This window comes from Phytophthora infestans, genomic scaffold (genome assembly GCF_000142945.1).
Source record: "Phytophthora infestans T30-4 supercont1.15 genomic scaffold, whole genome shotgun sequence".
Taxonomy (NCBI): Eukaryota; Oomycota; class Peronosporomycetes; order Peronosporales; family Peronosporaceae; genus Phytophthora; species Phytophthora infestans.
In genome coordinates this window covers 631,280-696,249 of record NW_003303744.1, presented here as the reverse complement: position 1 = coordinate 696,249, position 64,970 = coordinate 631,280, and the positions used below count along the sequence as shown (strand labels likewise).

The following is a 64,970-nucleotide window of genomic DNA, read 5'->3' as shown; positions in this document are numbered from 1 at the left end:
GGTTATGAGCCCAAGCCAAGCCTCAAGCGACGACTTTCCACGTCTCATCGGCGCCGAGAATTTTGACGTCTGGAAGACCCGTGTGTGCGCAGCACTAGATGGCAAGCACCTACTCGGCTACGTGAAGCAGCCCGACTACGACGGTGTGTCGGAAGACGAGAGTGAAGACAGTGGCAGCGAAATGTCTGATGCCAACGATGAACCGCATGCCAGAACTACCAAGAACGTCGAAATCGACTCCGACGCTGTGGACTACGACGAGAGCGACGACGAGCTCAAGCCGCCCTCGGACTCGGACGAAGACTCTGGAGCCAGCTTCGATACGTCAATCAAGAGGAAGGACCTCCCGGTAGTTCGACCATTTAGCCATCGCGAGGCTCGCCGTGCACGCAAACGCGCCAAGAAAGAGAAGAGCCAGCCTCTTAGCCAGCGCGAACGCCGTCGACAAGAAGCCAAGACCAAAGCCTTCTTGATGAGAACGATGGACAACATGCACGTGCGGCTCGTCAAGAATCTCACGACATCCTTCGAGATTTTCAGCTACATCTGCCAGAAGTACGAGGGAGCAGCCTTTCATGGTGATCCGTACTTCATTCAACACTACTTGATGGAGATCAAGTATGAGGAAGGCTCCGACTTAACTGAGTTCTTTCTCAAGCTTGAGAGCGTCAGAAGCCACCGAATCGGTGATGACCAAGGGACAGAAGTCTATCTACCTGTTCCACTCGATGCCCAAGTCGTGGAAAGACGATCTCCGCATCTGGAAGGGCCAGCGGAAGTATATCCCGTATGAAGACCTCAAGCAGAGCATTGAAGGCAAGGTTCGCGATCTTTAAGCTCAAGAGCGCTACACCTTGGCCAAGGGCACACCAGAGTCCTCTGCAACCAAGGGTGAGAGCGCTCAAGTGGTTCCTGTGTCACAAGCCCAAGGCCGTGACAGCGCCAATGTCTGTTCCTACTGTGATCGCCCACGCCACAACATTCGCCAATGCCGAGGCCTTCAAAAGGATTTGCGAGATGGACGAGTGAAGGCTGGGACAGTGCTACCTGCTAACTTCGCCTTCAAGGGTAACTCGAAACGCGATCACCCGTACCAGAACTCGAACAAAGGTGGCAATGGGCGACACGGCAAGAATAATAACAACCGCGACTTCAAGGGCAACAACAGTAGTAGCAAGAACAAGCACGGAAATGGCGGCAAACAACGCGGTCAAGATCGCTACAAGGACCGCCCGCTTGAGTCAGACAATGACGATGACGACGACAGTGATTCTGGAAACAACCGCAAGGTAACTCGCCAAGGACGTCGTGACACCGGTCTCATCGCTGTTGCTACCACAGTCAATCTCCCGTTTAGCCTCACTGCTCAAGCCAAGATAGAATTCGATCCCACCTGGACAATCGACTCTGGCTGCACTCGACACGTCACCCATGAGTCTCAGTGGTTTACCGACATCACCTCCAGTGGTGGATCCATTACGGTTGGTGGTAATAACCAAATCCCCATCGAAGGCATTGGACGGGTCGATCTGGAAGTCACTGACTCCAAGGGCACTATGCAGAAGCTTATCCTTCATGGCGTCCTGTATGCTCCCCAGCTCCAATTCAGTTTACTTTCAATTCCAGCAGCTGTGAAGCACGACTTTCGCTTCAACTTTAACCGCAAACAGTGCTCTATGCAAACTGACCAGTGCTTCAAGATCAAAGCGCTTATGGCTACCAACACGGATCTGTATCAGTTCCAAGCCAAACCAGCGGCACCTCCAGCGGCTCTTATTGCCTCAGGTAAGCAACGTTCCTTTCTGCTCTTACATAAACGCCTTGGACACCCTAACGTTCGTGTCTTGAATGACCTATCTAGGAGTCAGGCCATACATGGACTCGATGGATCTATACCTCTAGGTCCAAAGACAGATTTCTTTTGTGTTGCCTGCACGTTAGCGAAGTCACACCGCTCCCCATTTTACTCTAATAGAGTTGTTAAACGTGCTACATCACCTTTGTCAAAAGTCCATTCAGATATCTGTGGTCCACTACCTGTGCCTAGCCTTACTGGTTGTCGCTACTTCTTGATCTTCATCGATGACTTTTCTCGATTCATGTTCACTTATGCAATTAAGAACCGTAGCGAGTTGTATGGCTGTTACGAAGACTTCAGGAAGAAAGCCCTGAATATTTTCAGACAAGATATATCTGTCATAGAGTACGCGTTCAGTGTTGAAGACAATGCAAACCAGGGTAACTTTAAGATTCAGCGGCTTCAAGCAGACAACGCTAAAGAGTACGAGAAGCTTGGCCGCATCATATTTAAAAAGTATGGAACTCACGCCCAGTTTACCAATGCATACACACCTCAGCAAAACGGAGTTGCAGAACGCCGCATGCGTACCATTATGGAGCGTGTCCGAGCCCTTCTACTTGACGGCAAGCTACCGAAGCAGTTATGGGCCGAGTGTGTCTGTCATGTGACCACTCTCATCAATATGACTCCTAGCTCCAAGACGGATGGACGAACCCCGTATGAGCTTTGGCACAACCGTATTCATCATGCAGTACATCAAAGTATCGATGCAGCGGATAATGTCCACATCACGGAGAAATACCGAGACAAACTCGACGCTAGAGCCCGTTTGTGTATGCATCTTGGTGTGCCTGACCATAAGAAAGGCTACCGTCTGATGGACATCAATACTCATGCAATTATCTACAGTCGTGATGTAGTCTTTAAAGAGGACGAATTTCCCTCTCTCACAGGCCTGACGTCTACTCCAGAGCCCACACAGTCCACGAATCGGTAGAAATCTACCGCTACACTTGCACCTGTACATCTGCCACCTGCAACTGCTACTACAGTAGCACCGGAGCCTGAACATGTGTCAGAACCAGTGATCACACCGTCACCCACATCAGGCCCTGCAATGACAGCAGCGCCAGGCACAGTGAACCAACGTGTACTGCCCTCACTGAGGGAGGCTGTTGATCAAACAGCCATACATTATTTTTTTCGAACAGAGACGGACTCTGATCCTCCGCATCATTCGACTCCTAAGCGACCCCGCCTCTCTGCGGAAGCCATTGATAGCTCTGAGGAAGCCAATGACGTGCTGTCCGCGGCGCCCGCTTCTTCTTCTCCCTCATAAGAAGCGCTCTTTGCAGATCGGAAGGGCTCTGTGCCCACCGAAACAGCCTCTACCGATGCGAGGGAGCCTGCTTCGTAGCAGCGGCAAGTAGAGACGACATGTTGGGCTCCATCCTTCAGTTCCTACCAGGCGGGTCACTTAGCGTCCTCCTTCCCTAGCAGAAACTGCAGGGCAAAGTCAGATCGGCTAGCCTAAGCGACTTCCTGGCGGCGTTTCAAGGACTGAGGAAAAGTCCTTTAAGGAAAGTTTTACCTCTGTTATAACATAGAATTGTCAGTTTGATAAAATATGTTCAGAGGCAGGGAGGCTGTTGAAGTAGCCTCTAAACAGTTTGATTACCTTGACCTAGTCACTCCAAAATATTATTATGAGATTTAGGAGGTCCTGTTTAAGTCGGTATGACTGGCTTAAACTATACAGACACTAATGGCTGGTGTACAGCTATTGGTGGCTTCCTAATACTAATAAAGTACTCACTTCGTCTTTTGACGCCTACAAGTAACGTCTTCTTCCTCTCCCTTCTTCTTCTCGACCTGTCATACTAGTTATACTTCCAAAGCAATCAATCCAACACCCTTACGTTCACAATCGACCACTGCGGTTGTTACAGTCGAGCCGATCTGCAGCTGTCGATTTGAACACCGTTCTCCACATGGCCAGTATTCCACGACACACTCGTACCGCATCTATCGCAACGCTCATCACCAACACCATGAAAATCCCAAATAAAATCACAATATGTACACGACGTACAGAGCGATTAATACAGCCTTCACCACAGGCATATTCTGTCTTCTCGTCAATCTCGCAGCAGCACACCGGAAAGTCGCCCTGATTCAACATGATAAAACATTAAAGTCAAAACAACGAAAACCTCGAGATACAGCAATCACTCTAGCTCCTAGCATCACAGATAAACGATGTCCCGTACGATAGAATGTGCTAACCTCGCGCCGCCAATGCAAACGTTTGCCTCGACAATACGAATTGACTCGAAGGCCTGAGCAATCACTCCATCCATTACATGCCCGACCATGCTTTCGCTATCCATTTTGCACTCAAAAACATTAGCACTGCAGTACTATCAGTGAAAATTACGACACCATACCGACAACACGTTTCGCACGTACCTCTTTGTTTCCATACAACTACATTCACCATGTGCAGTTCACTATGCGTGTATGAGACGATGAAACAGGGAAGTGGCGTACACTATTCTAAACAAATGAGCACGACAATTTTCATCTAACAACGTACAACGCGCACCTCTCAAGTACTATAACATCACCATTTACGATAGTACGTACTTTTAATCACACACCAGCATATCCACTAGTGAATACGACACGAGATAGAATAGATGTTAACTTTCCGAAGCACACACCACCTCATCCCTCGCATGACAACATTCATCAAAAATCTATGTGAGACGAGAAGCGAAAAGATTTTCTAAACTCACAGCACCTCGTCCCCCGCAAAGCTGGCGTATAAAGAGCGACATTCACAAATATTGGGTTTAGTTCTAATGAACTCACCTGTACCAGTAATGGAGCTAAGATTACTCCTAGAGGTGCATCCTTTTGTTTCAGTTGTCGATCCATTCCAGCATTAGCAGCAGCAGCGGCAGCTCATGACGGTCTCTTGGATGGCTGCATCTTGTCTTAGTCTTTGTGAGATTTTGGTACACTAGTGTACCAGAATCCACACTAGTGTCACCATCTACTTACAACATTGTTTGCCTGATAGAACTATACGGTATGTGACTACAAGTACAAAATCCGTCACCGACCACGAGTAGCAACCAAGACGAGATTGGAGAAGACTCAAGCGCTGCAGCCAATACTGAAGAGGAGGAGACGATGAGCAGCTATAAGACTACCGATACAAGAGCTGCAGCTAAGAGGACAAGAACATACAGACATCCACTATTAGTAAAAGACCAGCACGACCTGCCGCTGGTGCATGACAACATTCATCAAAAGTCTGTAATGTGAGACGAGAAGCAGAAATAATTATCTAAACTCACAACACCTCGTCCCCCACAAAGCTGGCGTATATTTTTCTAAACCAAGAGCGCCATCAGCAAATATTGGGTCCATTCGTCAATTTACGCAGCTCAAGCATAACCACAAAGCCCCCTTTTGCTCGCAACAGCCACCTATGCCACCTAAAACCCCCACCAAGTCACACAAGACAAGCACTGACACATCGGCAACCGCATCTGCCAAGCAAACAGCAGTCACAGTTATTCCGAAATCTTACCGCTCACCAAACACGAACGACCCAACACGAGCCATCCGCCAACGGAATATGTGTCTCCCCTTAAGAAACTAAGAAAGACGATGCAAGACCGCAAGCACATCGTGATCGACACCATCGACGGTACGATTACTAACATTGGTCGTGGCCTTTGCTACTAATAATGCATGCTTTTCAAACTCATTATGCGAACCAAGACCTCCGAGAGTTCAATAAGAACGATGACGTCGCCGATTCAAAACTCCGCGACTCAATCCGGATCCAAGCGCGCTTGCTGTGGGTTACCAACGAATATATTCATGGCCTACGCTTCCTCCGCGTCTATCTGGGCGAACAAAAAGCAGATGAACCGCTGCTCGAGCAACAAACGGTAAATCTGCATTGCTACAACCGATTTGTTTAGCACACACAACTTGACTAACACATGATTCACAGGCTTATCAAAAAGCGCAACAGGACGACCCCTACGAAGCGAACCAATACCTGATCACACTTTCGCTTTACGACATCGCAGCTAACAGCCCAGATCTCCCATCGCCGGGCTCTATTATCGTATTCAAGCCCACCAAGCTGCGTCTTTATCATGAGTGTTGCCAAGTCGAGTCAAAGCTGCAATACCTTTCTGCTGTGACTCCGCCATATTGACACCACCGCATCCAACAACGAACGCCAGCCAATACCAGGTCAAAACTGCAACACATCGCAATGAAGCCACCGTAATGACACCACCAGACTCACTCACACCCACAGTAAGAGGCATCCGCAACTGCAGTTAGTCACATGAATACTAGGCAACATGTTATTCAATAAATGTCATAATTTCCTCTGCTGCTCCAGGTTCGAACTGCGATCCCCGGACCCCCGTCCGGTACGCCAATTAATAGGGGACGCGATAAGTTTGTCATCCTGCAACCTTACGCTTGCATTAGCCAAGTTGCGCAACCAGTCAGTTTTAGCAACTTAGGACTATAAGTCGACATGCAACATTACGCAAAATTAATCAAAGTTGCGCAACAGCCAGCATTTTTACAGTGTCATCCAAACATTACTCGGACTTTTAAAGTTGCAAAACCGGCTTAACTCCTTTAATTTTTGTCATCCTGCATCATCGTGCAAACATAACTAAAGTTCCACTAGCCGAGCGCAGCCGCTACGCGGCGGTAGCTTAGGTTTAACTCTACTTGTTTTGGCCTTCCCGCCTCCGCTACGCTTCGGCGGGATAAATATTTAAAAAAGCCGAACCCCTATATGCCTAAATCGATTTTTTTAATTTTTATAACCTGGGTACTTACAAGCTCGAATAGGCAGTACAAGTGGGTAAGTAGTGCAAGCTGGACAGGCCATTACTATATTTCGCGTTGATGTGAGCTAAGTTTCATAGCGGCTCAGTTTTCTGGCCCGTGATATCGAGCACGACGCTAAACTTAACATGTTGTGTAGCGTTTGCATAAATGTTATTCGAAGAGCAGATGGATTTGGGTAGAAGATGAAGATTCAGTGATAGCCAGCAATAATAAAGATACCGCATCAGAATCTTGATTCAAGATCATTAAAGTTTTTTTTTTAATCAGGTAACTAAAGATTGATCACTTCTCATACTAAACCATGAAAGCTAAAAAAGATTCAAATTGTAACATTTTAATGCATAGAGCGTTCATTTTGTGCTGATTCAGAATTAGTCATTAGACACTTGATTTTGTACCAGTTATGATTAAAGCACTTGGATAATGTGTCGCAAGACGCCTTGATGCGGTTGTTGTGATTTTTATATGATACTTCAACGATGATTCCAGGATGGTTAAAAGCCAATTAGGCTCTAAGTTTATGAACGTTTCTTTATGGGGTCTACTTAACCAACCATAATTTACACCTCCTATGTTGTGTTGTTGTTTTACCGCTCCATTTAAAACCATATCCCACGCCCTTGTCGGCAACACGTCCGCCTGAAGTTCGTGTAGTATCAGATCTTGTTGTCTAAAAAACGCTTAGGAAACAAGGGTCAAGTTCAATTCGTTTACAGTACTAATTGTCACCAGCACATTAATGTCCTTTTTTGCTCACTCTAAAACAATATATATTTGTGGCTCAAGTGACAACGTTTATTAGCGTCGCTGTTCTTACGGCCAGTCCTTACGGCCGGCTACTGTTAGAACCCACTCAGATAGCTTTTTATTGTGAATATCCTTACGACAAAACAATTGTAGTTTTCATTTTAGTCATTGTAACTTGCAGAAACTACTGAGTAGAGAGTATTACGAATAGTATTAGCATGTCCTCTGTGTCCATTAAGCACCTTGAATCAAGCCCCCAGATTAGCACTCGAATATTAAAAGCAACACGCATTATTTAAATAGTAAATTACATTTAAACGTTGGCGCCTTCGGACAATAAATATCCTAGTGAAAATCTCCATATGTACACTGTCAGTCACATGAATTTACTGACGCAAGATACATAATCCAATTTTAACCAATTAAAGACGCCTTCGCCCCGCTCGGCAGCCAATGATAATGCTCAAAAATCTGAGCTGACGGACGGACGGACGAACACTGTGCTAACGTTGACAGTTAAGGACTAGTCGGCCGCCGACGCTACGCGGCGGGGGTGGCAGGTTTTAGTCTCAGAGGAAATGGTCTCCTGCCTTCGCTGCGCTTCGGCGACAGCATGCTTTATGTAAACGTGGTGTTATAAATGCATATGAAATGGAGCATTCCTACTCCGAACCAAATATCTGCCTGTAGACAATGTTCTGGGTGTAAGCCCCATTCTCCTCCTCCAGCTTTAAGTACTCGAACAGCGCCTTAAATCTTGATCTTGAAATCACTCGCGACATCGGAGAAGCAAAGCGTAGCAAGATATAGCCCCAAGCGCTGCGCCATTTGTCCTTTTGCGCCTTGCTGATGGTCATGACAAACACCGCTGGAAACGAAACTGCTTGCGTCTCAAATGAAACGGAAAGCTCCGAATGTCTCCGTCACTGATGAAAACAATGCGGGGAATGAGCAAATGATACCCTTGTCGCTCACCTGTCATGGTTGTGGCGTGGATGACATGTGGCTTCTGAGCCACGATTCGAGCCGTATTCCGTTGCACAGCTCGAGGTCTAGATTTAGATTCCGTATCATCATGATAGGTATTCCTACCTTGAGGGTCAACTTGTGGGGAGGAATTCCACTGATATTTATCGAGTGGAGTGCTTACTGCTCGAAGAAATTACCGTCACCGTCGTCTTGTACATAATCGGAAGACATGTATTCCCGCGCCTGTCTAGTTAATCGATCGGTCACTGCTTCATTGATGCGGTGCACGATTGCGTTCGTGGTCTTGAGCGGCACGAAAGAAACTTTGCAACTTCCCTGAGCGGCCCATCGTATGGGCCGCGAAGGCAAACAGAACAGGCTCCGATCGTCTATTTCTTTTCTACAAATCGACCTTCATGAGCACAATTAGCTCGCACTCGCTCCGCATTTATGCTTTCCTTGGCAATGGCTCACAATCCTGGATGCTAAGTGGCTGATAGGTCACTCTGAGACTTTTATTATTTAACGATATGTCCTGGACCGAAATCAGATGACTGACAGTAGTGACACAGCTGAATCAATCGGCCCATTCTGACCCCTTTCCTTAACCGAGGCGTTCTAGAGCTTGATTCGAAAGGGTTGGTCATTATGGTTTTTCCAAGTGTTGTGCGTAATGATAGCTCGAAAGTCCTTGAGCGCGAGCACCCATACCAGGCTCTTTTGTAATACATGAAAGCGCCGTAACCAAGTTGAAGTGCGTTGAAACTTGGCGCAAGTGCCATTTGAGGGCCGGTTACTTCGCGTCATTATCCAATATGATAATAAGATGAATATGGCGCGAAGTACGCCGATACTGACTGATTTAACACTGCTCTCCACTTAGGAAAGCTCAAAAGGAAGTTACTTGGAGCTCAGGAAAGCTTGAAAAGTTAGCTGTACGTAAACGACAATGTAGAACAGCGGGCTGACACGACATCGCACTTATACTAGCCTTACAATTCAATTCTGCCAGAACTGACACTTCGGCTAACCTGGAACCAGCGCGGTTACTGTCGGACATCAAAAATTAACCCCCACGGATGATGCGGCTTCTAGCAGTCAAGGTAGAACGTCATGTCTTGTAATTCAACGTCACGTGAGCTGAATAATTTCAACGTGCGGTTTTGTTACTTGTGCATGTTTCTAGATTCTGATAGAGGTCACGGGTCTTGGGCAACGTTAGGCTTGTATGGAGCGAAGGGAAGCGTCACCACTCGGGGGGGGGGAGACTGGAGCGAAAACACTCGAGGGGAAGAAGAAAGATTCCGACGTGATTGATTTATCGGAGCTTACACTGTCCTCACTACCTAGGTCATCCAATCATTTGGTGCATCTAATCACCAACACTCTGCACTCGTCCAATCCTACTCGTCTAACCATCGGTGGTAATCAACGTACCATAACCATTGCGGCATCGGGTTGGATCGGTTTGGGTTACCGGCTCATGGGTACTTACCGTCTGAAACCGGTACCCCTCATTACGCCCCCTCAATGCGAACACGCGTTGACTCCAAGCGCCGGCGTAAGGTCCTTGTGTCGTGGCCCCGGGAGCGGCTTCGCCATGCTGTCCGCCAGCATCACACAGGTCTTCCCGTACTCCAGCTTGGCTTCACCGCGCTTGACCTCGTCACGAATGTGATGGTACTTGATGTCGATGTGGCCCGACCTTGGCCCGACCATGGCTCACTGGGTTCTTGGTCATCTTGATGGATGATTGGTTGTCTTCGAGGATCTTGGGCTCTGGTCCCGATTCCCTGCTGCCGTCAAAATCTCGCAAAGTAGGAGGTGGACCCACTTGGCTTCTTAAAAATCCAAACTTAGCGCGATGTATTCTGCTTCGCTTGTTGACAACGACACACTTGACTGTTTTTTTGCTCTCCCAACGCATGGGTGCGCTCATCAAAAGAAACTTGAAGCCCGAAGTTGGCTTGCGGTCGGAGTGGTCACCAGCCCAGTCTGCGTCCGAGTACCCGTGGAAGTCCACTTTGTCACCGGCCTTGAAGCAGATTCTATGCGACTTAGTTCCAAGTAGATAGCGAAAAATACGCTTCACTGCAGCCCAGTGCTTGACTTAAGAAATTTCCATGAAATGAGAAACGTATCCCACGGTAAAGTCAATGTTCGGTCGTGTCGCGGTCATCAAGTGCATGAGCCTCGCCAAACGGAGCGTTCACCTTGGTCGATGCGCTGCTTGGGACTAGTCGAGAACTCAAATCAGCTGGACTCACCAGCGCCTTGCACTCATGTATTCAAAAATGCTTAAGAATGTCGTCGACATATCGGCACTGGCACATCGTCACACTGTCGTCAGCGTTGTACACCAAATCGATCCCAGTACGAACGTACACTTGCCTCGGTCATCTCGAAAATGCTTCTTGAGATCGCTCTTGGTGGTTGCAAATTGATCTACCAGTCACCAAAACGTCGTCTACGCAGACCAGCAGAAGCACCCAGTGACCATCCACAGGTTTGATGTAGAGACACGGGTCGTATGCTGAAACTTGAAAGCCGATGGAGCACACGTAGTCGTCGGAGGTCTCGCTCCACACGTGCGATGCTAGCTTAAGACCGTAGATCGCCTTCACCAGCTCCAGGCAGTCGAAGTCACCATCAAACTCGACACCTTCTGGCACCATGCAGAGCACCACCTCCTTCATTATACCATACAGGAATGCTGTCACCACGTCCAGTATAACTGACACAATTTTTTTTCGCAGCATACATGTACTTTAGTCCGCTGAAGAATATCACGTGCTTCGACGTATTTTTCTGCTACCGTATTCGGTATGTGATTGCCGACGTTCACTCATTAATGACAATAGAAATACATGTAGCTACTCATAGCACTCTAAATGTTGTACTGTTGTAGTTTATGTGCTTACTGACAGCATACAAACTGCAGGTCCAGGGGTCAGCCGAGGTACACGACCAAAGCAATGATCATGCGCAGCGTCACATACTTCATCACAGCCGAGAACGTTTCCGTGTAGTCAATGCCGTACTTCTGCTTGCAGCCTTTCACCACAAGATGCGCCTTGTGCTTCTCGACCGAACCATCCGCTTTGCGTTTGACCTTGAACACCCACTTTGTACTGATGGCCCGTTGACCGTTTGGTAACTTGGCAGATCGAAACACACCGCGAAGTCGCATCGACTTGAGTTCGGCACGGATTGCCTTGCGCCAATGCACTTGATCAAGCCCGTTCACCGCTTCTTAAGACGTTGCCAGCTCAGCTAAATCACCAGCTTCCAATGCGTTGGCACTTGCTCGCCAAAATACAGGCGGAGTTGCATCGTCGTCGTCTTGATCCTCGAGATCTTTTTCTTCTTCATCGACCACATCACGGCCATTTCCACACCTGATCGCCGCTTTGCTTGTCGCTCAAACGGGGTTTCCGGAGCACTAGTTTCGTCCGAACCGGTAGCATGTTGTGCAGCGCGCGATCTCGTTGTCATGCCGTGAACGTTACTTGTGCGGGACTTGCGTTTCCCCGCCTGCTTGAATTCCGTTGGGCCCGCAGTTTCAGTATCGTTGATGCTGAGTGAGTCGAGGTCGAGATCGGAATCTGCGTTGTCATCGCTTAGACTAGCCGTCGAAAAACCAAAGTTTGATTCGTCGAAATGACATCGCGACTGATCGCCACCTGCCCCACCTCAATGTCATAAATTCGATACTTCTTCGTAACCCATGAACAGCCCAGCGCGAGCCTTGGGGTCCCACCTGAGTCTCTTCTTCTCGGGGTTAGGACGTGCGTCCGCCAACCGAACACACCACGTTCATCACACTTGGCTTGGACTTGCACGCGATCTCATATGGAGTCTTGTTTTCGATCTTGGGTGACGGCTGGCGGTTCTTAGCGTAGATAGCAGTCATCGCCGCTTCGCCCCAAAAATACTTTCCAGCTTAGCATGGTGCAACATGCGACGACCAATCGTGGCGATAGTATTGATAGCTCATGCTGCAGCGCCGTTCGTCTGGTGCGCGTACGGAGCCGTGGTCTGCTGTTCGATGCCTTGATCTTCATAGAACACCTTAAGTGAGTTCGTCGCGAACTTACAAGCTCCGTTATGGCGTACGAACGTGACCCGCTTACCGAATTGCGTCTGTACCTTCGTAATATAGCTCTTGAAGCATTCCTCAGCGTTCGTAGGCAGAAACCCTTCATGCATCCGCTGGCTTCGTCAACGATGAGTAGCAGGTATTTGCTCCCACCCAACGATTCTTCTTTCATGGGGCCGCAGATGTCGAAAATGAAGCAACTCGAACGTGTCGTAGCTGCGTTTGTCGCAGCTACTGTGAAATGGTTTCTGGTCCATTTTCCCTTGCTGACGCCCGCGGCAGACACTTTCCCACTTGAATTCAAAGGTGCCTTGGCGTCCTTGATCATGCCGTTGTTGACCATCTTGCGTAGCACGTCGATAGGAGCATGACCCATGTGCGCGTGCAAGTCAACGTTCGACTTCGGAGTCACTGCGTTTACCGAGCATAGTGGTGTGCGCAGCCGGTAGAGCACGTCCACGAGGTCTGCTGTAGCCACCACTTCCTTTGAATCCTTGCGCGCAGCGTGCACGGTTTCACCGTCAAACACCACCTGAAATTTGCCGCTCTTGTTGATCTGCAGCACCGATTGCAAGTTCTTCTTAATCTTCGGCACGTAAAGCGCGTTGTTGATCTCGATCTCGCGCTCATCGCCGTTGGGCTGAACCACGCGCTCGATGATGGTTCCTACACCCTTGATAGCAGCGTTAGTGCCATCATCGACCTTCATCTCACCTCCATCTCGTTCGTTCCGCACGACGAACTTAATCTTGCCATTGCAAATATGATGCGTCGCACCGCTGTCGACTGCCCACAGCGCAGACATACTCTTGCCCGTCAAAACTCCACATTCCAACGAAGCCGCACATGCCACGCGATCATAGCTGTAGTCGTAGTCGTCGTTTCGCCACTGGACATAGTTGGCCCCGCGTCCACGACTATTGCCGCCGCGTCGGCCTCCCCCGCTCTCAACATTCTGCTTGGTCCAGCACTTCTCAATCACGTGCCCCAATTTCCCGCAGTAAATACACTGGCGAGACTCCCTCTCGGTACCGAACGCCTTCGCCGCGTCCTCAGTCTTCACCACAGAGGTCTTCACGCCTTGTTGCTTGATATGCTCGTTCGTGAGCACCTTCACAACGTCATGCGTCTTCAGCTCAGCAGTACTCATACCCAGATGTAGCACGACGTTTTGTAGCTCTTGGGGAGACTACGCAACAAGCAGATCGACACGTTCTCGTCCTCCATGTGTGCGCCGATGCTACTAAGCTTGGCGCTGATGTTGAGAGCTTCATTGCAGTGATGCAACACATTCGCGCCTTCAGACATCACCATGCTGAAAATCTGTCGCTTCAGGTAAATACTATCAGCCTTCTGCGATCCACTGTACAACGTCTTAAAGGGCGCCCACGCAGTCCACGCTTCCTCGCAGTTGTCGACCACATTGTGGTAGTCCGCGTCCATGTGGAGCAGCATCTATCCGAATGCGATGTTGCTCAACTTGACGTACTCGTCCTTTGCATGAGGATCCGTGAAGCTTGAAGTCGTATCTCGGTTCACTACATGCCATACCGACTTGGTCAGGAACACGCCACGCATGTAGCGGTTCCACGTCGCGTAGCTGTCACCGTTAAACTTGTCGATTAGTTGAAACGTCTTGCGCAGAGGATATGTTACATGGGTTCATAGCCTAATAGAGGCCACGGGTCTTGGGCAACGTTAAACTTGTATGAAGCAAAGGGAAGAGTCACCACTTGGGGAGAAGACCGGAGCGAAAACACTTGCGGGGAAGAAGGAAGATTCTTGAGTGATTAATTTATCGGAGCTTACACTGTCCTCACTACCTAGGTCATCCAAACATTTGGTGCATCTAATTACCAGCACTGTGCACTCGTCCAATCCTACTCGTCTAATCATCGGTGGTAATCAACGTACCATAATCATCGCGGCATCGTGTTGGACCGGTTTGAGTTACCGCCTTATGGGTACTTACCGGTCTAAATCCGGTTCCCCTCAATAGATTTTATATTGTAAAGGCTCCGAGCCAACTATGTAAAAACAAATCCACCCACGGAAACTGCTATCGAAATAAAGTGGTTGATGGTTAATTTTGTAAGATAAGCGCACTTCCAATCTTTAAATAAAGTCCACGTGGGTACATCTCGCTTGTGGACAGTGTAAAATGTATGTTGCGAGTGAGGGAACGCAAATATCAGACCGCACCAGTTTTTTTTTCTTTTTCATACAGGCGAGTGACATCCACTAGGTTATAAATCCCAGGTCGCACAGGGCGGTAGATATAATTCAAATATTAACCAAATTTAGTAAATGCTGAGCCCCTGTCGGCGTGAGAAAGAACTACCCCAATTTCGAAACCCTTCAATAAAGAGTAAACACATGACCGGACGTGAATGATGGCAAACTCCACCGAGCGATAAAATGGGAAGCTGCAAGAGGAGCGGGTACTTCTTGTGCGTTTGACATGGAGCGCTTTTTATGGGAGCAGCCAAGCCAGGTGTGAGAGAATTGCAAGCGCTGCTTATCAGTAGCTGCACGAATGGTGGGAAAATAACAAGATGCACGAGCGCATGAAGGCCCCACACAATATGACAACATATAGTGTTCATCGAGAGACAAGAATCACAGCACGACGAGGAAACAGCTCCAAAACCGATATAGAAAATTGTCTTTGGCACCGAACACTCACATCGCGCTAAGCAATAAATTTTGTGTGGTTTTGAGTCACGGATGAAATGCGCGTGGCCGCCGCTTCTACTATGCACGATAGCAGACACACAAGAGGTGAAAATATACCAGCTAATATCCATTCACTATCGACATTGGAGGGTATGATGTTGATGGCACCCAAGTCATTACATGGGTGGGAACATAACAAGATCGAGTAAGCCCCTCAAAAGCAGAAATCTATATGGCTCCTCCGATCCATCGAAATGGCTAACACGTCCTCTAGGACTAGAATTTCTCTACTCAAAAAAATACCAGGCGTTTTGCTACTGTTCAACGACTATTTGCGTAAGCTAGCCATTCCATATATCGTTTCTGCTTGTATCAGAAACAACGTTATAGCTTTAATCAAGTGGTTTGCTCTTGTATATTTAATATTCTCTGTACCAGTGTTACTACCATGGTGAGTGTTGCTTGTGGTCGTCAAGCGTCGTAAATTACGACTAGCCGAAGTAATTTAATCGTCGTGAATCTTGCCCGCGCAGATGACGCCCAAAACCCCTCCAGTGGTCGCAGTGCGACTCGCACAGGATGATCACGTATACATATACTCCTAGAACAAAACACCCAACCGAATACAGGACTGCAGTAGCTGTATACAGTAATATGCGTCAATAAAGCTCTTAAGCAACGCATTTGAAGCTCAAGTTGTACAGAACAAAGTGACGAGAGCCTTTTTCTGGCACTTTGAGTAAAACAAATATTATGTATTCTTATCAGAGGCAAATTACTGACGCACACTATTGTAAAGTCAATGGGGAAGCAACCGCCCTGACACAGCTGTAAATCCAAAGCGGCTCATTACTATTGTACAGTATCATATTTTACGGGAAGCGTGGGATTTTAAAAACTCTCTATAATTAGTTTATTTTATTTATATTTCTCGAGCCCTACACGCGTATCGAACATTACAACAGAAAAGCAGAAGCAACAATCGTAAAAAGAAACCTCCAATAGTAAATGTACATTCCGTTTTTGGCATTGCTAGATACGTTTGTAAGCCTCGCGTTCAAATTCATACTTGGAATGTCTAAATTTTAGCTTAAACAATGAACGCTAGAACAGAGGCTGCGTTACGCTGGTTTACGCCTTGTTGAGCCTAGTTCAATTACTGCCACTTCCATCATGGTGAGACTTTCGACTAGAACAAATCGGCGACTTCTCTACTAAGGAGCTACGACAGCTGATGACAAGCAGTAGGATTCCCTACAGATAGCTCATGAACCTGCTCGTCCACTGCGGTCCTTTCGATCACAACTGGATTTGCCTCCCACAGAGCAAGTCAAGTACCAACCTTCCAGCGACCAAGTCAGCGAAACAGCAGCGCAACCATGAAGTTCCACGCTTTTTTCGCCGCCATGATGGCTATCGTCGGTGCTGTCGCCGCTGCGGACCAGCCTTTTGTCAAGTCGGCGGCCGAAGCTCTCGAACAAGCTCAAGCGTCCGCGTTACGTCGCGCTCACGGGTGAAACGGAGAAGATCGATTCTCCTGCCAATGCCGCTGCAACGATCACAAAAGAAGATCACGGTGACAAGGATGATAACGACAACGGCAAGGACAAGAATGACGATAAGGAGAACTTCGGATGGAATATTGGTCAGGCATCCCGAAAATTAAATAATCTCGGAAAAGTATTCATATTTTGTGTACCAAAAAATTATTTTAGGAAGAAGTCGTAGGTGTACCCGATATTTATGTTTAGTACTCTAAAAAATCAATACCTTATTTTCCCTCGTCCATCCAAACCCAGGAGACCCCGTGACCATTCATCGCATTTATTCCTTACTGGAAGCTCGCTGTCGCATTTTCAAATCTGCTACCAGCCTCCCAACTTCTCCTGCTCCCAGTCACCACAATGACCGACATCCTGCTCTCTGCGCCGCCCACAAGGCCCACCTTCTCGCCCAGGCAAATCGCCACCTTCTTCTTCTCGCCCTGCGCTGATGAAGAAGGGTTGCCAACGGGTATGTATGCGTGCAAGTCTTGTGGGAAGTGTCGCAAGCTCACGCCGAAGCCGGGCTACTCCAACCTGGTCTTGCATGTTCGGACTGCGCACCCGGACTTCGAGAGCGCCATGCGTGACGCGACGGTGGCCTCGACGGGAACACTATTGGCCTGGGTGAGCCAAAAGGCATCCAATCGCTATGCCTGGCTGCGTTGGGTCATCGCAACCTGCCGCTCTCATTCTGCGAGTCGAATGAGACCCGACGGTAAGTATTTCGGTATTTTATTTTAACATTTGTATTTGCACTCTAATTAATGTTTTACATAGGTATACAAAGCTTAACCCCATCTCCGAGGAGACACTGACAGCTATTATGGAGGCAGTGACAAAAGCCGTGAATAGGGCTATTGGGGACGAGATGTCTGAGAACTTTGGTCTCGTTCTCGACGGTTGGACCCACGGTACGGAACGCTATTTGGCGGTCTTTGCATGCTACGAAACCTCGGCGGGCTTGCAGCTCCCACTATTGTCGCTAGCCCCTGTGATGGACGAGCCCGACGACCAACTCAAAGCGGAGGGCCATCTCACGGCAATCAAGCGATTTCTGCCTTTCTTTGGTAAGTCAGTGTCCGGCTGTCTATATTTAGTCGGCGACAACTGCTCGGTACACAAACCGCTGGCCGATTTGCTTGGTGTGCCGCTTGTCGGTTGCGCAAGTCACCGACTAAATCTTGCCGCGCGGGACTTCTTGGAGCCCAGCGAGGACGACCTCGAGGCGGTACAGCAGCTTATGCGTAAGCTCCGCACTCTTAAGCAGGCGGCGAAATTACGGTATGTTGAGACTCTGACTGTATGAGGCTTTTATGCAGTAATACTAATGTATGTGTAAACCGTTTTGCAAATTTACAAAAATAGCATCAAAACACCACTTCGGGCGGTTTTGCAACAAGATACACGCTGGTCATCGACTTTTTCGATGCTGAAACGGTACTTTTGCATTCGAGAGTTTATTTCCGCCGACGATGACGAGCTTGCTGACTATCTACCATCGCGGACAGCGCACCGGAAGCTTGCCGCGCTACTCGCCAGCCTGGAGGACGTGGAGTCAGTCTCCAAGCGTTTAAAAGCTAACGGGCTCACCTTGCTCGATGAACGAGATCTGTTTGACGGTCTGATTGAAATTCAGCCGTCATTTGCGAAGTACATCGGTAAGCTAGCAAGATTTTGCACATTTCAACTTTTACCTGACATTTTGTTTCTCTAACTGTTATTTTGTGTGCTTGGTATACCTTACGACGCTAATATCGTTCATTCGCCCGACTTTGAGAAGGCTGTGGTAAACGTTTTGGCAGGCCACACTGCCCTACTCACTGATGCCGAAAATGCCACGTTAGCGCCGTTCAAGCGTCGAGCTAGTATGGCCTCGGTGTGTGAGCGTGCTGCGGTGACCAAGGAAGGATTCGCTGAACGAATTCTCAAGCGCCGCAAAGTTCCTGCTGCACCGGCGACATATATGCTGTTGGGGGCGATTCCACCGACTTCCAACATTGTAGAGCGATTGTTCAGTATGGCACTGCGTCACGAGCGCCACCAGCTGTCGCCTATTATGCTTGAGATGATTCTGTTCTTGAAGGTGAACAGCTCTCGCTGGGATGTGGCCACTGTCGAGCAGTGCCTTTAGGAAAGCTACTGATGACTAGCATGGTTGCAATAACTTACTGTGCTACTGCTTTGTTTCCAGTTATTTATTTTCTTTTCTTTGTCTGTGAGCGCAAATACTTATTTTTCTTTCCAACCTGCAATAGATCTATATCGTATTTTCGGGATGCCTGGTCTCGGTGGAGGCCTCGGTGAATGGGGAGGATGGGGAGGCTGGGGCGGTTGGGGTGGCTTTGGGCCCTACCGCTTCGGATTCAGGTGCGGCGGTGTCCACAGCTGGGCCTATCCGTTGGACTACTGTAACACTGATGGCGCAGGTCTGTATGGCGGCGGGTGTGGTCTGGGCATGCCTTCCGGTGGTCTCTTCTACTGCTAAGTTTGCGAGTGGAGAGGCAGTGATAGATTGCCACGAAGCTTCGCTACTTCTCTGGCCATAAAGGGGGTAGTGTAGTAGACTGCTTCATACAGAAAAGGGTTTCTATGCTCACGTCTTTGAATCAAACACTGCGGTATTTGAAAACTTTCCAAAAACTCAATTTTCTTGAAATTATTTGTTTACCAGACATCGATAATTTTAGTTCTAGAAACGGCAATCGCTACCTATCGTCAACAATGACGAGCGCAATATCACAGCGAGCACTGCGCGTGGTACATATACTGTCCGTTAATTCTTAGCGAGGAGCACTGCTTTTCTAGAAAAATGTAGCTGCATTTTGTCAGTGAGTATATAGAAATCATTATGCGAGCGAATAATTTGTCGACTGACAAATAGAAGATAATATCTAAGGATATAATCCTGTGCTAGTGTACATCCCTGCAGTGTACATTGGATGTAAAATGATAGTCAGTGCAGGGCTCAGAGAGTAGAATATAAATTGTATTTGAATGTCAGGAAAAAATAATTATTTATTCCGCAAAAGGGGGAGGCTATAATAAGAATCTAGATACTTTTCGTAAATTGCTAGCGTTTTGCTACTGTTAGACGACTATTTGCGTAGGCTAACGATGTCCATGTATCACTTCTGTTTGTATCAGAAACAGCATTCTAACTTTAATCAAGAGGTTTGCTCTAGTATATTTGATATTCTCTGTACCAGTGATACTACCCTGGCAATTGCTGCTTGTGGCGGACAAGCATTACATCACCGTAAATTATGGCTAGCCGAAGTAATTTAATCGTCGTGAATCTTGCCCGAGCCGTTACACTGAGCGCAGATGACGCCTAATACCACTCCAGTGATCGCAGTGCGACTCGCACAGGATGATCACGTATATACTCCTAGAACAAAACACCCAACCGAATACAGGACTGCAGTAGCTGTATACAGTAATATGCGTCAAGAAAGCTCTTAAGCAACGCATTTGAAGCTCAAGTTGTACAGAACAAAGTGACGAGAACCTTTTTCTGGTACTTTGAGAAGAAAACAAATATTATCTATTCTTATCAGTGGCTCACTACTGACGCACACTACTGTAAAGTCAACGGGGAAGCAACCCCCTGACACAGCTGTAAATCCAAAGCGGCTCCTTACTATTGTACAGTATCATTTTTTCGAAGAGCGTGGGATTTTAAAAAATCTCTACAGTTAGTTTTTTTCTATCTACTGATGGAACCTACAGAATCCTTTTCGGTAGCTGGACTCTAGTCGATTGCGGGGGAGATCGGTAGAACGTTCTGACACCGGTTACGTACAGTGATTCAGACCCTGGTAATATATGTTCGTTCGGACAGAGCACATTAGTACAGTGCGTGTCAGCCCGGTTATGAAGCCTGACCAGCCAACGTGCTGTAGCTGACATGTCCGCGTTGCGCAATACTGAGGAAAACCGTTTCTACATCGTTTTGAAATTGGGTGTCAAGCCACTTAATCTGAGCAGTGCATGGCGCTTTACATACTCGCACACACGGCTTACAATGCAAATAGCGACCGCATCTCTGTAAACTTTCCGATACATCCACCCTTCCCGTGTCGGTAACATGCGACAGGTGTATTAATGTAGAACAGTAACATTTTCGGATGTTTGCTACGTTTTTGGTGTACTCAATGCAGACCAATGCTTATGGTTTGTAAGATTAGTTGTACAAGGATTTGTCTGCGGGCTTTCTACACAGAGACCGCAACATGCTCGATCCAATTTGTGGCTCCGTTGTTACGTTCGAGACGCTGTAAAGTATTAACGATCTTTTGCGAGTAAGCGGGTACTCCGTACAGGATTCTGATCTTCCCCAACTCAGCGATCATCCAAGGTTAGTACGCCAGTCTCTTCAGGTCAATTCACTCATTCACCGCGAGCTAACAGGATACGACCGGGCTACGTTGGAGAAAATTGTCCGCGCCAGCGAGCCGAGCGATGATGTACGTTTTATCTTGAACTGATATTCACACCACCCCCTGGGAGATCAGAGAACTGGCATCCATAAACCATTGTTTCAGGAGGTCGATAATTTGCCGCTGGGTGGCTAAGGCTCTAAAAGACTTTTGACTACCCTTCAAGTCCAATATAAAAACTCGTCAGATCGGCGTGCAATGCTACCAGGTGTGAAGCAGCTAAAAGTTCGATCGCAGAGGCTAAAAAAAACGTGGAGATTTTTCAATCACGAAATACGCAGACGTGATGGAGATGTCAGCTCCGAGAATGTGCACAATGCTCGTACAATTTCACCAGCACCTCCAGTACGACTCGGACACGGACGCATACCGGTTTTGATTACAGTCATTCAACTATCAGCACGAGCTACTTGTACTGGATTGTCTTATAGATCCACTAGAGAACGATGACGTTTCGGTTGGGATCATATTCACTTTAAGGCGGCTGTTCCGGACTGCTAGTATGCAAGTGCTAGGCCAACGTATAATTGACAGATCACTGGTAGGGCTAGGTGCGACGGATGACTCTTACAAGAAACATTTTCGTGGGTGGACACTTGTTTCTTTTGGTGCCGTTGGTGTGCGATACACGGCACTGAGCAAGTATCAACAGAAGTTCTACCTAATGGCGTTCACGTTCACTCGAAGGGAAACGCCTTCACGCGGCTGTTTACTTTTTGCAGGGACAAATGTGAATGATTGTTTTTGGGGAGCTTTGGGGCTTAGCTACGGCTCAATGGATCACTCCGCCGCTATCGCAAGTGCCTTCCACCAAGTCTGGCCTGACACCAAACTCCTCAACGGCTGGCCGCGCTTGTATCGCAATGCTACAGGCAAAAAGTGTCTCTTGTCTACTATACATTTGTCAATCCTAACCTGCGAGATCGTAAAGCAAAATGGACTGAAGTAACTAAAATAAAAAAACAAATTTTTGAAATATATTTGAAAAAGGCGACTTTAGAGCAATGTAGATTTAGTATAGCGCTAGCCACTGGCTTCGAGCTAGTCCCAGACGTTCGGAGCACCACAACCATGCCAAGCGAGCTGAAGCACGGACTTGCCGCCCGAACGCGGGTGTTAGGCGGTTACAAGAGCGGACGAGACTGGGCCCTGGTGGCGGACTGTAGCGGCATCCCAGCCACTACAGCCCGCAAGATTGTCGAGCGTGGGACACCGGACGTCAAGACCAGAGGTGGTGCGCGCGCAGCGTGCACAAAGTGCACGCCTGAGATGGAGGAGGCGCTAGTGGAGTACTTGAAGGAAAAATGCTTAGCGCAGATGCAAGAGATGCTGCGGTTTGACTTCGCAGTTCGCATAAGCAAGAAAATATGATAAATTGTAAGCAATCAAGCAGGTATATGTGTGTATGCCATATCGAGGTTAATGTGCTGAAATGAGCAGTATGCATTCTCTGGACAGGTTCGTGTTGAGCCTGCAACGTGTAATAATGAAGCAAACATAGAGAAACGAAGAGTGATTGGAGAAGCGCTGCTTGTGCATGAGAAGGGGGGTCGTTCATCGTGTCCTATGACGAGACAAATTATAACATTTACTGTAAGCGCTCTCAAGGTCAAGCGCTGGTTGGACATCGAGCAGTCGTCAAGTTTCCACCTTCTAAGGGTGCCAACTTACAGCTACAGTGTGATGTTTCTCCGGAAGTTGGGCTAGTTCACTGGGATAGGCGCCGCGGTAGTATTGAGATGGGAATGAACGCAGCGTTTGCGAATGACGTGTACGACGCTGTCAAGGATTCTGATGTTTTCAACGAGCATTTTGTTGGCAAAGACGATCGTTATCATTTTGAATAACGCACCAGCCCATAATCAGACTGAACACCTGGTCAAGGGCAGGGATGACCTGGAGTTGTTGAGGCTCGGGCCGTACTCGCCCATGTGCAATTCAATCGAAGGTATGTTGCATGGTTAAATGCTGTAGGTCTTTCTACTAACTAATATTGTGCCTTTTGTATGTTGTAGGCTGCTTTAGCGTGTTGAAAGCGCGTATTAAAGTCTATCTCGCCATGAACAGCAATTAAATGTTCAATCTTCCCTATGTTCCCTATGGAGAGATGTCTGAACGCCGGATGCGTTTGCTGGAGAGTACTGCAGACCACTGCATGCCCTGTATGGATATGCGTCTCGCCATTGCGCATTGTCGGTCGCGGCAGCGATTCGTGAGAAACTCATGAAGTACGGCACGTTTAAAAAATTGATTTACACTAAATCAGCATTGCTCTACATTGAATTTTCACAAAACAATATTTTTAATAAAAAATGAAAACTAATTTTGTTGTCGTTGTCATCCTTGTCGTCATGGGCTCCTTTTTGATCATTGCAGCGGCATTCGCAGGAGGATCGATCTTCTCCGTCACCCCTGTGAACGTGACGCCGTCGGGTAGTGTGGACGCTTCAACTAGTTCGAATGCTTCGGCTGGGGTTTTGACGACAGGTTGGTCGGCGGTGGCGGCGGTGGCAGCACCGAGGACGGGCATCATAGCGACGAAGAAGCTGTTGAAGTTCATGGTATTGGTGGGTTTTCCCGTTGACCTGGCGGATGAGTTGGTACGTGACGTGCAGTATTGAAAGCAAATCCAGTTGTGGTCAAATCGACCTGTGAAGGCGGGGGTATGGCCTTCGTGTGTCATTAGGTCTCCGTAGTTCTTAAGCAGCAACGTCGCCGATTTGGGCTCATCGAGACGAACGATTAAAGGGACAGTGATCGAGCAACATTGCTTATAGGTATGATAGTCGCAACATTTTGTTTGACGCCTGAAGGGTAGTAGTTTCCGCCTCACGGTAATTAAAAAAAAACAAATATTAGGAAAGTGCTCAGAACTTATTCTAAAACTTAACAATAGCGTTGTTGTCGATTATTATAGTAGTTGTTGACAAATACCGTAGTAACGAATTCTGGTGCAAGCATTAAGAGTGATGACAAGTGGCTCTCAATTTGATTTGTATGTGCTTTTTAGTGCATGTACATGTATGAGCACCGCCATTCTAAGGACTGGCGAAACTCAGAAGTAATACTCCGGCTTCCACCGACCGTTATTGTACACCAATTTGTACTCGTTCGCACCCGGAAGCATTTTCTTGGCCAACTTGCTGAGGACTTTATCCCACTTCGACGTCTTGAGAGGTGCGCTTTCAGCTTTTGTGATAGCTCCAGATGCAACGTCGCGGACTCTAAACACCCTCTCCTCCGACTCTGGATCATGTTCGGAGGCCAAACCGGTCGTTTTCGTGGAGGCCCCTTGCCGGAGCGAGCGAGCCTCGCTACAACATGTCGCTACAAGAGTGGCGACAATCGTCAGTAGCACGAAACGGAGATGCATGAGTGACGGAATCTGCAGCTAGGCTTGGGCTTGTTTCTCGTAAGCTCTAGAGCGATAAATGAGAAATGACGTTCAGCATTAATGGATCCGCAACTTGGTTCCGCTTGCCGCAAGACTGGACGTGTGGCCCCATCTCCCGCGGCATCATGCAGCAAATCAGCTGTACTAACAAAATTCAAAGTGCTTACGTGATGAAATACGAAGCGTACAGTAGCTTAAACAGAACTCGGAACGGTGAATAAACAAAACAAATAAGCATTAAAAGAATGTTTTTTATTAGCTATTTTTTTTACATCATATCAGAAGCCGCTGTAAGAAACGCCAAATAAACAATCTGGGTGGAGATATGCAATGAAGCTTTCACCGCCCCATAAAGGAATGGCTTGTTAGTACTTCCGTGATCACGATTTCCCTGCACTATCATCTCGTCAGGGCGCGTGATATGTCCCGTATTCTAACAGTGAATAGGAGCCCGGCTAGCTTAATTTAAAAAAGCTAGCTGGGCGAAAAAGTAGCATATCACGTGGTGAATACATCAAAACGCATTATAGGTGCAAAGTATTATCTCCTTCTCTAATAAAGCTAACTTTTTCGTGCCGGCTAAGATCGGCTGTACTGTTGCTGATCTGGGAAATACTCGATTTGATTTAGAAATGGTGCACATGTATTATAATAAAACATGTATCAATACCTGCACCTGTAATTTATTGTGGATTATCGCAGGGAACTCAACACTCCTTGGACCAAGGGCTTAGTTAAGATTTATGTACAGGTAGAAAAACACAATGGACATGCACGCGACGATTGTGAAACCTTTGGACAATCGGCAACGCGCATAATCAAAAAATAATTACCACCATGCGCAGAACACGTACAACACTATCACACATCGGAAGAGTCTGCATAGTCGAGCACAAAACGCGTAATCCAAGAGAGTGTACCACAGCGCGCAAAAGTAAGTTGTTCACGTAATACACCCGGAAAAGGGTTCGGATGGGGTTGTTGAAGGGCCCGGGAACCCTTTTTCAAAGTCTAAGAGTTGGCGCCCCCCTCCCCTCTCTCATGCCATCAGCTTTTGCTTGGAAGGACTCTGCAGCGCAGCCTCGACGATATTCTAGATCGCTGCAATAATGTACTGTATTGCAATTATCCCTCGCATGCAGTTCAAATCGCAAGTTGATATTTGTACAGAGCTCCTATTGGGAATATAACACTGCTAAAAAATATGTTTGAAGCAGTACTTATCTAAATGTTTTCAATCACTACAAAATTTCTATATATATGTAATCTGGTTACACTTAATGGTTGGCAGTCTCTTCATTCAAAACTTAATTTGCCTTAACGTTGAGCCCTTCGTCGTTAACAACGATAATACTGATGAATTTGTACGTGTAACCTCGAAAGGTGCTCAAAGCCCATGAAAAAAGATAACCTGTTCATTCGAAGTCGTAGACGAAGCAAATTTTGGTAGTAGGAACGCCAGCACACTACTATTTTGTTAAGGTGTTAACTCCGTAGGCCCACAGCTCAAAGAACTAACAGTAGTAGAGACCAGCGAAAGGAATGCCAAGACCGCACCCGCCGCTGTACAGACCCGCACCAAACCTGTTTTCAGTATCCCAACGGATAGGCCCAGCCAGGGACACCGCCGCACATGAATCCGAAGCGGTGGGGTCCATAGCCACCCCAACCGCCCCAGCCACCCCAGCCACCGAGTTCCCAGCTGCCAAGACCACCTATGTCTCCACTTAGACGGGCATAGGAAGTCGTTAGTCTAACTAAGTGACATCAATGTAACCTCACCAAAACTAAAAACTATGCCTCCACCGAGCCCCCATCCGTATTGCTCCTTCTCGTCATCCTTGTCGTCATGGGCCTCCTTTTTGATCATTGCAGCGGCATTCGCAGGAGGATCGATCTTCTCCGTCACCCCTGTGAACGTGACGCCGTCGGGTAGTGTGGACGCTTCAACTAGTTCGAATGCTTCGGCTGGGGTTTTGACGACAGGTTGGTCGGCGGTGGCGGCGGTGGCAGCACCGAGGACGGGCATCATAGCGACGAAGAAGCTGTTGAAGTTCATGGTATTGGTGGGTTTTCCCGTTGACCTGGCCGATGAGTTGGTACGTGACGTGCAGTATTGAAAGCAAATCCAGTTGTGGTCAAATCGACCTGTGAAGGCGGTGGTATGGCCTTCCTGTGTCATGAGGTCTCCGTAGTTCTTCAGCAGCAACGTCGCCGATTTGGGCTCATCGAGACGAACGATTAAAGGGACAGTGATCGAGCAACATTGCTTATAGCTATGATAGTCGCAACATTTTGTTTGACGCCTGAAGGGTAGTAGTTTCCGCCTCACGGTAATTAAAAAAAAAAATATTAGGAAAGTGCTCAGAACTTATTCTAAAACTTAACAATAGCGTTGTTGTCGATTATTATAGTAGTTGTTGACAAATACCGTAGTAACGAATTCTGGTGCAAGCATTAAGAGTGATGACAAGTGGCTCTCAATTTGATTTGTATGTGCTTTTTAGTGCATGTACAGGTATGAGCACCGCCATTCTAAGGACTGGCGAAACTCAGAAGTAATACTCCGGCTTCCACCGACCGTTATTGTACACCAATTTGTACTCGTTCGCACCCGGAAGCATTTGCTTGGCCAACTTGCTGAGGACTTTATCCCACTTCGACGTCTTGAGAGGTGCGCTTTCAGCTTTTGTGATAGCTCCAGATGCAACGTCGCGGACTCTAAACACCCTCTCCTCCGACTCTGGATCATGTTCGGAGGCCAAACCGGTCGTTTTCGTGGAGGCCCCTTGCCGGAGCGAGCGAGCCTCGCTACAACATGTCGCTACAAGAGTGGCGACAATCGTCAGTAGCACGAAACGGAGATGCATGAGTGACGGAATCTGCAGCTAGGCTTGGGCTTGTTTCTCGTAAGCTCTAGAGCGATAAATGAGAAATGACGTTCAGCATTAATGGATCCGCAACTTGGTTCCGCTTGCCGCAAGACTGGACGTGTGGCCCCATCTCCCGCGGCATCATGCAGCAAATCAGCTGTACTAACAAAATTCAAAGTGCTTACGTGATGAAATACGAAGCGTACAGTAGCTTAAACAGAACTCGGAACGGTGAATAAACAAAACAAATAAGCATTAAAAGAATGTTTTTTATTAGCTATTTTTTTACATCATATCAGAAGCCGCTGTAAGAAACGCCAAATAAACAATCTGGGTGGAGATATGCAATGAAGCTTTCACCGCCCCATAAAGGAATGGCTTGTTAGTACTTCCGTAATCACGATTTCCCTGCACTATCATCTCGTCAGGGCGCGTGATATGTCCCGTATTCTAACAATGAATAGGAGCCCGGCTAGCTTAATTTAAAAAAGCTAGCTGGGCGAAAAAGTAGCATATCACGTGGTGAATACATCAAAACGCATTATAGGTGCAAAGTATTATCTCCTTCTCTAATAAAGCTAACTTTTTCGTGCCGGCTAAGATCGGCTGTACTGTTGCTGATCTGGGAAATACTCGATTTGATTTAGAAATGGTGCACATGTATTATAATAAAACATGTATCAATACCTGCACCTGTAATTTATTGTGGATTATCGCAGGGAACTCAACACTCCTTGGACCAAGGGCTTAGTTAAGATTTATGTACAGGTAATAAAACACAATGGACATGCACGCGACGATTGTGAAACCTTTGGACAATCGGCAACGCGCATAATCAAAAATAATTACCACCATGCGCAGAACACGTACAACACTATCACACACCGGAAGAGTCTGCATAGTCGAGCACAAAATGCGTAATCCAAGAGAGTGTACCACAGCGCGCAAAAGTAAGTTGTTCACGTAATACACCCGGAAAGGGGTTTGGATGGGGTTGTTGAGGGGCCCGGGAACCCTTTTTCAAAGTCTAAGAGTTGGCGCCCCCCTCCCCCCTCTCATGCCATCAGCTTTTGCTTGGAAGGACTCTGCAGCGCAACCTCGACGATATTCTAGATCGCTGCAATAATGTACTGTATTGCAATTATCCCTCGCATGCAGTTCAAATCGCAAGTTGATATTTGTACAGAGCTCCTATTGGGAATATAACACTGCTAAAAAATATGTTTGAAGCAGTACTTATCTAAATGTTTTTTCAATCACTACAAAATTTCTATATATATGTAATCTGGTTACACTTAATGGTTGGCAGTCTCTTCATTCAAAACTTAATTTGCCTTAACGTTGAGCCCTTCGTCGTTAACAACGATAATACTGATGAATTTGTACGTGTAACCTCGAAAGGTGCTTAAAGCCCATGAAAAAAGATAACCTGTTCATTCGAAGTCGTAGACGAAGCAAATTTTGGTAGTAGGAACGCCAGCACACTACTATTTTGTTAAGGTGTTAACTCCGTAGGCCCACAGCTCAAAGAACTAACAGTAGTAAAGACCACCGAAAGGAATGCCAAGACCGCACCCGCCGCTGTACAGACCCGCACCAAACCTGTTTCAGTATCCCAACGGATAGGCCCAGCCAGGGACACCGCCGCACATGAATCCGAAGCGTGGGGTCCATATCCACCCCAACCGCCCCAGCCACCCCAGCCACCGAGTTCCCAGCTGCCAAGACCACCTATGCCTCCACTTAGACGGGCATAGGAAGTCGTTAGTCTAACTAAGTGACATCAATGTAACCTCACCAAAACTAAAAACTATGCCTCCACGGAGCCCCCATCCGTATTGCTCCTTCTCGTCATCCTTGTCGTCATGGGCCTCCTTTTTGATCATTGCAGCGGCATTCGCAGGAGGATCGATCTTCTCCGTCACCCCTGTGAACGTGACGCCGTCGGGTAGTGTGGACGCTTCAACTAGTTCGAATGCTTCGGCTGGGGTTTTGACGACAGGTTGGTCGGCGGTGGCGGCGGTGGCAGCACCGAGGACGGGCATCATAGCGACGAAGAAGCTGTTGAAGTTCATGGTATTGGTGGGTTTTCCCGTTGACCTGGCCGATGAGTTGGTACGTGACGTGCAGTATTGAAAGCAAATCCAGTTGTGGTCAAATCGACCTGTGAAGGCGGGGGTATGGCCTTCCTGTGTCATGAGGTCTCCGTAGTTCTTAAGCAGCAACGTCGCCGATTTGGGCTCATCGAGACGAACGATTAAAGGGACAGTGATCGAGCAACATTGCTTATAGGTATGATAGTCGCAACATTTTGTTTGACGCCTGAAGGGTAGTAGTTTCCGCCTCACGGTAATTAAAAAAAAAAATATTAGGAAAGTGCTCAGAACTTATTCTAAAACTTAACAATAGCGTTGTTGTCGATTATTATAGTAGTTGTTGACAAATACTGTAGTAACGAATTCTGGTGCAAGCATTAAGAGTGATGACAAGTGGCTCTCAATTTGATTTGTATGTGCTTTTTAGTGCATGTACAGGTATGAGCACCGCCATTCTAAGGACTGGCGAAACTCAGAAGTAATACTCCGGCTTCCACCGACCGTTATTGTACACCAATTTGTACTCGTTCGCACCCGGAAGCATTTTCTTGGCCAACTTGCTAAAGGCCTTTATCCCACTTCGACGTCTTGAGAGGTGCGCTTTCAGCTTTTGTGATAGCTCCAGATGCAACGTCGCGGACTCTAAACACCCTCTCCTCCGACTCTGGATCATGTTCGGAGGCCAAACCGGTCGTTTTCGTGGAGGCCCCTTGCCGGAGCGAGCGAGCCTCGCTACAACATGTCGCTACAAGAGTGGCGACAATCGTCAGTAGCACGAAACGGAGATGCATGAGTGACGGAATCTGCAGCTAGGCTTGGGCTTGTTTCTCGTAAGCTCTAGAGCGATAAATGAGAAATGACGTGCAGCATTAATGGATCCGCAACTTGGTTCCGCTTGCCGCAAGACTGGACGTGTGGCCCCATCTCCCGCGGCATCATGCAGCAAATCAGCTGTACTAATAAAATTCAAAGTGCTTACGTGATGAAATACGAAGCGTACAGTAGCTTAAACAGAACTCGGAACGGTGAATAAACAAAACAAATAAGCATTAAAAGAATGTTTTTTATTAGCTATTTTTTTACATCATATCAGAAGCCGCTGTAAGAAACGCCAAATAAACAATCTGGGTGGAGATATGCAATGAAGCTTTCACCGCCCCATAAAGGAATGGCTTGTTAGTACTTCCGTAATCACGATTTCCCTGCACTATCATCTCGTCAGGGCGCGTGATATGTCCCGTATTCTAACAATGAATAGGAGCCCGGCTAGCTTAATTTAAAAAAGCTAGCTGGGCGAAAAAGTAGCATATCACGTGCTGAATACATCAAAACGCATTATAGGTGCAAAGTATTATCTCCTTCTCTAATAAAGCTAACTTTTTTCGTGCCGGCTAAGATCGGCTGTACTGTTGCTGATCTGGGAAATACTCGATTTGATTTAGAAATGGTGCACATGTATTATAATAAAACATGTATCAATACCTGCACCTGTAATTTATTGTGGATTATCGCAGGGAACTCAACACTCCTTGGACCAAGGGCTTAGTTAAGATTTATGTACAGGTAGAAAAACACAATGGACATGCACGCGACGATTGTGAAACCTTTGGACAATCGGCAACGCGCATAATAAAAAAATAATTACCACCATGCGCAGAACACGTACAACACTATCACACATCGGAAGAGTCTGCATAGTCGACAAAACGCGTAATCCAAGAGAGTGTACCACAGCGCGCAAAAGTAAGTTGTTCACGTAATACACCCGGAAAGGGGTTTGGATGGGGTTGTTGAAGGGCCCGGGAACCCTTTTTCAAAGTCTAAGAGTTGGCGCCCCCCTCCCCCCTCTCATGCCATCAGCTTTTGCTTGGAAGGACTCTGCAGCGCAACCTCGACGATATTCTAGATCGCTGCAATATTGTACTGTATTGCAATTATCCCTCGCATGCAGTTCAAATCGCAAGTTGATATTTGTACAGAGCTCCTATTGGGAATATAACACTGCTAAAAAATATGTTTGAAGCAGTACTTATCTAAATGTTTTTTCAATCACTACAAAATTTCTATATATATGTAATCTGGTTACACTTAATGGTTGGCAGTCTCTTCATTCAAAACTTAATTTGCCTTAACGTTGAGCCCTTCGTCGTTAACAACGATAATACTGATGAATTTGTACGTGTAACCTCGAAAGGTGCTTAAAGCCCATGAAAAAAGATAACCTGTTCATTCGAAGTCGTAGACGAAGCAAATTTTGGTAGTAGGAACGCCAGCACACTACTATTTTGTTAAGGTGTTAACTCCGTAGGCCCACAGCTCAAAGAACTAACAGTAGTAGAGACCACCGAAAGGAATGCCAAGACCGCACCCGCCGCTGTACAGACCCGCACCAAACCTGTTTCAGTATCCCAACGGATAGGCCCAGCCAGGGACACCGCCGCACATGAATCCGAAGCGGTGGGGTCCATAGCCACCCCAACCGCCCCAGCCACCCCAGCCACCGAGTTCCCAGCTGCCAAGACCACCTATGCCTCCACTTAGACGGGCATAGGAAGTCGTTAGTCTAACTAAGTGACATCAATGTAACCTCACCAAAACTAAAAACTATGCCTCCACCGAGCCCCCATCCGTATTGCTCCTTCTCGTCATCCTTGTCGTCATGGGCCTCCTTTTTGATCATTGCAGCGGCATTCGCAGGAGGATCGATCTTCTCCGTCACCCCTGTGAACGTGACGCCGTCGGGTAGTGTGGACGCTTCAACTAGTTCGAATGCTTCGGCTGGGGTTTTGACGACAGGTTGGTCGACGGTGGCGGCGGTGGCAGCACCGAGGACGGGCATCATAGCGACGAAGAAGCTGTTGAAGTTCATGGTATTGGTGGGTTTTCCCGTTGACCTGGCCGATGAGTTGGTACGTGACGTGCAGTATTGAAAGCAAATCCAGTTGTGGTCAAATCGACCTGTGAAGGCGGTGGTATGGCCTTCCTGTGTCATGAGGTCTCCGTAGTTCTTAAGCAGCAACGTCGCCGATTTGGGCTCGTCGAGACGAACGATTAAAGGGACAGTGATCGAGCAACATTGCTTATAGCTATGATAGTCGCAACATTTTGTTTGACGCCTGAAGGGTAGTAGTTTCCGCCTCACGGTAATTAAAAAAAACAAATATTAGGAAAGTGCTCAGAACTTATTCTAAAACTTAACAATAGCGTTGTTGTCGATTATTATAGTAGTTGTTGACAAATACTGTAGTAACGAATTCTGGTGCAAGCATTAAGAGTGATGACAAGTGGCTCTTAATTTGATTTGTATGTGCTTTTTAGTGCATGTACAGGTATGAGCACCGCCATTCTAAGGACTGGCGAAACTCAGAAGTAATACTCCGGCTTCCACCGACCGTTATTGTACACCAATTTGTACTCGTTCGCACCCGGAAGCATTTTCTTGGCCAACTTGCTGAGGACTTTATCCTACTTCGACGTCTTGAGAGGTGCGCTTTCAGCTTTTGTGATAGCTCCAGATGCAACGTCGCGGACTCTAAACACCCTCTCCTCCGACTCTGGATCATGTTCGGAGGCCAAACCGGTCGTTTTCGTGGAGGCCCCTTGCCGGAGCGAGCGAGCCTCGCTACAACATGTCGCTACAAGAGTGGCGACAATCGTCAGTAGCACGAAACGGAGATGCATGAGTGACGGAATCTGCAGCTAGGCTTGGGCTTGTTTCTCGTAAGCTCTAGAGCGATAAATGAGAAATGACGTGCAGCATTAATGGATCCGCAACTTGGTTCCGCTTGCCGCAAGACTGGACGTGTGGCCCCATCTCCCGCGGCATCATGCAGCAAATCAGCTGTACTAATAAAATTCAAAGTGCTTACGTGATGAAATACGAAGCGTACAGTAGCTTAAACAGAACTCGGATCGGTGAATAAACAAAACAAATAAGCATTAAAAGAATGTTTTTTATTAGCTATTTTTTTACATCATATCAGAAGCCGCTGTAAGAAACGCCAAATAAACAATCTGGGTGGAGATATGCAATGAAGCTTTCACCGCCCCATAAAGGAATGGCTTGTTAGTACTTCCGTAATCACGATTTCCCTGCACTATCATATTGTCAGGGCGCGTGATATGTCCCGTATTCTAACAATGAATAGGAGCCCGGCTAGCTTAATTTAAAAAAGCTAGCTGGGCGAAAAAGTAGCATATCACGTGGTGAATACATCAAAACGCATTATAGGTGCAAAGTATTATCTCCTTCTCTAATAAAGCTAACTTTTTCGTGCCGGCTAAGATCGGCTGTACTGTTGCTGATCTGGGAAATACTCGATTTGATTTAGAAATGGTGCACATGTATTATAATAAAACATGTATCAATACCTGCACCTGTAATTTATTGTGGATTATCGCAGGGAACTCAACACTCCTTGGACCAAGGGCTTAGTTAAGATTTATGTACAGGTAGAAAAACACAATGGACATGCACGCGACGATTGTGAAACCTTTGGACAATCGGCAACGCGCATAATCAAAAATAATTACCACCATGCGCAGAACACGTACAACACTATCGCACATCGGAAGAGTCTGCATAGTCGAGCACAAAACGCGTAATCCAAGAGAGTGTACCACAGCGCGCAAAAGTAAGTTGTTCACGTAATACACCCGGAAAGGGGTTTGGATGGGGTTGTTGAAGGGCCCGGGAACCCTTTTTCAAAGTCTAAGAGTTGGCGCCCCCCTCCCCCCTCTCATGCCATCAGCTTTTGCTTGGAAGGACTCTGCAGCGCAACCTCGACGATATTCTAGATCGCTGCAATATTGTACTGTATTGCAATTATCCCTCGCATGCAGTTCAAATCGCAAGTTGATATTTGTACAGAGCTCCTATTGGGAATATAACACTGCTAAAAAATATGTTTGAAGCAGTACTTATCTAAATGTTTTCAATCACTACAAAATTTCTATATATATGTAATCTGGTTACACTTAATGGTTGGCAGTCTCTTCATTCAAAACTTAATTTGCCTTAACGTTGAGCCCTTCGTCGTTAACAACGATAATACTGATGAATTTGTACGTGTAACCTCGAAAGGTGCTCAAAGCCCATGAAAAAAGATAACCTGTTCATTCGAAGTCGTAGACGAAGCAAATTTTGGTAGTAGGAAGGCCAGCACACTACTATTTTGTTAAGGTGTTAACTCCGTAGGCCCACAGCTCAAAGAACTAACAGTAGTAGAGACCAGCGAAAGGAATGCCAAGACCGCACCCGCCGCTGTACAGACCCGCACCAAACCTGTTTTCAGTATCCCAACGGATAGGCCCAGCCAGGGACACCGCCGCACATGAATCCGAAGCGGTGGGGTCCATAGCCACCCCAACCGCCCCAGCCACCCCAGCCACCGAGTTCCCAGCTGCCAAGACCACCTATGCCTCCACTTAGACGGACATAGGAAGTCGTTAGTCTAACTAAGTGACATCAATGTAACCTCACCAAAACTAAAAACTATGCCTCCACCGAGCCCCCATCCGTATTGCTCCTTCTCGTCATCCTTGTCGTCATGGGCCTCCTTTTTGATCATTGCAGCGGCATTCGCAGGAGGATCGATCTTCTCCGTCACCCCTGTGAACGTGACGCCGTCGGGTAGTGTGGACGCTTCAACTAGTTCGAATGCTTCGGCTGGGGTTTTGACGACAGGTTGGTCGGCGGTGGCGGCGGTGGCAGCACCGAGGACGGGCATCATAGCGACGAAGAAGCTGTTGAAGTTCATGGTATTGGTGGGTTTTCCCGTTGACCTGGCCGATGAGTTGGTACGTGACGTGCAGTATTGAAAGCAAATCCAGTTGTGGTCAAATCGACCTGTGAAGGCGGTGGTATGGCCTTCCTGTGTCATAAAGTCTCCGTAGTTCTTAAGCAGCAACGTCGCCGATTTGGGCTCGTCGAGACGAACGATTAAAGGGACAGTGATCGAGCAACATTGCTTATAGCTATGATAGTCGCAACATTTTGTTTGACGCCTGAAGGGTAGTAGTTTCCGCCTCACGGTAATTAAAAAAAACAAATATTAGGAAAGTGCTCAGAACTTATTCTAAAACTTAACAATAGCGTTGTTGTCGATTATTATAGTAGTTGTTGACAAATACTGTAGTAACGAATTCTGGTGCAAGCATTAAGAGTGATGACAAGTGGCTCTTAATTTGATTTGTATGTGCTTTTTAGTGCATGTACAGGTATGAGCACCGCCATTCTAAGGACTGGCGAAACTCAGAAGTAATACTCCGGCTTCCACCGACCGTTATTGTACACCAATTTGTACTCGTTCGCACCCGGAAGCATTTTCTTGGCCAACTTGCTAAAGGCCTTTATCCCACTTCGACGTCTTGAGAGGTGCGCTTTCAGCTTTTGTGATAGCTCCAGATGCAACGTCGCGGACTCTAAACACCCTCTCCTCCGACTCTGGATCATGTTCGGAGGCCAAACCGGTCGTTTTCGTGGAGGCCCCTTGCCGGAGCGAGCGAGCCTCGCTACAACATGTCGCTACAAGAGTGGCGACAATCGTCAGTAGCACGAAACGGAGATGCATGAGTGACGGAATCTGCAGCTAGGCTTGGGCTTGTTTCTCGTAAGCTCTAGAGCGATAAATGAGAAATGACGTTCAGCATTAATGGATCCGCAACTTGGTTCCGCTTGCCGCAAGACTGGACGTGTGGCCCCATCTCCCGCGGCATCATGCAGCAAATCAGCTGTACTAACAACATTCAAAGTGCTTACGTGATGAAATACGAAGCGTACAGTAGCTTAAACAGAACTCGGATCGGTGAATAAACAAAACAAATAAGCATTAAAAGAATGTTTTTTATTAGCTATTGTTTTACATCATATCAGAAGCCGCTGTAAGAAACGCCAAATAAACAATCTGGGTGGAGATATGCAATGAAGCTTTCACCGCCCCATAAAGGAATGGCTTGTTAGTACTTCCGTGATCACGATTTCCCTGCACTATCATCTTGTCAGGGCGCGTGATATGTCCCGTATTCTAACAATGAATAGGAGCCCGGCTAGCTTAATTTAAAAAAGCTAGCTGGGCGAAAAAGTAGCATATCACGTGGTGAATACATCAAAACGCATTATAGGTGCAAAGTATTATCTCCTTCTCTAATAAAGCTAACTTTTTCGTGCCGGCTAAGATCGGCTGTACTGTTGCTGATCTGGGAAATACTCGATTTGATTTAGAAATGGTGCACATGTATTATAATAAAACATGTATCAATACCTGCACCTGTAATTTATTGTGGATTATCGCAGGGAACTCAACACTCCTTGGACCAAGGGCTTAGTTAAGATTTATGTACAGGTAGAAAAACACAATGGACATGCACGCGACGATTGTGAAACCTTTGGACAATCGGCAACGCGCATAATCAAAAATAATTACCACCATGCGCAGAACACGTACAACACTATCACACATCGGAAGAGTCTGCATAGTCGACAAAACGCGTAATCCAAGAGAGTGTACCACAGCGCGCAAAAGTAAGTTGTTCACGTAATACACCCGGAAAGGGGTTTGGATGGGGTTGTTGAGGGGCCCGGGAACCCTTTTTCAAAGTCTAAGAGTTGGCGCCCCCCTCCCCCCTCTCATGCCATCAGCTTTTGCTTGGAAGGACTCTGCAGCGCAACCTCGACGATATTCTAGATCGCTGCAATAATGTACTGTATTCTATTATCCCTCGCATGCAGTTCAAATCGCAAGTTGATATTTGTACAGAGCTCCTATTGGGAATATAACACTGCTAAAAAATATGTTTGAAGCAGTACTTATCTAAATGTTTTTTCAATCACTACAAAATTTCTATATATATGTAATCTGGTTACACTTAATGGTTGGCAGTCTCTTCATTCAAAACTTAATTTGCCTTAACGTTGAGCCCTTCGTCGTTAACAACGATAATACTGATGAATTTGTACGTGTAACCTCGAAAGGTGCTCAAAGCCCATGAAAAAAGATAACCTGTTCATTCGAAGTCGTAGACGAAGCAAATTTTGGTAGTAGGAACGCCAGCACACTACTATTTTGTTAAGGTGTTAACTCCGTAGGCCCATAGCTCAAAGAACTAACAGTAGTAGAGACCACCGAAAGGAATGCCAAGACCGCACCCGCCGCTGTACAGACCCGCACCAAACCTGTTTCAGTATCCCAACGGATAGGCCCAGCCAGGGACACCGCCGCACATGAATTCGAAGCGGTGGGGTCCATAGCCACCCCAACCGCCCCAGCCACCCCAGCCACCGAGTTCCCAGCTGCCAAGACCACCTATGCCTCCACTTAGACGGGCATAGGAAGTCGTTAGTCTAACTAAGTGACATCAATGTAACCTCACCAAAACTAAAAACTATGCCTCCACCGAGCCCCCATCCGTATTGCTCCTTCTCGTCATCCTTGTCGTCATGGGCCTCCTTTTTGATCATTGCAGCGGCATTCGCAGGAGGATCGATCTTCTCCGTCACCCCTGTGAACGTGACGCCGTCGGGTAGTGTGGACGCTTCAACTAGTTCGAATGCTTCGGCTGGGGTTTTGACGACAGGTTGGTCGCTGGTGGCGGCGGTGGCAGCACCGAGGACGGGCATCATAGCGACGAAGAAGCTGTTGAAGTTCATGGTATTGGTGGGTTTTCCCGTTGACCTGGCCGATGAGTTGGTACGTGACGTGCAGTATTGAAAGCAAATCCAGTTGTGGTCAAATCGACCTGTGAAGGCGGTGGTATGGCCTTCCTGTGTCATAAAGTCTCCGTAGTTCTTAAGCAGCAAAGTCGCCGATTTGGGCTCGTCGAGACGAATGATTGAGTGAGTGAGCAACATTGCTTATAGCTATGGTAGTCGCAGCCTTTTGAAGGGTAGTAGTTTTTGCCTCACGGTAATTAAAAAAAAAAATATTAGGAAAGTGCTCAGAACTTATTCTAAAACGTAACAATAGCATTGTTGTCGATTATTATAGTAGTTGTTGACAAATACTGTAGTAACGAATTCTGGTGCAAGCATTAAGAGTGATGACAAGTGGCTCTCAATTTGATTTGTATGTGCTTTTTAGTGCATGTACATGTATGAGCACCGCCATTCTAAGGACTGGCGAAACTCAGAAGTAATACTCCGGCTTCCACCGACCGTTATTGTACACCAATTTGTACTCGTTCGCACCCGGAAGCATTTTCTTGGCCAACTTGCTGAGGACTTTATCCCACTTCGACGTCTTGAGAGGTGCGCTTTCAGCTTTTGTGATAGCTCCAGATGCAACGTCGCGGACTCTAAACACCCTCTCCTCCGACTCTGGATCATGTTCGGAGGCCAAACCGGTCGTTTTCGTGGAGGCCCCTTGCCGGAGCGAGCGAGCTTCGCTACAACATGTCGCTACAAGAGTGGCGACAATCGTCAGTAGCACGAAACGGAGATGCATGAGTGACGGAATCTGCAGCTAGGCTTGGGCTTGTTTCTCGTAAGCTCTAGAGCGATAAATGAGAAATGACGTGCAGCATTAATGGATCCGCAACTTGGTTCCGCTTGCCGCAAGACTGGACGTGTGGCCCCATCTCCCGCGGCATCATGCAGCAAATCAGCTGTACTAACAACATTCAAAGTGCTTACGTGATGAAATACGAAGCGTACAGTAGCTTAAACAGAACTCGGATCGGTGAATAAACAAAACAAATAAGCATTAAAAGAATGTTTTTTATTAGCTATTTTTTTACATCATATCAGAAGCCGCTGTAAGAAACGCCAAATAAACAATCTGGGTGGAGATATGCAATGAAGCTTTCACCGCCCCATAAAGGAATGGCTTGTTAGTACTTCCGTAATCACGATTTCCCTGCACTATCATCTCGTCAGGGCGCGTGATATGTCCCGTATTTTAACTATGAATAGGAGCCCGGCTAGCTTAATTTAAAAAAGCTAGCTGGGCGAAAAAGTAGCATATCACGTGGTGAATACATCAAAACGCATTATAGGTGCAAAGTATTATCTCCTTTTCTAATAAAGCTAACTTTTTCGTGCCGGCTAAGATCGGCTGTACTGTTGCTGATCTGGGAAATACTCGATTTGATTTAGAAATGGTGCACATGTATTATAATAAAACATGTATCAATACCTGCACCTGTAATTTATTGTGGATTATCGCAGGGAACTCAACACTCCTTGGACCAAGGGCTTAGTTAAGATTTATGTACAGGTAGAAAAACACAATGGACATGCACGCGACGATTGTGAAACCTTTGGACAATCGGCAACGCGCATAATCAAACATAATTACCACCATGCGCAGAACACGTACAACACTATCACACATCGGAAGAGTCTGCATAGTCGAGCACAAAACGCGTAATCCAAGAGAGTGCACCACAGCGCGCAAAAGTAAGTTGTTCACGTACAGACAACGACGGTGAAATCCGCCCGGTGTCTGAACACTATCCTTCATATAAAATTGAAAAATTACGCGCGACAAGAATACCCGCCCAGTTATTTGATTGGTTGAAAGTGGCAGTTTCAGCTCAAAGTCTGAACACAAAGTACAAAAACGATTCCAAAATGTACAGAACCGATGCAGGAATCAGCACATCCTGGGTCGATTGTACAAAAACGCCCAAATACGGCATACGGATTGGCTGAAACTGGTTTCATTAGTGGGAAAACCATGTTTGGACTCGGGCGTGTTTCAAAGGTATGGCGGATTTCACCGTCGTTGTCTGTAATACACCCGGAAAGGGGTTTGGATGGTGTTGTTGAAGGGCCCGGGAACCCCTTTTCAAAGTCTGAGGGCCATTCTCAACCACGCTCAGCTCAGCGCAGCACATCCCATTTTTATGCGCGTGTGCTCGTGGCGGTTGAGAACGCCCGTGCCCCCCCCCCCAGCGCTCTGACAGTTGGCACAAACACTTGTTGAAGAGACGCAGCATTCGCAGCATGAGCTCACAAGGCAGCTTCGCCGGTAGTGACCCTGCTCAGTTTACCCAGCTCGCCCAGCCTGGTAGTGACCCCGCTCAGTCCACCCAGCTCACCCAGCTTTGGCAAGCGCATGCGCCAGCGACTATCGCATCCCCGTTTCTCCCAAGAGAGTTCATGCCGTTTGCTGCGGCGGGGAGTCAATATACCGAGACATTTAAACGCCAACTGCAAGTCGCTCAGTCATCTGCACCCCACGCGAATGCAGTATCCGCGGCGCTTCCGCGAAGTGCTGTTCCTTTATCTCGCATACATCGACAAGCTTGTCAGCCTGAAGCGGACTCGGATAGCTCTGAGGAAGGCATTATCGGGGTGCTGACCCCAGATATGATGGCAGCCGCACCTACTGAGGCTGCGACTTCATCTCAAGCCCCCGCGACCGTACCATCAATCGACCACAACGAGTGGAAGGCTGATGAAATGCGAAAAGAGTGCACGAGACGTAAAATTCGTCTACCGAAAGGCACACTGAAGGAAGATCGGGTTAAAGCGCTGATGTACTACGACGCAAAGAAAAAAAAGTATGGGGGGGCTGCCCGGAGACAGCACGCAACTCGTAGAGCATGATGAGACCCGTAGCAACACTGCATGTTTCGACTGCTGAATGTCCTTTTCAGCGACGAATTTGCTGAACGCTTCAGCAGAACAGGTTTGTGGATGCCACCTAGGCTTGCATTCTATTACCAATATTAACACCACATTCACGTCTTTCAGGCGATTCAGCGACACGGACGGAACTAGACGGAAAGCTACTGAATGAAAAGAGCGATTTTTGGCTTGACGTTCGTGCAGCCTTCGTTGACTTTTGTCCTGAGGATGACGAGCGCAACGAAATGGCGTTCAACGATGATTCTTTCTTCGATGGCGTCAATCCCGCTTTAGCTAAGAAGGTTCACTCGGCTAAGAAGTTGTACAGCATGTGGAAAGAAGTAAACGGCAACTACTTCGAGGCACAAACGAAGTTTTCCTGCTCTGGTCAGAGCGAAAATGAGTTCCGTAACTTCGTCGGTGGTCGAGGAGATGTACTATACCTTCGCAGGTGGTTGATGGTGCGTTGTTGAGTCTTTTGCATCAGGGAGAAGCTACTGACATCTCTATTGTGATTAACGGTTGAAACCTGAACTCCTGCAGCCAACCCTTCAGCGACCAACCAAGCTCGCGGTGACCAACTTTGCGAAAGGAGGTTTGCATGCTAAGGATGAACTGGATACAATGGACTCAAATACGCTACTCAGAGATATCAAATCAAATAATACCACGCCCTCCAAACGTAAAAGTCACGATGCTTTCGAGTTGATGGCATCTTCATTCAGCTGCTACGTTAAAGACCGTCGCCAGGAATCTGAGCGAGAATCTGAAACGAGTCAGCTGGAACAACGGGCCCGTATATTGAGTATGCTTGCGGACATTCGCCGACAGATATCCGAGGTTAACGCAAAGCTGTCTGCACTCATTGATGGTGAAGCTGCAATCGAAAGAGCAATCTTTGAGGAGGACCTGGCGTTGTTGATGCAGGAGAGAACGAAACTAGTTAAGCAACTACAGAGCAGTGAGTAGCAGCGAGCACAACGAGATACGACTAAGTGAGAGTGAGGGCATTTACGGTCTGCAACCGAGAAAATGTATTAAGTTTAATTACTTTTCGCGTTCCGGCGAGCGATATTACGGACGGGACGATTTAAATTGTGCGCTTCAATGTGCTCCATCACAACTACTCGTGTCATTTCATCCATTACCTCCACCCGTCTGCGGCCGCTGATCATGCACTGAGTATGCAAGTAAGAGAGATCCCGAGATTCATTCCAAGTCCGTAGCTCACGCCGCATTACTTTAATGGTTTTTTTGCGCCTAAGGATTTTTCTACAGCAAACCGGTCAATACAAAATTATGTAAACGCATGCATGCGTGAATGACGTGCCCAACATTGGCAAGTCGGACACGCAGTGGGCGTTTGAAAACCCTCCACTTGTTGACTAGCAAGCCAAAGTCCATCTCAATACGTATATGACACTGACTTAGGTAGAAGTTGACGTTATCCCGATCGGGACGATTCCGCGTTTGGGCCTCATTAAACGGCGTGAGAACCACTCGAGTCTGCGGGTAAGCGTTGTCCGCCACAACAAAGTAAGGTCCACGAATTTGTGAAAGAGTATCACTTAGTGACCATTAAGAAAAAGCAACAGAGTCATTCCTCCCTCCGGGAGATCGACACGCCATGGCTGTAAAACGGCTTCTGTGATCACAACATGCCTGGACATTAAGTCCGTACCGTTGATAATGTCCTGATTAGAATGAAATGACGCGGCCACATTCCGACCTGCGAGGCACTTGTGTAGGACAAAGCCACCCATCGATTGCACCGATACAGCCAGGAATCGCGCCCCCCCCGTGCTCAGCCCGCGGAATCCAGCCGCATTTAGCTCCATGTCCTCTTCAGATTCTGGAAATGAAATGGATAGCTGTTCACTGCGATTAATAGCTCGTAAAACGGAGTGCACAATTCTATAAAACCAGCTCTACTGGTGCCTGTAATGACTCGTACATGGTGATAACACCGCCCGCAAGCGAACTGACGCAACTTTGAGGCATCTCCGACGGCGATACCTGCGGCTCTCCACAAGCACGTCTTGCAGACTGCAGAGGGTCAACAGCCAGTTCAGCCCCAACTAGGGCAAGCAAACACTCAAAACCACTTGGACTCATAGAATAGTACTGATTAAACTCTCCCTCCAGCAACAATCGATCGGCGTGCACATTCCAATTCAAACTCTCCCCAACCACAAGCATTTCACTTCCTTCATCCGCTAACTGAGCGACAGCACAAGTCAAAACTGGAACCAGCACAGCGACAAACGCTTCACTTTCCAGAGGTGAGACCATGACGTCGAGGGAGCCGAGGAATTCCTTTGTGACGATTTAAGATCCCAAAACAGCCATGGGAAGAAAGTTGATTGGCTAGTGCTTCACACCTTACCCCACCTTGCCCAAGTGACCCCTAAAACGCATGCAACTTTAAAGTCGCATGGCGCCTTTTTATACTCTCAGGCGCATGCGCCCTAGTCAAAAGCTAGCCAATCATATCCCTTTACTTGGGCGCATGGGAGCGCATGTGCCGGTTGAGAATGGCCCTGAGAGTCTCTCATGCCATCAGCTTTTGCTTGGAAGGACTCTGCAGCGCAATCTCGACGATATTCTAGATCTCTGCAATAATGTACTGTATTGCAATTCTTCCTCGCATGCAGTTCAAATCGCAAGTTGATATTTGTACAGAGCTCCCATTGGGAATATAACACTGCTAAAAAATATGTTCGAAGCAGTACTTATCTGCAAGTAAAGGTCAATGTATTTTCAATCACTACAAAATTTCTATATATATGTAATCTGGTTACACTTAATGGTTGGCAGTCTCTTCATTCAAAACAACGATAATACGGATGAATTTGTACGTATTTAACCTCGATAGGTGCTCAAAGCCCATGAAAAAAGATAACCTCTTCATTCGAAGTCGTAGACGAAGCAAATTTTGGTAGTAGGAAGGCTCCGTAGGCCCACAGTTCAAAGAACTAGCAGTAGTAGAGACCACCGGAAGGAATGCCAAGACCGCACCCGCCGCCGTACAGACCCGCACCAAACCTGTTTCAGTATCCCAACGGATAGGCCCAGCCAGGGACACCGCCGCACATGAATCCGAAGCGGTAGGTTCCATAGCCATCCCAACCGCCCCAGCCACCCCAGCCACCGAGTTCCCAGCCGCCAAGACCACTTAGGCCTCCACCGAGCCCCCACCCGTATTGCTCCTTCTCGTCGTCCTTGTCATTGTCGCTGTCATTCTTGTCGTCATGGGCCTCCTTTTTGATCATTGCAGCGGCATTCGCAGGAGGATCGATCTTCTCCGTCGCCCCTGTGAACGTGACGCCGTCGGGTAGTGCAACTAGCTCGAATGCTTCAGCTGGGGTTTTGACGACAGGTTGGTCGGCGGTGGCGGCGGTGGCAGCACCGAGGACGGCCATCATGGCTACGAGGAAGCGGTTGAACTTCATGGTATTGGTGAGTTTTCCCGTCGTCCTGGTCGATGAGTTGGTACGTGACGTGCAGTATGGAAAGCAAATCCAGTTGTGCTAAAATCGGCCTTCTGAAGGAACAGACTCGGTGGTATGGTCTTCCTGTGCCATGAGGGTTCCGCAGCTCTTGAGCAGCAAAGTCGCCGGTTCGGGCTCGACAAAACGAATGAGTGAAGTGACAGTGAGTGAGCCACATTTTAATGTTGAGTTCGTAATGATGATGCTCTTTGTTGGTGCCAACGGAAACATTGAGCATTGTATTACTTAAGCACTACTTAGTTTAGTACTCCGGTATTCAACTGCGCGTCAACTGCCTTGAGTTCATCTCGCAATGTCAGTAAGCGATTCTTTGTTTGCTCTGCATCTGTTGCCCCAGTCCCAAAGTTTAGCACCAGTTGAGCGCTCTCCGCCTGGATGTCTAGACACAGCTGTCTCCGTCGCTCTTGTAGCTCGCTGGTATCTAACCTTTCTAGCTCGGTGTTGCGGCCATCGTCGTGACCAGCAGATGCAACTGAGGTATCTACATCTCCTGCCACCGCATCACTCGGCCCTGGAAAAAGTTTCCTCGCCAGCGGTGGCTGTGGCGATTGAATAGTGTTGCGTCTACTGGACACGTTCAGCTCCCGCCGGAAGCGCTCAAAAGCGCGAAGGAAGGACGCGTCGTTCAGTTCGACGCTGGTAACGCTGGACCCGTCAAGGAAGCTCAACACACTCTCCAGCTCTTGCTCCTTCTCCTCGTCGTCATCTTCGTCCATTGACGGTCCATCGAAGTTGAACTTTCGAGCAAGGATTGGCGTGGAGTAGGCGTCTTCACCGAAACGGACTTGCTTGGACGATGACGTGTTGGATTTCTGGTCGCTTCCAGTGGTTGGAGTGGTCACGCTGCTGCCAGTGGTGGGCGTTCGGTCAGTATCTGTCGGCGGTTCCTGAAGCGGTAGCGTCCTGGCTGCGTCATTCGTCTCGGACTCAGGCGAATGCTCTGCACCCGATGAGGAAGGTGCGAGCGTCTCGGCTGTGGTCGCTCTCGACACTCCGAAGTTCGGATAGCGCACTCGGACACTCGGACGATGTGGCGTTGAATCCAGCGACGAGAAGGAGTGCGCGCTTGAGCTGAACGACTCGCTGTGGCTTGCTCGGTACACGACACTGGGGTCGCCGGTGGAGCCACTTTCAGATCGTCTGCGTTGACGACGACGAGTCCGGTCATGCTGCTCTCTAGAGCGTGTTGCAGTCCGTTGAGTCGAAGCTCCATAATGCAGTAATTGGTCGCGCGTTTGTACGGATTTCTCGAGCTTCAGCATCGTCTCAGCGAACTTGAGTTGCAGCGAGAACACGTCGGTCAGCGCATCAGGTGTCGGGCGATACCTCGGAAAAGTATCCAACACTGACAGAGGTCCACACGCAGAAGCAGAGACGGGAGCGACAGGTTGGAACGACACGCCACTCCTCGAACTTGTGAACGTCGCCACTTGGCCCCGTTGTGATGAAGACAACGGCTCCAAAGTCACCACTCCACCGATAGAAAACTGATTCTCCTCGCTGTTCCCTATAGGAAAACTAGACACCTGATTCTGTATCGGCTGAGCTTCTTCAGTCTGTACTGTATTCGTGGTGGTGTCCTGCTCCATCTGCCGCCTGATCTCCGCTCGTTGCTGCTGGAGCTCCGTGATCGCAGCCTGCCACGCTGTTCTGTGCGATTCATTTTGGTCCTGTTGATGTCCATCTTCCTCCCGCCTCTGTATCTCCTGCTGCAACTGCCTCTCGAACTCCTGTCGCCTCTGAGAAGCTGCAGCCAGCTCCTGTGTCAGTCGACGTCGGTTCCATCGCGTAGGGCGACGTCGAGAGCGTCGTCTTGCGGGTTCTGAGATGGCTGGAGCGGTGTTCTGGGCTGCGTCGTCGTCAGAGCTGATTGGGTCCACGCCTAAACGCGCCAGAGTGCTCTGCAGCTCCGCCTTGAGCGCATGCAGCTCCAGCGCGTACGACGCCATCATCGATTTGAATTTGAACCAATAGGAGAGAAAAAGCGCGGGAAGCTCAGTAGGCTGTATGACAGGATTGTCTTATGAAAAACAAATGCTTTTCGCTAAGCTTTACCCTCTCTTATCATTAAGAAAAATGAAATCCTTAAAAAAATTGTCGAAAATGAGATGAAAAAATCTGCTGTACTAACTTACAAATGCACCGCGTCCTTCAAGCTCTGCTACACATGGCTCGACTTCGACCTGTTCTCTATCTTCTGCATAGATAATACATCTTCCTCCGTGCCGATATTGGCACTGCCAGGGAGCAGAATCACGTTCTAGACGACGTCGTCGATCTTCTACTCCGCGATCAAAAAGAGAGCTGCAGCAGGAAACCGAAATGGTCGTCTATAGTCGCGGGTAGAAAGGCTTGATGCCGAACTGCACCACCGTCATGAGCCCAGCACCCAGCGCGCCAGCCAGCACCATAGCCTTGGGACCGGCAGTCGACTTGTAGAACACACCAGTAGCTGCCGACGCCAGGATCGGCGTCACCTGGTCAAACTTGACAATGTTCTCAATCTCAGCCGAGTCCGCCACGTACTCGAACGCCTTGTAGACCATAGCTTCAGCACAGGCACAGAAATGTCAATTAAAAAGCTTGAAAATTCAACAAAACCCGCACGAACTTACCCAAACAGCCGAGCGCGTTACCAGCCTTGGAGCCGCGTGTGGCAGCGCCATTCATAAGCGAGTTCATCCTGATTTTAAACTTGGTGCTGGGCGAACGCGAGAAGCCCTTCAGCGCTCCGTAGGCACCGCCGCCGATGATACCCGAGAAGTAGGCGGTACCGCACGACCCGCTCATCTGCTCCATGAACGGGCGACCAGTCTTGTCGTAGTCCAAATAGTCGGCGTCATCGTCGTATGCGGCCACACCGAAGACCGGCGCGATGGAGCCGATGTCGATGCTGCCCGACGGGATCGTGGGGAGAACGGGGAACTCGAGGCCGCTCGTCGCCGACGAGTCGTAGCTCGACCCAGTCGTAGACGAGCTTGAGTCCTGCCACCGGTCGTCTGAGTTCCAGCTGCTCATTTCTGTCTGCGTCGGCGTCTATTGAACGAACTGCTCACGGGGAGAGGGAGGTGACGTGCTGCAGTGTCTTCTGCGGCTGTCGTGGGAATGGATGGTACTCGATTGGTGTGGTCCACAGAAATGGGACAGCTGATCGGTTAGGGCGGTGTGGCCAACATAAATCTAACCGTTCTAGAAGAAAATAGAAGTGTTAAAACTAGAACATTGAAGTTTCGAAGTTCATTTGAAAAAGTGTCTGGCTTCGGTCGACGTTTTAATAAGTTCGAGCTTTTACCAGATCGTCATTTTGGAACCGGGCGGTGTATAAAGTTGTAGAGCGACGTTCAAAGACGTGAGCATAGAAAGCCTTTTCTTTAAGCAGCCTACAACACTACCCCCTTTTTATGGACAGGGAATTCGTGGCAATCTACTACTGCCCCACCACTCGCAAACTTAGCAGTAGTAGAGACCACCGAAAGGCATGCCCAGACCGCACCCGCCGCTATACAGACCTGCGCCAAACGTGTTCCAGTAGCCCAACGGATAGGACCATCTGGGGACACCGCCGCACTTGAATCTGAAGCGGTAGGGCCCAAAGCCACCCCAACCGCCCCAGCCTCCGCAACTAGTTTATCGGCCTTCATAATAAGTCCTGCACTGATGCTATCATTACATCCAACGTGCACTACAGGGATGTAATCTAGCCACAGGATAATATCCTTAGATGTTATCTTCTAAGACTTGGTGTGTCAGTCGACAAATTATACGCTCGCATAATGATTTCTAAGTACTCACTGACAGAATGCAGCTACATTTTTTTCTAGAAAACCAGTGCTCCTCGCTTAGAATTAGCGGACGGTATCTGTACCACGCGCAGATTCGTTGTGATATTGCGCTCCAGAGGTCGGAAATAATAATTGCGATTCAATAAATTATTGGGTTTTGCAATATAAATATGTATTATTGGTAGTTGAGCTTATCAATACAATATGGTATTGGACCAATTATTGACAATAAATATGGCAAAAGGCTCCCTGGTAGGAACCGTTTAATTGTTTCGATATGACATCACCAATCAGATCTTATGACATCATTTTCGCTGTTCATTACACTATCTCCACACCAACCTGAAACCGGTGGCTACGAGAGTGTCTTGGTAAGCTACGATACGCGAGCCACAACTCAAACTTCACTTCATTTTTGAACTACGATGGTCCTAAACAAGCAAATCGCCGCCTACTTCTATACAATACTAGGTCAAGGGCTGTTTCGCTGCAATATTTGCGGCAACGAGCGGAAACAAACTGGAGGGACAGGGTACTCTAATCTCAACTAATAGCACAAATTATTAGTTGCTACATCATTCCGATGAATTACTTAGAAACAAATATTCTAACAAGATGCTCAGTCAAAAAAACTATTCTTGACTCGCTATCTTGTCGAGAATAATCACCACATATCATTAAGTGTTGTGTCGTCCTCTAGATAAGAATTGTAGGTTCAGCCGCTGCCTGGTATAGTGCACTTGTGAAGCAGCAGCTACATTTCCAGACTTCCCGGCTACGTAAAAGCAAACGAAACAAGCAACTCCTCGCACTTGCTAACGTCAAACGACAGTAGAAGATGAAACATGGAGGCTCTCCAGAATAACACGGACTCAGAAGATGAAACTTCAAAATTCGATGATGGCCCCGCCTTATATGTTGCTGATAGTATATACGCTAAGAAAACTAGTCAAGACGGGCAAGACTACTTTTTAGTTTCTTGGGGTTTCGAGAACTAACCTGGCAGCCGTCGTCAGACCTACCACAGAACATGATAGCGACTATTAATGATGACGAGCTTGGCGTGGCTTGGCCAGTCGACTACCGGGCCAGCATACTCACGGGGATCATGGCTGGTGCAAGAGTACACGGAAGGGCAAGACATAGCTAGATATTGCTCCAATATATTTAAATTGCGGCAATTTTTATTATTGGGAGTGCTCATATTGAAATTTTTATTGCGGCCAAAATTTGCCATCAATACAATACAGTATTGTATTTTCCGACCTCTGTTGCGCTCGTCATTGTTGACGATAGGTAGGGATTGCCGTTTCTAGAACTGAAACTATCGATGTCTGGTAAACGAATAATTTCAAGAAAATTGAGGTTTTAGAAAGATTTCAAATACCTCAGTATTTGATTCAAAGACGTGAGCATAGAAACCCTTTTTTTTATGAAGCAGCCTACAACACTACCCCCTTTATGGTCAGGGAAGTAGCGAAGCTTCGTGGCAATCTATTACTGCCTCTCCACTCGCAAACTTAGCAGTAGTAAAGACCACCGAAAGGCATGCCCAGACCACACCCGCCGCCATACAGACCTGCGCCAAACGTGTTCCAGTAGCCCAGCGGATAGGCCCAGCCGGGGACACCGCCGCACCTGAATCCGAAGCGGTAGGACCCGAAGCCACCCCAACCGCCCCAGCCTCCCCATCCACCGAGTCCCCACCCGCCGAAACCTCCACCGAGGCCTCCACCGAAACCCCATCCGAAGTTCTCCTTATCGTCGTCCTTGTCCTTGCCATTGTCGCTGTCATCCTTGTCACCGTGGTCTTCTTTTGTGATCGTTGCAGCGGCATTGGCAGGAGGCTCGATCTTCTCCGTTTCACCCGTGAGCGCGACGCCATCGGGTAACGCGGACGCTTGAGCTTGTTCGAGAGCTTCGGCCGCCGACTTGACCAAAGGCTGGTCCGCAGCGGCGACAGCACCGACGACAGCCATCATGGCGACGAGAAAAGCGTGGAACTTCATGGCTGCGTTGCTGTGTCGTTGACTTGGTCGCTGGTTGGTTGGTACTTGACTTGCTCTGTGGGAAGAAAATCCAGTTGTGATCGAACGGACCGTAGTGGGCGAGCAGGTTCATGAGCTATCTGTAAAGAATCCTATTGCTTGTCATCCGCTATCGTAGCTCTTCAGTAGAGAAGTCGCCGATTTGTTCTAGTCGAAAGTCTCACCATGATGGAAGTGGCAGTGATTGAACTAGGCTCAACAAGGCGTAAACCAGAGCAACGCAGCCTCTGTTCTAGCGTTCATAGCTTACGTTAAAATTCAGACATTCCAAATATGAATTTACGCTCGAGACTTACAAAGGAACCAAAGCTGGATGTACATTTACTATCGGAATTTTTTTTACGATTGTTGCTTCTGTTTCTTCTGTTGTAATGTTGAAGATCTAGAGAAAAAATAATAAAATAAACTAATTATAGAGAGTTTTTTTTTAAACCCCACGCTCCCCGTAAAATATGTTACTGTACAATAATAATGATACAAAACCGTGTTTTACACGGTGAAGCTCTGGATCTAAAATTGTGTACAGGACGGCTGCTTCCTCGTTGATTTTGCAGTAATGTGCGTCAGTAATCAGCCTCTGATATATATAGAGAATATTTGTTTTACTCAAAGTACCAGCAAAAGGTTCTTGTCAATTGGTTCTGTACAAATTGAGCTTCAAATGCGTTCCTTAAAGCTTTATTACTGCATACACTTACTGCAGTCCTGTATTCGTTTGGATGCTTTGTTCTAACAGTATAAAACGTGATCATCCTGTACGAGTCGCACTGCGATCACTAGAAGGATTTAAGCGCTCAGTGCAACTGTTCGGGAAACATTCACGACGATTAAATTACTTCGGCTAGTCGTAATTTTACGGTGATGTAACGCTTGGCCGCCACAAGCAGCATTCACCAGGGTAGTATCACTGGTACAGAGAATATCAAATATGCAAGACCAAACCGCTTGATTCGAGTTAGAACGCTGTTTCTGATACAAGCTGAAATGATGCATGGACATGGTTAGCTTACGCAAATAGTCGTCTAACAGTAGCAAAACGCCTGGTATTTATTCCAGCATTTACGAAAAGTATCTAGACTATTATTATTGCCTCCCCGTTTTGCGAAATATATAATTATTTCTTCCTGACATCCAAGCACGATTTTATATTTTACTTTCCAAGCCCTGCACTGATGATATCGTTACATCCAACGTACACTGCAGGGATGTACACTAGCACAGGATAATATGCTTATATATTATCTTCTAAGACTGAGTGTGTCAGTCGACAAATTATTCGCTCGCATAATGATTTCTAAGTACTCACTGACATAATGCAGCTACATTTTTTTCTAGAAAACCAGTGCTCCTCGCTTAGAATTAGCGGACAGTATCTGTACCACGCGCAGAGCTCGGTGTGATATTGCGCTCGTCATTGTTGACGATAGGTAGGGATTGCCGTTTCTAGAACTAAAACTATCGATGTCTGGTAAACGAATGGAAGAATTTAAAATGGGTCACCTACAGGTCTGGTCTCGATCGGGTCTCGAGACCAATTTGCGAGACCAGACCGACAGTGAATTCAAAGGGTTGCTGCTTTTTATTTGCTGCTAGGCTCGGAACAAAACGAGGAAACCTTCCTAGCAGCCCAGACACGTATCATATCTAACCTACTTCCTACTGCAGGTGAGTCCTCGTGAAACACCTGTTGCAATGCCTCATCCTACACTACTGCAGAATCACTCGCGTCGTCTCCCTCGTATTCGAACGGAAACTCGTGGGCATTTTCGTCGCTGTCGTTGGCACTGCTGTCTGAGTCGCTGTTGCTCTCCGCTGCCTCCGCCGCATCATCAGCGCTATCCTCTGCCTCCGCTGCATCATCAGCGCTATCCGAATCATTCGAGTAGTCCTCGACGCCCAGCCCAGATTTGACACCTTCCTCAGCAGCGTCAGACTCGTCCGTCGATTCAAATTCAACTGCACGTGGCAATTGAACGTCGTAGCGGGGGCGCTTGCGTGCTCGTGAGGGAGTGTCCAGGCGGCGCTGTACATGTCCACGTGCTAGCCGCTCAATTGTGCTGACGAAAACAGGTAACGTGGGGTGTGGTGCGCTGAATGCCCCGTTCATCTCCCGATTAAAACGTTCTAACGGATTATTAGTCCGGTTCACCAGGCCACGATCAAGTCCATGGACGTTCCAAACTTCAGGACCGTATTTTTTGATCCACACCTTGGCAAAATAACGCCAGAAACGTTCCCACTTAGTTGCAGAGTAGACGGTGCCAGCTTCATCGCACTTCTCCCGAATACTCTGCTGAACAAAGCGCACACCCTTCGTCTTGATATGCTTCCGTTTGATAACGGTAAGCATATCAAGAACACCAGGTTGCATAGCAATTCGAATTTGAACCTCAGGAATCGCCAGCTTCTTCATCTTTCGCCTCACCGCCTGCTTAAAGTGAAAAAAGCAGCCGATGCGCTGTGCTTCTGGAAATTGCACAGCAACAGCATTGATAAGAGCAGCCTCAAAGGCGCATACTATCGCCGCCGGTCGAATCTTCTCGTCGGTGCATTCAACGATGAAGTTGAAGATATTCCAATACGTATCTTGTGTTTTCGACGTGCAGAGGATGTAGAAAATAGGGACATAGAGCCCAGTTGCCTGGTCGAGTACCATGATAACCACGCATTGCCGAAACTGCGATGGGACGCAACGAAATGTTGCGTCCACGAAGATCGTTGTGCCAGCGTACATTAGCAGACGGATTAACTCGGGATGAGCCCACCCGATAATCCTCTGCGGCTGGTTTGGGTTTCGCTGCATGTCCTTGTAGTAGATGTGATGGAACTGAAAAAAACGAAGAGTTGAGTTCTTCACCAGTGACAGCGGCAGTATCTCCAGACGCCCATGCACTTCTCCGCCGTAGTGATTGCGCCTTGTATTAAACACACGAGTGATCACCTGCTCTCGCGTGAGACCGACGACAGCACGGCCAGGCTCTGCTTCAGTGTAGAACTCTTGATTGACAATATCCCACACGTGACGAGCAGTACTCGACAGCTCCGAAATTGCAAGAGCGTCAATTCGACGCTTCATCTCCTCGACGACGTTGGCCTCTTGTGCAGCGAATGCAACCCTAAGCTGGCAGGTGTGCTCGACAAGGACGGTGTACGCATCCTGTAGTGGCGTCCGTTCAGCTTTAGCTCGGCAGCCCGTCCGCCGATAGCTGCTGCAGCGGTAGGTAGCCTTTCGCCGTGAAATACGCGCCCGTGTGAGCTGAAAGCCGTCGATGAAAACAACCGTAGCAAATTGGGCCGAGCGTTGAGCATGCTGCGGAGCTGGTGGAGGGTCGGGTGGCCCCGACTCGATCGCTGGGGTCTCTGCCATCGTATTGACTGTTAGGAAGATGGAGACTGCTCGCAAAATTCTGTGAATATCTGCCGAACAACGGCGCACCATTCATCGCTACGATGCGTGGCAACCACTCGTTCAACTTGACAAGCACGAGGTTGTGTCGGCCCTCAACTCATCCCCAAGATTGCAACTAATGATGATTTGGTTTGTGTTTGCAGACAATTTTTTATCTTCGTGATTGTATTAGTGACGCTGATAGGAGACCCGATGGGGACCAGACCGACAGTATCGTAGCTGCACTGCGGACCCGAAAAAGCCCGGACCCGTAGGTGACCCATTTTAACGCTAACCAAACGAATAATTTCAAGAAAATTGAGTTTTTAGAAAGTTTTCATATACTCAGTGTTTGATTCAAAGAAGTGAGCATAGAAAACCTTTTCTTTATGAAGCAGCCTACAACACTACCCCCTTTATGGACAGGGAAGTAGCGAAGCTTCGTGGCAATCTATTACTGCCTCTCCACTCGCAAACTTAGCAGTAGTAGAGACCACCGAAAGGCATGCCCAGACCGCACCCGCCGCCATACAGACCTGCGCCAAACGTGTTCCAGTAGCCCAGCGGATAGGCCCAGCCGGGGACACCGCCGCACCTGAATCCGAAGCGGTAGGACCCGAAGCCACCCCAACCGCCCCAGCCTCCCCATCCACCGAGTCCCCATCCACCGAAACCTCCACCGAGGCCTCCAGCGAGGCCCCATCCGAAGTTCTCCTTATCGTCGTCCTTGTCCTTGCCATTGTCGCTGTCATCCTTGTCACCGTGGTCTTCTTTTGTGATCGTTGCAGCGGCATTGGCAGGAGGCTCGATCTTCTCCGTTTCACCCGTGAGCGCGACGCCATCGGGTAACGCGGACGCTTGAGCTTGTTCGAGAGCTTCGGCCGCCGACTTGACCAAAGGCTGGTCCGCAGCGGCGACAGCACCGATGACAGCCATCATGGCGACGAGAAAAGCGTGGAACTTCATGGTTGCGTTGCTGATTCGTTGACTTGGTCGCTGGTTGCTTACTTGACTTGCTCTGTAGGAGGCAAATCCAGTTGTGATCGAACGAACCGTAGTGGACGAGCAGGTTCATGAGCTATCTGTAAAGAATCCTATTGCTTGTCATCCGCTATCGTAGCTCTTCAGTAGAGAAGTCGCCGATTTGTTCTAGTCGAAAGTCTCACCATGATGGAAGTGGCAGTGATTGAACTAGGCTCAACAAGGCGTAAACCAGAGCAACGCAGCCTCTGTTCTAGCGTTCATAGCTTACGTTAAAATTCAGACATTCCAAATATGAATTTACGCTCGAGACTTACAAAGGAACCAAAGCTGGATGTACATTTACTTTTGGATTTTTTTTACAATTGTTGCTTCTGTTTCTTCTGTTGTAATGTTGAAGACCTAGAGAAAAAATAATAAAATAAACTAATTATAGAGAGTTTTTTTTTAAAGCCCACGCTCCCCGTAAAATATGTAACTGTACAATAATAATGATACAAAGCCGTGTTTCACACGGTGAAGCTCTGGATTTAAAATTGTGTACAGGACGGCTGCTTCCTCGTTGATTTTGCAGTAATGTGCGTCAGTAATCAGCCTCTGATATAAATAGAGGATATTTGTTTTACTTAAAGCACCAGCAAAAGGTTCTTGTCAATTGGTTCTGTACAAATTGAGCTTCAAATGCGTTCCTTAATAGCTTTATTACTGCATACACTTACTGCAGTCCTGTATTCGTTTGGATGCTTTGTTCTAACAGGATAACACGTGATCATACTGTGCGAGTCGGACTGCGATCACTAGAAGGATATTGGGCATCATCTGCGCTCAGTGCAACTGTTCGGGCAACATTCACGACGATTAAATTACTTCGGCTAGTCGTAATTTTACGGTGATGTAACGCTTGGCCGCCACAAGCAGCATTCACCAGGGTAGTATCACTGGTACAGAGAATATTAAATATGCAAGACCAAACCGCTTGATTCGAGTTAGAACGCTGTTTCTGATACAAGCAGAAATGATACACTACGCAGGCTCAGAGAAAAAAAATATCTTTTGGGGGTGGCAATCCAATGTGGATCTTTTATGACAGGTGTGTCAAGAGCTCAAGTCAATTCATTTATTAGTTTGGGATGTAAGTTTAAGAAATAAGAGTAGTTTTGGTTCAGAATGACCCGGATTTTGCCATATTTCTGATGCAATTTGTACTTAAAATTACAATGGACAGGGTTAGCTTACGTCTAACAGAAGCAAAACGCCTAATTTTTCTCTCCAGCTGTTTACGAAAAGTGTCCAGATTACTATTATTGCCTCCCCGTTTTACGGAATAACGCATTATTCTTTCCTGACATCCAAGTACAATTTTATATTTTACTTTCCGAGCCCAGCAATGATGATATCGTTACATCCAACGTACACTGCAGGGATGTACACTAGCACAAGATAATATGCTTATATATTATCTTCTAAGACTGAGTGTGTCAGTCGACAAATTATTCGCTCGCATAATGATTTCTAAGTACTCACTGACACAATGCAGCTACATTTTTTTCTAGAAAACCAGTGCTCTTCGCTTAGAATTAGCGGATAGTATCTGTACCACGCGCAGAGCTCGGTGTGATATTGCGCTCGTCATTGTTGACGATAGGTAGGGATTGCCGTTTCTAGAACTGAAACTATCGATGTCAGGTGAACAAATAATTTCAAGAAAATTGAGTTCTTAAAAAGTTTTCAAATACCTCAGTGTTTGATTCAAGGACGTGAGCATAGAAACCCTTTCCTTTATGAAGCAGCCTACAACACTACCCCCTTTATGGACAGGGAAGTAGCGAAGCTTCGTGGCAATCTATTACTGCCTCTCCACTCGCAAACTTAGCAGTAGTAGAGACCACCGAAAGGCATGCCCAGACCGCACCCGCCGCCATACAGACCTGTGCCAAACGTGTTCCAGTAGCCCAGCGGATAGGCCCAGCCGGGGACACCGCCGCACCTAAATCCGAAGCGGTAGGGCCCGAAGCCACCCCAACCGCCCCAGCCTCCCCATCCACCGAATCCCCATCCGCCGAAACCTCCACCGAGGCCTCCACCGAAACCCCATCCGAAGTTCTCCTTATCGTCGTCCTTGTCCTTGCCATTGTCGCTGTCATCCTTGTCACCGTGGTCTTCTTTTGTGATCGTTGCAGCGGCATTGGCAGGAGGCTCGATCTTCTCCGTTTCACCCGTGAGCGCGACGCCATCGGGTAACGCGGACGCTTGAACTTGTTCGAGAGCTTCGGCCGCCGACTTGACCAAAGGCTGGTCCGCAGCGGCGACAGCACCGACGACAGCCATCATGGCGACGAGAAAAGCGTGGAACTTCATGGCTGCGTTGCTGTGTCGTTGACTTGGTCGCTGGTTGGTTGGTACTTGACTTGCTCTGTGGGAAGAAAATCCAGTTGTGATCGAACGGACCGTAGTGGGCGAGCAGGTTCATGAGCTATCTGTTAAGAATCCTATTGCTTGTCATCCGCTGTCGTAGCTCTTCAGTAGAGAAGTCGCCGATTTGTTCTAGTCGAAAGTCTCACCATGATGGAAGCGGCAGTGATTGAACTAGGCTCAACAAGGCGTAAACCAGCGTAGCGCGGCCTCTGTTCAAGCGTTCATAGTTTACGCTAAAATTCAGACATTCCAAATATGAATTTGAACGCGAGGCTTACAAACGAATCTAGCAATGCCCAAAACTGGATGTACATGTAGTATTGGAGATTTTTTTTACGATTGTTGCTTCTGTTTGCTTCTGTTTAATGTTGAAGACCTAGAGAGAAAATATTAAATAAACTAATTATAGAGAGTTTCTTTTTAAACCCCACGCTCCCCGTAAAATATGTTACTGTACAATAATAATCGTACAAGCCGCTTTGGATTTAAAACTGTGTACAGGACGGTTGCTTCCTCGTTGATTTTGCAGTAATGTGCGTCAGTAAGGAGCCTCTGATATGAATAGAGAATATTTGTTTTACTCAAAGTGCCAGAAAAAGGTTCTTGTCAATTGGTTCTGTACAAATTGAGCTTCAAATGCGTTGCTTACGAGCTTTATTGACCCGTGATACCTGATACAATTACTGCAGTCTTGTATTCGGTTGGATGTTTTGTTCTAAGAGTATATACGTGATCATCCTGTGCAAGTCGCACTGCGACCACTAGAAGGATATTGGGCATCATCTGCGCTCAGTGCAACTGTTCGGGCAACATTCACGACGATTAAATTACTTCGGCTAGTCGTAATTTTACGGTGATGTAACGCTTGGCCACCACAAGCAGCATTCACCAGGGTAGTATCACTGGTACAGAGAGTATCAAATATACAAGACCAAACCACTTGATTAAAGCTAGAACGCTGTTTCTGATACAAGCAGAAATGATACATGGACATTTTTAGCTTACGCAAATAGTCGTCTAACAGTAGCAAAACGCCTGGTATTTTTTCCAGCAATTTACAAAAAGTATCTAGACTATCATTATTGCCTCCCCGTTTTACGGAATAACGCATTATTCTTTCCTGACATCCAAGTACAATTTTATATTTTACTTTCCGAGCTCTGCACTTATGATATCGTTACATCCAACGTACACTGCACGAGGGTACACTAGCACAGAGGATAATATGGTTAGATATTATCTTCTAAGACTGAGTGTGTCAGTCGACAAATTATTCGCTCGCAAAATGATTTTTAAGTACTCACTGACAAAACGCAGATATATTTTTTTCTAGAAAACCAGTGCTCCTCGCTTAGAATTAACGGACAGTATCTGTACCAAGCGCAGATTCGTTGTGATATTGCGCTCGTCATTGTTGACGATAGGTAGGGCTTGCCGTTTCTAGAGCTGAAACTATCGATGTCTGGTAAACGAATAATTTCAAGAAAATTGAGGTTTTAGAAAGGTTTCAAATACCTCAGTATTGGATTCAAAGACGTGAGCATAGAAACCCTTTTCTTTATGAAGCAGTCTACAACAGTACCCCCTTTATGGTCAGGGAAGTAGCGAAGCTTCGTGGCAATCTATTACTGCCTCTCCACTCGCAAACTTAGCAGTAGTAGAGACCACCGAAAGGCATGCCCAGACCGCACCCGCCGCCATACAGACCTGCGCCAAACGTGTTCCAGTAGCCCAACGGATAGGCCCAGCCGGGGACACCGCCGCACCTGAATCCGAAGCGGTAGGGCCCTGTGGTGGGTCTCGCAAAAAAAAACCAAAATGGGGGAGCTAGAACTCCCTTCACGTCGCTGCCTGGTGTATTAAGCAGAACACAAACTTTTACTCTCTCTCTTCTACTGCGCTATCTGCCAACTCGGGCCAGCAAGCCTCTCAACCAGCCATTCACTCGAAGGTTGGCAGTGGCAACCCTGCCACTGCCGATCTGGAGATTGCCTTGCCGCCCATTGAACGAGCTGTATGAGGCTATCAAACATTTTAACCCACTACAGTCCCCTCTCATAAAGCTTTATTCAGCCTCGTGAACTTAGCTCCATCTTGTGCTTCGTCAACACTCGCCAACGTCTCTCTCCTGGAAGTGTGATCCCTCGTCCACAATCCAAAATTGCTTTGAAACAAAATATCACAGTAGAGATTACTCGAAATATTCGCTAATCAAAAACTCACCAATCGAAATGTTTCGTCACATGGAGCTTCAACTTGACTTGGTGCAATTTGGCTCTGTTGAAATCGTGCAATTATATCCAAACCGTACATAATGACCACTTGGAAATAGTGCACAGTCAGAACCTGACCGTACACTAACCGCCGCTTCTTTGAGGCCGGCTGAGGCGAGTCCAATGTTCTGCAAGCTGCGTATCCTCCGCAGCTGTAACATAGGTATTCACTAGAGCTCTCACATCTCGTGCCATAGCAGCAAATGGCTCCCATGAATCCTCGATATCCTCGAGACCACGCCAGCTAACGTAGAGTTCGTAGTCCTTTCGCTGTACATTTCAACGGTGCTGCTTAATCGTGTCCACATCGAGCACAACACCTTGGCTTGTCACATGCTGTAGCAATTCTCCAGCTACTTTTAGGTCACTATCGGCAAAGAACTTCAACCGTGACGCGTGCACGTCACGTGACTTGCCGGTCACTAAGTCTCTAACCACAAAATGTCTCGAGTGAGCCTCCGTCACCACGCACGGCCCTACCCAGGTAACTAGAAGTTTGTTCACGTGTCTCTCATCCACTCGAGAGCGTAGCACAAAATCTCCAACCGAAAATTTACTAAGTTTTCTCCACGTTCCTTCTTCTTGTTCAATAAAGTTTGCTTCTCCCTCGCATTACTGATACCTCTGTGCATATTGCGAATACTAGCACGTAGCTGGGCCAGCGAGCGCTCAATTTTGTCAGAGTTCCCAGCTTCAATGATCTCACCTTGGCCTTGTTTGCGTACGAAAGCGTGGCCAAAAGGTGACGGCGGCGGCAGCCCCGTAAACAGTTACAGTGGTGACTTGTAGGCTAGCGAGGGTAGAGGTGTGTGGCTCAAGCTAGACTGTACTACAGAGACCAGGGACTCCCAGTCACGATGATCCAGCTTGTACTCCAAAATCATAACTCGAAAAACTTGTAGAATATCCCTATTTAACAGCTGAGTAGATCCATTTATCCACGGACAATATTCCACCAAAAATTCGTGATCGCACTTCAACTTACTCCTCAGGGTGTCAAGCACTTCACATTTGAAATGAGTGCCTTGGTCACTAATCCACAGTTGCGGCACCCCAAAACGTGAATGCCACTGTAGAATAGCCTCAGCGACCACGGCACTGGTCGGTGACTCACAGACTACTAATTCACAAAAATGACTAGCTCCTTCAGTGCCAGCAGGTACTGGTTGTCTCCAAATGATTCACCCAGAAATAAAAAGTCAAAATGTAGCGCTTCATTCCGCGTCTGGCTCCGGAACGTTTCTCCCCATGGTCTCGGAATGAATTTTCCTCCTTTAATGTGCATACACAACAGACACTTCGCCAGGAAGCGCTCTACGTGCACACGGAGCCGTTCAATCGAGAACACACTGGCCAACTGGGCCATCATTGCATGCCAGCCACGATGGCCTTGAGGCCCACAATACGAGATAATCATCAGCCGACGCAGCAATGCATGCTCTTCGGTTGGTATCCACAGTAAGTTTCCTTATACTAGCAGTTAATCAGTCCGTTCTACCAGCCATGATGGTAGTGGCCGCGGTGCGTGTCGCTTCTGAGCCCGCGACACTGCGTCAAGTGTCGGCCATACAAAGTTTTCGTCGTCCAGAGGGCGGAGCGTGACTTGCTCCTGCTGTTGGGCACGGCGGGTAACCACTCGGCGCACGCGAACAGGTTCTGCTGGCTGACAAGCCCACCGGCTCAACATATCAGCCCACACGTTAGGAGTCCGGGCGATATGATTGATAGTGTACCAAAATTCACTTAGCTTCAGTGCCCAGCGAAGTAATTTACCACGAATATGCTTCTTCATATTTTCCGCAGGCGCAAATACATGTATCAAATTCCTGTGATCGCAGAACATCCGAAATCCCTTCGGTCTCATCAGTAAATACGATAGCTTTTCGCAGGCAGTGACTAGAGGAATCGCTTCCTTTTCAATTACACTCCAATTCATTTGAGCTCCAGTTAATGTACCACTCAGACACGTCGAAAGTCGGTGAAACTGGTCGCTAACGTCCGTTGTAGAGTCCCAGCTCTCAACTTCAGTCACTGAAATGCTCCAACCCTGGTCAGAGGCATCAGTGACTAGCACCATGTCTCCATCGGCACTGGGGTGGTGCAGAGTAGCAGATATAGCTAGCAACTCACGGACTTTGTCGAAAACTACTCGAAGTTTATCAGTAAACACTATAGGAACCGCTGCGGCAGCTCGCTTCGACTTCTTTTTGTTCCGGAGTGCAACGTCAAAACACTCCTGAAGTGGCTTCACAGCTACTGCGTAGCCCACAATACTTTCTCGCAGCCAAGTCGCTGCACACAAGAACTGCTGTAGGTCTGCAGCAGTCTGCGGGTACGGCATTTCCCGTAGTGATCGTATGCGCTCGAAGTCATGCGCTACTCCAGCTCCATCTATAATTTTCCCACACCACTTCACGCTTCTCTGATATAGACCCAATGTTTTACACTCAGTTTCAAACCGAAGTCGTTTACCAAAGAAAAAAGTTTTTGAAGGTTCTCCGGGTACTCATCAATATTGCTACCATACAGTAGGAGGTCATCTACCCAAACTAGTAGGTGCTTGTACAGTAAGTCTTTGAAACACGTCTCCACCGTTCGCTGAAAATGGATGGCAGCATCACTACATCCTTGTGGCACTCGGGTAGGTGTATACACTTTACTATCCGTCATGTACGAAAGAAATTCCTGACACTCTTTTGCCAAAGGGAGCTGCCAGAAACTTTTTAGAAAGTCAAACAAACCGAAATGAGCCATTCCACGTACGTGCTCCGTAATGACACGAAGAATCGGCATCACACCCGCCGGAGCTTCAGTTTCAGCATTCACTGCGCGGTAGTCACTGGTCTGCCGGTATTCGTCAGAGCCGGGCTTCCTCACTGGTAGTGCTGGACTGGCCCATCGACTCTGTGGGTTTTCATAAACCCACCCGATACGCTCGAGCTCCGTAATAAAGTCTCTCAAAAATCCTCTTTAGTGAGGCGGATACTGCCTCGCCTTGCACTTCTGCGGTTTGGCACCATCCCTCAGCTTTACTAACAGTGGTGGAACCTTTGCCGGAGGGTCACCACCGAGTTTCAGTCTTCAAATGTCAAACATTACTGTTATCTTCAACAAATCATCTCTTCGCTCGCGTGGAAACCCGCTATCAATAGCCTTATCCACTAGTTCATCAACTGCAACTCTCACCTCACTGTCACATTCCACACCGATTTCAAAACGTCATTGCAATTTACAGGATCTTCATCGCCAGTGATATCACTTCCCACAAGCTGTTCAAGCTGACGGTCCACGTCAATTCCGAGCGTAGTCAAAACATCCTTTCCAAGGATAAATTCCTCTTCAACTTCGTCAATTACCAAACATTTCACCGGTTTTGTAAGGCACACCGGCCCTGCAGCTGTATTTATCCGCCAATTCACATCCACACTATCGTGGGCTCCGATACTGTGTCCTCCAGCTGTCCTCACTACAACCGTCTCTTTCAATTTCTCCAGCTTCACCGCTGGATCCTTTGTCATCAACTCTCTAAGCTTTATTCTGCTGATGACGCTTGTATCTGCCCCTGAATCAGCGCAAAAGGGCATCGAGTGCACTCTGTTTAGCTCAACTAGCTTTACAGGCCCAGGCAGGCACTCTTTAATGCGCTTAACACTTCAGTCGTGAGCGACCTTCTTGCGGTCAGCCTTCTCACGGTTGCGCCGCTCATGCTGCTGCCGCAATAAATCGGCCTTCTCGTCGTAAGTCGCAACTGGGCACTTCACTAGCCAATGATCCCCCTTACACTTGAGGCAACCGCCGATCGGATTTGCAGCCCCTGTCTTTGAAGGTCCCTGTTGGACGTTCCGACCTTGCTTTCTACTCACAGTATCCTGTGGTTGTTGCCGAACAGGCTTCAGCTCGTCACTGTCCTCTGTTCTAAATTTCTTCTTTGGGCGACTCGATTCCCGTGAGCTGTCCAGTTTTCCCCCGGTTTGAGTCGAACTGCGTTGCCGCTTACGGCGCTGAAAGTCTCTTTCGTGCTCAAGAGCTTTTTCCAAAATGATCTTGAAAAGTACCTTTTTGTCACTACGCGCAGCCCGATTCTGATATGCCAGAATGGACTCTATCTCTTTTCGCAGTGCCTGGGCTCAAGAGACGCGACTAGCAATTTGCACTTCAACTTCAGACCTTCTTGGTCAATAAAGAATTTGCACCAGCCATGTTCATCAATCACCTGGCGACTAGACCGAAAGTATTGCACTACTCGCTCGCGTACGTCTGTCTCCTGCAAGTTCATCCGTTCGGCAGCCTTGAACTCAGCCGCAACGTTGGACACTGTGTTGTTCTTCACTGTAGCGAGGATCGCGTCGATCTTGCCCAGAAGTAGTTCATCGGTCACGTATTCCTTGTCAATTCCCCACTCCAGGTCACACAGAACCTCCAGCAAGCTCGCCTCGAACGAGCTGCAGATGTCTGTCGTCATAGCTGAGATTTGTTCTGGGTCGTGGCAGCAACGGATGGTCACTTCCTGTCCGTATTCCTTGCGTCGTCGTTTCCATTCCACTAGCGCAGCGTGCGAGGTGCTCTCGAGCATCGGTGCCACGAGTGGAACGAAAAACGACACTGCTGTCGATCCAGCTTTGCCTTTAGCTTTGCTTTCCATGCTTAACCGGTTACTAAGGTTAACTTTGTGGTGGGTCTCGCAAATGAACACCAAAATGGGGGAGCTGGTACTCCCTTCACGTCTTTGCCTGGTGTATTAAGCAAACACACAAAGTGTTACTCTCTCTATTCTACTACGCTATCTGCCAGCTTGGGCCAGCAAGCCTCTCAACCAGCCATTCACTCGAAGGTTGGCAGTGGCAACCCTGCCACTGCCGATCTGGAGATTGCCTTGCCGCCCATTGCACGAGCTGTATGAGGATATCCAACCTTTTAACCCCCTACAGGCCCAAAGCCACCCCAACCGCCCCAGCATCCCCATCCACCGAGTCCCCAGCCACCAAGACCACCGAAATTTTCACCGAGGCATCCACCGAGACCCCCACCGAGACCCCATCCGAAGTTCTCCTTATCGTCGTCCTTGTCCTTGCCATTGTCGTTGTCATCCTTGTCACCGTGGTCTTCTTTTGTGATCGTTGCAGCGGCATTGGCAGGAGGCTCGATCTTCTCCGTTTCACCCGTGAGCGCGACGCCATCGGGTAACGCGGACGCTTGAGCTTGTTCGAGAGCTTCGGCCGCCGACTTGACCAAAGGCTGGTCCGCACCGGCGACAGCACCGACGACAGCCATCATGGCGACGAGAAAAGCGTGGAGCTTCATGCTTGCGCTTCTGATTCGTTGACTTGAAGCTGGAAGGTTGGTACTTGACTTGCTCTGTGGGAGGCAAATCCAGTTGTGATCGAACGGATCGTAGTGGACGAGCAGGTTCATGAGCTATCTGTTAAGAATCCTATTGCTTGTCATCCGCTGTCGTAGCTCTT

The 64,970-nt window shown here is 47.7% G+C and overlaps 10 protein-coding genes across 10 annotated transcripts; 1 reads left to right on the top strand and 9 right to left on the bottom strand.

Moving 5' to 3' along the window:
* Positions 1 to 5,482: 5,482 nt before the first annotated feature.
* On the top strand, positions 5,483 to 6,460 carry PITG_09500 (uncharacterized protein; the record flags this gene model as incomplete). Its single annotated transcript, XM_002903101.1, has 5 exons — positions 5,483 to 5,522; positions 5,597 to 5,769; positions 5,835 to 5,951; positions 6,237 to 6,267; positions 6,432 to 6,460. 5 exons carry the CDS (start codon positions 5,483 to 5,485, stop codon positions 6,458 to 6,460), a joined length of 390 nt encoding a protein of 129 aa, XP_002903147.1.
* A 17,772-nt stretch (positions 6,461 to 24,232) lies between these two features.
* Positions 24,233 to 24,550, bottom strand: PITG_09499 (secreted RxLR effector peptide protein, putative; the record flags this gene model as incomplete). Its single annotated transcript, XM_002903100.1, has 1 exon — positions 24,233 to 24,550. The coding sequence occupies one exon, from the start codon at positions 24,548 to 24,550 to the stop codon at positions 24,233 to 24,235; it is 318 nt and encodes a 105-aa protein (XP_002903146.1).
* Positions 24,551 to 27,123: 2,573 nt separating this feature from the next.
* On the bottom strand, positions 27,124 to 27,441 carry PITG_09498 (secreted RxLR effector peptide protein, putative; the record flags this gene model as incomplete). Its single annotated transcript, XM_002903099.1, has 1 exon — positions 27,124 to 27,441. One exon carries the CDS (start codon positions 27,439 to 27,441, stop codon positions 27,124 to 27,126), a length of 318 nt encoding a protein of 105 aa, XP_002903145.1.
* A 2,659-nt stretch (positions 27,442 to 30,100) lies between these two features.
* On the bottom strand, positions 30,101 to 30,331 carry PITG_22890 (secreted RxLR effector peptide protein, putative; the record flags this gene model as incomplete). The annotated part of the gene is made up of 1 exon (XM_002903098.1): positions 30,101 to 30,331. One exon carries the CDS (start codon positions 30,329 to 30,331, stop codon positions 30,101 to 30,103), a length of 231 nt encoding a protein of 76 aa, XP_002903144.1.
* A 2,674-nt stretch (positions 30,332 to 33,005) lies between these two features.
* PITG_09497 (secreted RxLR effector peptide protein, putative) lies at positions 33,006 to 33,221 on the bottom strand (the record flags this gene model as incomplete). The annotated part of the gene is made up of 1 exon (XM_002903097.1): positions 33,006 to 33,221. The coding sequence occupies one exon, from the start codon at positions 33,219 to 33,221 to the stop codon at positions 33,006 to 33,008; it is 216 nt and encodes a 71-aa protein (XP_002903143.1).
* Positions 33,222 to 35,881: 2,660 nt separating this feature from the next.
* PITG_22889 (secreted RxLR effector peptide protein, putative) lies at positions 35,882 to 36,112 on the bottom strand (the record flags this gene model as incomplete). The annotated part of the gene is made up of 1 exon (XM_002903096.1): positions 35,882 to 36,112. One exon carries the CDS (start codon positions 36,110 to 36,112, stop codon positions 35,882 to 35,884), a length of 231 nt encoding a protein of 76 aa, XP_002903142.1.
* A 2,550-nt stretch (positions 36,113 to 38,662) lies between these two features.
* On the bottom strand, positions 38,663 to 38,980 carry PITG_09496 (secreted RxLR effector peptide protein, putative; the record flags this gene model as incomplete). Its single annotated transcript, XM_002903095.1, has 1 exon — positions 38,663 to 38,980. One exon carries the CDS (start codon positions 38,978 to 38,980, stop codon positions 38,663 to 38,665), a length of 318 nt encoding a protein of 105 aa, XP_002903141.1.
* A 5,179-nt stretch (positions 38,981 to 44,159) lies between these two features.
* Positions 44,160 to 44,753, bottom strand: PITG_09495 (uncharacterized protein; the record flags this gene model as incomplete). Its single annotated transcript, XM_002903094.1, has 1 exon — positions 44,160 to 44,753. One exon carries the CDS (start codon positions 44,559 to 44,561, stop codon positions 44,160 to 44,162), a length of 402 nt encoding a protein of 133 aa, XP_002903140.1.
* A 124-nt stretch (positions 44,754 to 44,877) lies between these two features.
* On the bottom strand, positions 44,878 to 46,573 carry PITG_09494 (uncharacterized protein; the record flags this gene model as incomplete). The annotated part of the gene is made up of 2 exons (XM_002903093.1): positions 44,878 to 44,881; positions 45,048 to 46,573. The coding sequence occupies 2 exons, from the start codon at positions 46,571 to 46,573 to the stop codon at positions 44,878 to 44,880; spliced, it is 1,530 nt and encodes a 509-aa protein (XP_002903139.1).
* Positions 46,574 to 46,951: 378 nt separating this feature from the next.
* PITG_09493 (Mitochondrial Protein Translocase (MPT) Family) lies at positions 46,952 to 47,639 on the bottom strand (the record flags this gene model as incomplete). The annotated part of the gene is made up of 2 exons (XM_002903092.1): positions 46,952 to 47,169; positions 47,237 to 47,639. 2 exons carry the CDS (start codon positions 47,637 to 47,639, stop codon positions 46,952 to 46,954), a joined length of 621 nt encoding a protein of 206 aa, XP_002903138.1.
* Positions 47,640 to 64,970: the final 17,331 nt, after the last annotated feature.